This window comes from Cetorhinus maximus, chromosome 1 (genome assembly GCF_964194155.1).
Source record: "Cetorhinus maximus chromosome 1, sCetMax3.hap1.1, whole genome shotgun sequence".
In the NCBI taxonomy this organism is placed as follows: domain Eukaryota; kingdom Metazoa; phylum Chordata; class Chondrichthyes; order Lamniformes; family Cetorhinidae; genus Cetorhinus; species Cetorhinus maximus.
In genome coordinates, this window is record NC_135879.1 from 11,670,909 (window position 1) to 11,734,741 (window position 63,833).

Consider the following 63,833-nt stretch of genomic DNA (forward strand, 5'->3'; position numbering starts at 1 on the left):
CTGTAGGAACCATACCAAGGTAGTATCAATATAAGGACACACTATTTGGGATGCCCCAGTCCTTGCTGTCAAAACACATCTGCCAAAAAACCATTGTCCTTTGGATCAGCCTTGTCATAGCAATCAACAATGAGAAAAACACATTTCTGGCTTACAGGCATTGTCAATGGAGACCTAACTAACAGATGTAAGAGAAGAAGCAGCTACCTTAACCAGGTCTCTGGGACCTACAAAGGATATATGACATTGAAACAGGCCACTCAGCCCAACCACTCCATACTGGTTTATTCTCCACTTTGCTTATCTAAATATATTTTAACCATCTAGTCCCTTCTTCATATGCTTGCCTTCAACCAATCTTTGTGGTAGCGAGTTCCACATTCTCACCACTCTTTGGGTGAAGAAGCTTTTTCTGAATTCCCTATTGGATTTCTTGGTGAATATCTTATATTGATGACCTCTAGTTATGCTCTTCCCCATAACAGGAAACATTCTCTCTGTATCCACTCTACCATGTCCTTTCATAATTTTAAAGACTTCTATCAGGTCACCCCTCAGCTTTCTTTTTCCAAGAGAAAAGACACCCAGCCAATCAATCCTTTCCTGATATATGTATACTCACACATTTCTGGTATAATCCTTGTAAATCTTCTTTGTACCCTCTCCAGTGCCTGTATATTCTTTTTACCCAGGACTGTGTGCAGTCCTCAAGTGTGGTCTAACCAAAGTTCAATACAGGTTTAGCATAATTACCCAACTTTTCAATTCTATAACATTTACTTACTAAACAGTACAACAGAGCGTACACTTAATTTACCATTACTCCCTGTGTTACTTCATCACCGAATAACCAAAAGTCTTTTACTAAGCTCGCTGAACATAAGACCAAAGCCCTGCCAACTTGCTTAGGTAAGAAACTTCAAATCACACATCCAAAGAGTTTGAACATTGAGATTTTAAATAATCTATGAAGCCAATTAGGAAATAAGGAGTTCTTAGATGCAATTTCAGGGTCTAAATGACCAATGAGGGCACACCTTGATTGAGAATTGATATATTGATAATAAGCAATAAGCAGAATGTCAGACGAAAATGTCTTCTACCCAAGGATTCAGAAGCTAATTGGCCCCTGCCCTTCCGACTTCTCACTGAAAGAAGAGGCCAGCTTAGTGCTTGAAAGCTATGCTTAGGGTGTTGAAAATCCCTGCATTCCTCGACTGGCCTGTGGAACTGGAGGTAACCTAGAGCAAAATGGCATAGTAGATAGCAGCTTTTGGAGGCTAGATTTGGAAGTTTTCAGCAATGCTTCCACCTGCCCACCTGAAAAACCCTTCACCTTCTGGTGGAAGCCATCAGTGGAGCAGGTTATGCTCTCTTTAAAAAACACCTTGGCTAATTGATCTCTTAACTGCAGTTGAATTGCTTGGAGATCAATACAACTTGCCCAATGCACCTGGTGACAGTCTACTTGGAAGACCTCTTAAGCTTACTTCTTGTGCTCTGAAACATCCCTACACTTTTACTACTGCTGGGGTGGTTCAGAACACATCTCGATGGCAATTGGATTTCTGTAATAAGGATTTGCAAAATGGCTGCAGGGTCTACTCAAGATGTATCCCAAATAGCTATTTCAACTAAAGGGGTTAAAGTCCAATAGCTTTGTTCCAGGTACCAAAAGATCAATGTGACAGACTGTGTCCTCTGCAATATTGGAAGAAACTGGTGCTCTGGAATAGCCTCTCATCCTGTGCCACCCATGCATTAAAAGACCAAGCAAGCAGAACACCGGTTTCTGTAATACTATTATTGCATGCTCCCTCAATGTTATCATCACGTTCCTTCTCATGGCTTAATTTCCTGTTTGTCCAGAACATCATTAAATGGGAGAAAAATGGACGAATGGAATCAACCACACTAGCAGCAGGATTCATAACAGGGAACATCCACTTATCAAGTACTGCCAATCACTATACAATAGGCTCACCCAGACTCTCAGACCACAGAGGTCTGGTGCCTCTCAGCATGTGAAGAGTGCAGAGGATGGTTCAAGGATGTGATCATAACTCAACGGCTTCCTTGGAAGGAATCTTGAGAGGACACTCCAAAGTAAAGCCAGCAAACAGAAGCCACTTATGTTGGGCACACCAAATTGCCCCTGGACTGATGAATAGGTTACTGCTTAAGTGGGTTAGAAAAGATTGCATTTGCATTTATGTAACACTTTTCATGACCAGGCATCTCAAAGCGCTTTACAGCTAAAGAAGTATTTCTGAAGTGTAGTCACTGTTCTAATCCAGGAAATGCTAGTCAATTTTGCAAAAATCCCCATATATAACAATGTGATGATGACCAGATGATCTATTTTTTGTGACGTTGATTGAAGGATATTGGCCAGGCCACTGGGGATAACTCCCCTGATCCTCTTCAAAAGTGCCATGGGATCTTTTACATCTGCCATAGTAGGCAAATGGGGCATCAGTTTGATGTCTCAGCCAAACAACGGGCACCTCAGACTGTGCAGCGTTCCCTCAGTACCTCACTGGAATATCAGTCTTGATTATTGTGCTCAAGTCCTGGAACTGGACTTGAACCTGGAACTTTGTGAATCAAAGGCAAGAGATCGACCAGCTGAGCCACAGCTGACACTGTTACAGTGAAGAGACTGAAATATGCTTACTTGGGGAACATGTTTGTTTCAATCTTTTCTGAAAAGGGAAAACAGTGCTAAAAGGGGAGAAAACCCCCCATAGCTGGGCTTCAAATAAGTTCTGGAGTATAAGTTGAACTATGCCTTTTAAGACCATTGCTCTATTCAATCCCAAGTTTGAACTCTGATCCCTTAATGTACCAAGCTGTTGCCACTTGGGTGAAACCAATCTGCACAGATCTGGCCTGGACAATATGGAGGTTGATTTATCAAAGATACGAGAAAGTAATTTGAGCTGAGCTGGGACTTATCTTCCTTAGCTGAATCAGCTGTGTGAGGCACATCTGACCTCAACTGCTGCTCCTTGTAGACTGAGTTCAGAGTCTTGGGACTAACACACCACATCCTACCTCAGCGGGTAATGATTCAGTTTTAGAAATGCCCTTAAAGGTACATGCACATCATACCACAACAATACCTGCAATCTCAGCTCCTCCTCCACAGGAAATAAGTTGGTTTTGAGCGGAATTATGCAACACTGTGTGGTTGGACTATTTGGGTGGGTGGGAGGGGGGGGTGGTTGGCAGATAGGGGAAGTAGGCTTTGTGCCCTTATAGACACAATAGGGATTCGTATGAGAATGGTTCCAGTGACACTAGGATAAAAATATATTATTTTTGAGTAATTAAGATTGCAGAATTCCTACGCTGTGTGATGGAGCCATGAATAATGCAAACTTATTTTCTACCTAAATTACAGAAGTAGTTAGGTCTCTGGTGTTTATCTTGAAGCATTCATAAGCTCCCCTTCTCCACAGTGAATTAACATAGACTTCATTGTTGTATGCAGTCCACATGGACATAAGACAAGCACCTTCTCACACTCACTTCCTATTAATTGGGGGAATTGCCATTGCGGATACAGCTTCAATCTGAGTTTACACTGAACTGTATCTCTTTATAACAGGATTTGATTACTTAATACTTACTTTACAAGGGGCTGCTGGTTTTGATTTATAGATAAACTTTCCCACTTTCTGCTGTTGCCTATTATCTTTGCTGACCATCACGTTTTTTTCTTATTCTCAAGCAAACAAACAGATGGCAATTTAGCAGCATCACAAATCAATGTTTATTTTATTTGGGACATTAAAAGATCTCTTGGAGCTGAATGGAAAACAGATAGTGAAGTTACAGGGCTTTAACTCTAATGAAATCTGAAAACCACAGGCTTCAATTCTAGACTATAAATAAAATACCCCCGTTAGGTCTGTTGAAACCCTGATCTAAGCACTGTTCTACTCAGAGTGGTCAATTCTGCAGCTGCTCTGAAGTAAAATGACGATCACAATACTATGATCTAGGTTAATGGGAGTAAAATACTTCCACATTTTGTCTACAACTTTCAAAATTGAAAGAAATTCCTTTATAGCAAAACCCTTCAGAATCGATTACTGTACAGCTGCAAAAAAAAACCTTCATGCTTTGTTTGAGCCCTTTGTTTGAGCATTGCTGCACAAGAGTGTTTTTTTAATTATACTGATCGCAGGAGTTCATTGCAATGAAGTTGCATTCCATAGTGCAATGTCACCTGGCAGATGAACACCTTGTTGACTGGGGAAAATTTAAAATGTCAGTACAACACAACATATTCCACTATGACCCAAAGGTGGAGTACATTTAGATTAAGCCCAATAAATATTTGGATTATATAAACAGCTGGGCCTGCATAACATTATCGCTACCTGTTAGCCCTCTATTTTAATTGGGACGTAAAGTGTAAGGTGATCATAGACTAAGTATAAGATGATCACAGACTATTGTGAGAATAGTTTCGACAGAGTATCATCTATGCAACATGGAGACAGGTGAGCCTTGTAAACATCATAGGAAGCTAAATTTCCAGGGATGAGAGTCATCAGGCAGTGTAAAGCTAAGAAATCTTTCTGGAAGACTGTGTACTAATCTCGTCGCATCCCGAGATCCACACTCAGTGTCATGCGCCGCCGTATGAACACACTCGACCTCTCCCTCCAGCAGCACCGCTGCACCCTATTTCTAAGCTGCCCGTGCCCCCAGTTTCATTTTATTCTTCGTCTCATCCGATGCCTCAACAAGAAACTTTGTCTCTTTCTTTCAGGTGCAAAGGAACGTAAGCTCCAACAACTCATTGACACCAACGCCCGTCCAGGACCCTACACCCCTGCCTGTCCCTCTGTCCCCATCCCGTCTTCCAATCCCAGCCCCAGCCGTGTATTCACCATACCCCCTGACCTTCCCCTCTCCGATGCTGAACGTTCAGTGCTCAGCAAAGGACTTAGTTTCATACCCTTGCGCCCTCATCTCAATGAATTTCGGGTTCGGCACGATGCTGAACTCTTCTTCCGCCACCTTCGTCTCCGTGCTCACTTCTTTGGGCAGGAGTCCTCTCCCCGTTCAACAGATCCTTTTACCCACCTCCAGTATTCTCCCTCCACCTGGACCCCACCCTCTGGATTCTTACCTTCTCTTGATCTTTTCATTGAGAACTGTCGGCGTGACATCAGTCGTCTCAATTTCTCTCCTCCTCTCACCCACTCTAACCTGTCTCTTTCTGAACTTGCTACACTCCGTTCTCTCAGGTCCATCCCTGACATTGTCATCAAACCTGCTGACAAGGGTGGTGCTGTTGTTGTCTGGTGCACTGACCTCTACCTCGCAGAGGCTGAGCGTCAACTCACAGACACTTCCTCCTACCTCCCCCTGGACCATGACCCCACCACTGAACATCAAGCCATTATTTCCAGGACTGTTATGACCTCATCTCCTCTGGAGATCTTCCTTCCACAGCTTCCAACCTCATAGTCTCCCAACCTCGGATGGCCTGCTTCTACCTCCTACCCAAAATCCACAAACAGGACTGTCCCGGCAGACCGATTGTATCAGCTTGTTCCTGCCCCACAGAACTCATTTCTTGCTACCTTGATTCCATTCTCTCCCCTTGTCTAGTCCCTTCCCACCTACATCCGTGATTCCTCTGACACCTTACATCATATCAACAATTTCCAGTTCCCTGGCCCCAACTGCTTCCTCTTCATCAAGGACGTCCAATCCCTCTACACCTCCATCCCCCACCGGGATGGTCTGATGGCTCTCCACTTCTTCCTCGAACAGAGGCCCGAACAATCCCCATCCACCACTACTCTCCTCCATCTGGCTGAACTTGTTCTCACACTGAACAATTTTTCCTTAAACTCCTCTCACTTCCTCCAAATAAAAGATGTAGCTATGGGTACCCACATGGGCCCCAGTTATGCCTGTCTCTTTATGGGGTATGTGGAACATTCCTTGTTCCAGTCCTACTCCAGCCCCCTCCCACAACTCTTTCTCCGCTACATCGATGATTACTTCGGTGTTGCTTTGTGCTCTCGTCTGGACCTGGAAAAATTTATTAATTTTGCTTCCAATTTCCACCCCTCCATCATTTTCACATGGTCCATCTCTGACACTTCCCTTCCCTTCCTTGACCTCTCTGTCTCAATTTCTCGTGATAGACGTCCACTAATATTCATTACAAGCCTACCGACTCCCACAGCTACCTCGACTACAGCTCCTCACACCCCGCTTCCTGTAAGGACTCCATCCCATTCTCTCAGTTCCTTCGCCTCCGTCGCATCTGTTCTGATGCCACTTTCAAAAACAGTTCCTCTGACACGTCTTCCTTCTTCCTTAACTGAGGTTTTCCACCCCACTTATCACCCCACCAGCCTCCGCATTCAAAGGATCATCCCCTGCCATTTCCGCCAACTCCAGCATGATGCCACCACCAAACACATCTTCCCTTCGCCACCCCCCCCCCCCAACCCCCCCCCCCCCCCCCCCAACCCCACCCCACCCCACCCCCGGCTGCATTCCATAGGGATCGTTCCCTCCGGGACACCCGGTCCACTCCTCCATCACCCCATACACCTCAACCCCCTCCCACGGCACCTTCCCATGCAACCACAGAAGGTGCAACACCTGCCCCTTTACTTCCTCTCTCCTCACCATCCAAGGGCCCAAACACTCCTTTCAAGTGAAGCAACATTTCACTTGCACTTCCCTCAATTTAGTCTACTGCATTCGTTGCTCCCAATGCGGCTTCCTCTACATTGGCGAGACCAAACGCAGACTGGGTGACCGCTTTGCGAACACCTTCGGTCTGCCCGCAAGAATGACCCAGACCTCCCTGTCGCTTGCCATTTTAACACTCCACCCTGCTCTCATGCCCACACGTCCGTCCTTGGCCTGCTGCATTGTTCCAGTGAAGCTCAACGCAAACTGGAGGAACAGCACCTCATCTTCCGACTAGGCACTTTACAGCCTTCCGGACTAAATATTGAGTTCAACAATTTTAGATCATGAACTCTTTCCTCCATCCCCACCCCCTTTCCGATCCCCCCCTTTTTTTTCCAATAATTTATATAGATTTTTCTTTTCCCACCTATTTCCATTATTTTTAAATGTATTTCCATCCATTGATTTATCTCTGCCTTTTAGCCTATTTCGATCCCTTCACCCCCCACCCCCACTAGGGCTATCTGTACCTTGCTTGTCCTGCTTTCTATCCTTAATGTCACCTATTAGCACATTCCTTTGTCCTTTTGTCTATGGCATCTTTTGGTTATCTCCACCTATCACTGGCCCTCTACCCAGCTTTACCTGTCCCACCCCCCCCGCACCCCCCTCTTAAACCACCTCATATTTCACCTCTCTTCTATTTTTACTTAGTTCTGTTGAAAAGTCATACGGACTGGAAACATTAACTGTGTTCCTCTCCGCAGATGCTGTCAGACCTACTGAATTTTTCCAGGTATTTCTGTTTTTGTTGTGTACTAATGGGGTTTTGTTTAAAATTTCAAATCTTCCCAAAATGAAGGCCAACAGGAAGATGCTATAGTGCATACCGACTCAATCTGGTGTTGCAGATTCAGTGAGTCACTTCAAATAAGTAGCTGAGCTTTGCATGGAGGAAATCACATCCAACTGAAAGAGGACCAACAAGGCTAGATAAAATGATAACCTTGCTTGCCTGAGCCAATTAAAATCTACCAAATCATCACCACCTCCTTCAGTCTTAATTTGCTTGGGATCTTGGGGATGGTAATAGAAAAGGCACTAACACTTGGAGAAATTCCCTGGTGGAAGTTTGTCAATCTTGCTTGGAATTTGTGGAGTTATTTCTGTGGAAGGACGGAGCATAGAAATGAATCATCCATCTGATGATCAAAGCTACTAACGTATTTTGCTTTTCTGTCAGATAAGCTGCAATCATCATTCTATTCCATTCAAATAGAAATACCTTGCTGGATTTTGTTACGTTTTAATACTTATGCTGCTGATAACTTTTTAAAGATTAATCAATACTCATGTAGGCGCAGAGGTGGTTGAACATTGTGCGTTTGGTTTATTTTACTTCAGCAACTAACTAACAAAGCAAAATGGATTCTGTGATCCCATAATGCACTGACTTGCAAAGCATAGCAAGCTAAACAAGACATGTAGTGTATGACATATTCCTCCCCCTTATTGGAAACGTCAGTTTAACAAAGCATTTTCTGAACTAGGGAGGGTAGGACTGCCTCCACTCCCGTCTGAACCCTGGGGGTTACCCTGCCCAAAAAAAAACCACATGGGTTTGCCTGAACTATAACTCAGATGCTCAGGAGAAGGCAATAACACCTGCGGAAATTCCCTGGTGGAAGTTTGTCAATCTTTCTTGGAATTTGTGGTGGAGTTATTTCTGTGAAAGGACAGATCATAGAAATGAATCAAGTGGGTTATGGCAGACTTCTGGTGGTTTTACAGAGTAATATTCATTGGAGACTGGTGACAACTTAGGACTTGAGGTAGAATTTGAAGTTGAAGTTGTGTCTAATGCCAGTGAAGGTGAGACAACTTCAACTTCAGTCAAGCTAGACTGAGGTGGTGAGATTGGAGTCGGCATTCCTTGACTTGGAGATGGCTCTTCCTTAAGAGGTGCATCCTTAGATGGTGTTTGACTTGGCAACAGGCAGTCAACGTGTCTTCGCAGTTTGGACAGTGTATGAAACAGGGCCTGTTTGAGCAATCACAGTAGCAGGGACCCATTTAGTTCTGGTAGCATAATTACAAGCTAGAACTTGTTGTCCAGAACAGGAAGTTCTGGCTTTGATCTTTGTGCTCTTCTCTTCACTTGGTGTCATGCTGTTGATCTTTGTTGGTTTCAGCAGATCAAAGCACGTGTGCAGTTGCCAACACATTAGTAGGAATGCTGGAGATGTTTTAGTCTTAGCATCCGGCATGTTTCGGTATGTCAGCAGAAATGTGTCCAGACGATTTTGAATGGAGGAATGCCCTTGTGCCAAGCTTAAAGCATGTTTCATGGTTTCAACAAATGTCTCTGCTAATTCATGGGTGGTATGTGCTGAGGTGATGCAATGAACTCTGTTACTTCTCAATCCTGCGAAACAAACTGAAGTCCATTGTCAGTCACAAGTTGTTCTGGTAACCTGCAACGACTGAATTGTACTCTCAGCAGTAGTAGGAGGATGTCACTGAAACTTCTGGCCATTTGGAATGAGCATCCACAACCACCATGAGCATCACTCCTTCAAATGGACCAGCAAAATCAACGTAGATGTGCTGCCAAGGGTTTTCCGGCCAATCCCATGGATAGAGGGGTCCACTTGAGGTATGTTTCTCACACTCTGACATGAAGGACAAGGTCTTGCCTTGGCTTCAATGTCTTGGTCAAGGTCTGGCCACCAAAAGTAGCTGCTTGCAATCTCTTTCATGAGAACTTTTTCCACAGTGTCCAACATGCAGTTGGTCCAACACTATTTTCCTCAATGTTGGTGGAATAATAACTCATGCCCCAGAGCAAACATCCTGAAGTGACTTCTCCATCCTCCTAGGAACATAAGGATAAATGTCAGGTGAGACTTGGAAGTTCAGGGAAGAGTTGCCATGCATCACAAGGTCTGTGACTTTGGATAATATTGGGTCTACACGAGTGGCCTTCTTGATTTGGACTGAAGTGATGGGTGTGTTTTTCAAGTGCGCAAAGTAGACGATGTCTTTCTGAGCAGCATCCATATGGTTGACTGGTAGACGCAGCCTTGAAAGACCATCCGCATTGCTATGCAGAGTATATTTTTGATATTTGATGCCAAACGTGTGAGCACTCAACATTAATGCCCAGTGCTGCATCCAGAAGGGATGCCCGTGTATGGACCGAATATTGAGGCGAGTAGTCGATGGTCAGTCAGCAGCGTGAATTTCCGTCCAAACAGATACTGGTGAAATTTCCGGATTCCAAAAAATTATTCCCAGTGTTTTTGCGTTCGATTTGAGTGTGCCGGCTCTCTGCTTTGCTTAAAGTCCATGAAGCGAACACTGTGGGCCTCTCCACACCTGAGGGCAGTGTGTGTGAAACAACGGTCCCAACTCCATAAGGTGATGCATCACGTGCAAGTTGTAGAGGTAAAGAGGGGTCAAAGTGTGTCAGTACCTTGGAATTTGTCAGCCCTGCTTTAGCCTTCTTGAACGTGGCGTCACAGGCTAGTTCCAGGCTTTGTTCTGACACAGAAGCTCATGCAAGGGTTTCAGCAGGGTTGCCAGCTGTGGAATAAATCGCCTGTAATAATTCAGCAGCCCTAAGAACGAGCAAAGCTGGCTGGTATTCTGAGGAGCTGGAGCATCCACAATTGGACTTTGGAGGGTGCTTCGTGAAGCCCAGCAGCATCAATGACCTGCCCCAAATATTCCACAGAGGGCTGAAAAAACTCACATTTGCCTTTGCAAACCCATAGGCCATATTCCTCTAGCCCTTGTAGGGTGGTATCCAAGTTGAGATGATCCTCATTAGTCTTGCCTGTTACTAAGATGTCGTCAAGGTAGCACTGAATTCCAGGCAAGCCACTCAGGATCTGGTCCATGGCCCTCTGAAACAAGGCTGGAGCTGATGTTATTCCAAAAGGCAAACGGCAATATCAGTACAGGCCCTTGTATGTTGCAATGGTCAGGTATTCTTGTGACTTCTCATCAATGTGTATTTGTAAGTAGGCCTGGTAGAGGTCTAGTTTGCTGAATTTCTGTCCACCAGCCAGGCCAACAAAAAGGTCCTCAATATGGGGAAGTGGATATTGTTCAGCACACAACACAAGGTTAACAGTAACTTAGAAATCTCCACAGATGCGTAGGGAGCTGTCTTTCTTGAGCACTGGAATGATGGGTGTTGCCCATTCGCTATGAGAGGCAGGTACCAAGACTCCTAACTTGACCAGACGCTGCAGGTCAGCTTCGACTTTTGGTCGTATGGCATGAGGCACAATTCTGGCCTTCAGAAATTTTGGTTGAGTCAGCTTTGATAGTCAATTTTACATTAATTCCCTTCATGCTTCCCAAATTGCCTTTGAAAACAACAGCATGTTTTTTTATAACAGCTGTCAAGCCAGTTACTTCTTTTGCAATGCTGTGTACTTCTGCCCGGTTTAACCAGACCTTCTCAAGCCATGACCGCCCAACTAAAGCTGGGTAGTTCCCTTTCACCACAACCGGTGGTAGCTTAGTAGTCTGTCCATTTAGTTCCGCTTTAACCTCCATTCTGCCCATCATAGGTACAGATTTCCCTGTATATGTTTTCAGAACGACTTTTGCAGGCGACAAGAAAAGATGTTTAAGCTTTTCCTTATATATAGCATCTGGGACCAGAGAAACTGCTGCCCCTGTATCCAGTTCCATACACATTGGTTGGCCCTCCAACAGCAGTGTTATCCAGTAGCCTTGTGAACCACCTTCCACTGAGAGGATGTGATGGGGCACTTCTTCGGACTCATCGTCACTCTGGTCCTCCCGTTCCTGTTGTATGACATGCAGATTTATCTTGTTATGCCAGACTGCAGATTTCTTTTCCTCTGGGTTTGCTTTTCTGATTCACTGCTACTTTTTGTTTTTACAGGCACGCTCAATGTGTCCCTTCTTGCCATTCAAGGTCTCTGCTCCAACATTCAGATGGACGGGAGACCAGGCTTTCCACAACAGTAACATTCTCAGCTGCTTGCTATCTTGTGTGCACATTCAGCTGTCACGTCATGCACATGAGTTAATGCACTCAGCTGCTGTTCTTCTTTTGCAGCCAGCTCCACGGAGACTGCAATCTCTATAGTTTTCTGCAAAGTGAGGTCAGCCTGTCAGGAGGCTGCTGTCAGTGGGTTGCTTCACTATGAAGGCCACAGACCAACCTGTCACGGAGGGTATCGATCAGTACTTCCTTGAATTCACAATGTTCAGTGAGCTTTTTAAGTACTGCCACAAACTGTGCAATCGTTTCCTCCTCTTGGTTTCTTTTGTGAAACCTAAATATTTCTGCTATGACAAGAGGCTTAGGAGAAAAATGCATCTCCAGCACTTCTACAATGTCCTCATACGATTTTGTGTCAGGTTTGTCAGGATGCTTTCTTTTTTAAAACTCTGTAAAACTTTGTTCCTGTTCAAAAAAAAGCACAGCAGTGATTTTTTTCTCTTATTTTCTGGGCAATTCAGCAGGGTTTTTTCTTTGCTAGCTCTGCAGGTCCTTTTGATGTTGGGTGTCCCGCACTTTGGGAGACCCAGCAGCCTCGTGGCTGCAGCACTGCTTTCTGCTCTGATTGCCTTTTTTAAAAAAAAAATCTTCAGGGCAGCAGCAATTCTTTATTTTCTCTTCTATACTCTGCAGGCTTCCTTAACTCTGCCAGCTGATTTCAACTTGCAGCTATCTTCTAACTACTCTAATCTACTGAGCCTTGGGACTGCCACCTACTCTACACGATAAGTACAGCGTCATTTTTTTGCTGGTTAATTCCTTTTACTAGCTCTTTCACTTTAGTTTTGCTATTCGAGTGACTTTACCGCAAAGGTCCATTGTCCTCGTCACCAATTTGTTGCTTTTTAATACTGGTACTGCCATATTTAAAGATTAATCAATTCTCACGTAGGATCACAGGTGGTTGAACATTGTGCTTTTGTTTATTTTACTTCAACAACTGAGCTAACAAAACAAAATGGATTCTGCGATCCCCATAATGCACTGACTTGCAATATACAGCTAGCTAAACCAAACATACAGGACATAAGGTTTGTTTAAATTCGTTTGGTTCTGGTTGTTTTCTATCAAGTATTTCTCAGCCTGGCTGGCTCACATTGAAAAGTCGGTCTGCAGCTTTTGCAGAGAGTCAAGCGACACAGCTTCCATTGACAGCGAGAAGGAGAAACTGCCATGTAAGAATATTACAGTTTAACACAGTTGTTGTAGCCATTTGTTACAGACAAGTCTTAGCATAGTCTTGTAGCAAGAGAGAGGGAGAGAGGGGAAAGACAAGAATGGGCTTGACTGTAATGATCTCCGTGATTCTACAGGCAACTCCAGTAGAACAGCACTTGACACAACTTACTAGAAGGCTGCAGGCACCATTACAATCATATCCTAATGTGACTCAGTGCCTGCAGAAGAGGGAGGGAATGGAGGGTAGTGGGTGGGGACACATTAAATTGAAGCAGATAGGAAAGGTTTTGATGGAACCTAAAGTGGTAGATGCTCTCAAAATCTCAAAAAGGTATTCGAAAAGTTGAATCCAAACAAACAGAAGGAAAATTGTCATGAGACTTCTAATAATTTCACCTTCAAAACTTAAAGATGAATTTTAGAATCAAAAACAGGCCCAAATCAATCAAAGATCCTTAAATTGAATGGAACAAAATCTTTTATTACGCAGGCATAGACAGACATCAAGTGCACTTTCTTACATCAATGGATGCAAACAAGGCAATTGTAACTAGTAAGTCTACAAATTACATTACCAATCATGCCACAAGCATACCACTTGACTTTACTACAATCATACTCCAACATTTTGTAGGTTTGGAAGTCTTGAATTTTCTCACCGCACTCCCACCCACCCATTAAAAGTGAGACACCTCTGAACTTCACTGGGAATACCTCCATTCATTCAGCTTCACGGGAAGGCAGCACAAGTAGCTGGTCCAAAGTCAAAACCACCTGTAAATTTCAAATCACTGTACAGATCTGAATTCTAAATCCAGCTTTCACTACCTGCAGATCATATTGACCCAATCACCAAGGCAATCTCTGCAGGGAGAGCGCATGACAGCTATGTGATTTGAAGTGCTAATGACAGGTATAGGTCTAGCATTATGGCCACTCGTCAGCTGATTTGCTGGTCATGAACAGAGAACAAAAAGTACACTTTTCATTAGCCCCTTCTTCAAACCTTTGTGTAATCGTATACACGTGAAGTGCATGTAGGAGAACATCCCCTTCTCCCCCACACTTCAAAATCAACTACAAGGACTAAAGATTAAATAAATCCCAAAACACAAGGTTTGGAGCAGAGGCGATACAGAGAGGTGGTTCAAAGATATCCAAACATACCTATACTGTACACCCAGCAACCAAATACAGAAATGTAATTAAAATTTAAGAACAGTTAAACAAAAGCTAAGTAATTTATGTTAGTAAACAGTGTTATCATTAAAATTGTTCCTCTTGAAAACGCAACCTATCGAATGCCCTCTGAAATGTATGAAGTTTTCTAGGCTGGCATGGACTGGAAATGCCAACCGCTAAATAAAGGAATAAAGACATGCCAATGCAAAGAAAAGCAAAATGCAAAAACAGCAACTCTACAGGTCCTGATACATAAAAAGCTCATAAGACTTGTGCAGACAGTGATGTAGCTTAAAAAAGAGCACTGATTCCTAACTAACACCAATGAAGTTGCTGGAACACTTGATGTGTGTGTGGTCCCCTGCTATCAATTAAAGAACTGTTGCATCTCTTTGCTGCTCCCAGTTAGGCCTTCTCCATGGATTTGTAGTATTCCGTTAGGACTGCCCACGCTTTTGCTGCCATGAAGCCGTCTGGTGGATTCACCCCTTCCTGCGCTAACTTACGCATGCGTGTTCCAGAGATAAAGTCAAAATCCTCGTGGCTTTAAATTAGAAAAGAAAATGCAGGAATTATAGAGAAAAAGGAACTAACTCAATAAAAATGCATTATGAACCAAATCCTTCATTTTTAGTTCTGGCATATTTATTTACTTTATTTTCGAACCAAAAAGGCAGTAAACAATTTATATAATAGGCTGGGTGAGACCATAAGCTTTCATAGCATGCAGTGAAAATAATAACATCGTTACAGATAATTCAGTGCAGCCTTTTCTAAATCATCTCTGGTGAGATCACTTCCCTCTTGAAACATCTTTCTAAAGACTTTCTTTTTTTCAAGGGTTTGTTAGCCTCTAATTTCTTTTCCTCTTTCTCCCCTTGTGGTAAACCCCGGTTTACAGCTGAGATGGTGGGTGGGCAATCTGTTTCTAGAGCTCTGTCAATGTGGCTCTAAGGTTGCCTGCTAGGAGGCATGCAAGAGCAACCCAGTAAGGCCTCTCCCTCTGACCCGCCCTATGTGATAGTATCAGGCCTACAGATCTCTTCTGTATAAAGTAACGCAACAGAGATTGTAAACATGAATCTGCATTCATTACTATCACACACTGGCGCTCTGCTCCATTTCAAATTTCCTAGTTTATTCATTTTAATCCTTTGAGGGTTTTTTTAAAAAGAGGGACAAATTTGAGGACATAAAGATGTACATTTGCCTGTCGCAACCCTTGAAATGCTTTACACAAATTAATTGTGTACGCAATCATTAAATTTAGAAAATGTTTTGGATTATAACCACACTATGTGCATTCCATAATAGTTTTACAGAATCCGAGAGGGGTCATTTGGTACTCATGCTAGCTTTTTGAAAGAGTCATTTAATTCATCTCACAACCCTGTTCTTTCCCCCATAGCCTTGAAAGCTTTTCCTTTTCGAGTGCATTTCCAATATTGTAACTAAATAGTCTGTAAAACATAGCTCATGTTGTGCAGATCATGAAATGGGACATTTTCACAGCTGTACACTACTCCTGACCAGGTGGGTTGAAACTGCGTAATTCCCCTAGTAATCATGCTTGAAACCTGCACTGCTCTAAGCGACTGTTTGAGATTGATTTTATCCACTAGCTCTGTTTGTTGGAGATTGTTCTTTTTAAATAGACTCTAAATAGAATTTGTTTGCTTTTGGTGCTTTCCGAACAAAACTTTGTTTGCTTTAAAATATTGGTTGGCTGCACGTGCCACCCCTCCTCCAGTGTCAGGCACAATTTTTATTTTAATATCCTCGATCACAAAGGCGGCCTTCAAGCAAAACGCTATAGCGTGAATGCTGCCACATGCCCTGTAGTTCCCTGCCAACAAGGAGCCATTGATCACAGAACACCAACTAGCACCTTTGCAGCTTAGAATGTTAATACATACAGAAACGTATCTGCACCCTACAGCATCTTAACACCCAATATAGCTACTTAGAGACACAGGTAAGGGAGTAGTCCATTAAGCCCCTCGAGCCTGTCTGGCCATTCATTTTGATCATGGCTTTTTCCAAACCTCAAGTCCATTTATTCACCTTTGATCCATATCCCTTCATTCTTAACAAAAAAAAATCTATAGACTTCCATCTTAAAAGATTCAACTGAATCTGCATCCACTTAACTGCAAGTGTCTACCACTCCAAGGGTCCAGGATTTGCATCAGTAAGCAGACAGATGATACCCTAGTATCTACCACAATATTATGTTGTACTGGATCCAGTAACCTAGAATCAAAGTCAAAGCAGCTAAAGCACAATGCATTTCAGCAAAATGCTCCAGTTGTAAATTCAGTTCAAAGCACATAAAAAAGCACTCTAATTTTTTTTTTAAAAAATCAATATAATTAGTGTTAGCTGCTTTCAGCTGGCCCAGGAGGTTGAACTGCTTTAGAATGTTTCTGCTATTAAAGTTATTGCATTGTTTCTCAATTAGATCTCCCCACATCAGTCCAAGAGGAGGAACCTTCAACTTCTGAAACAAATTGCACACATCATGCACTGAACCACATAGCTCATACTTACTGTTCAGGGTCATAGTAGTCCATGCATTTCTTCACCTTGTTATAGGCAGCGACACGAAATGGGATGATTTCCAGGGACAGTAGGCCTGGGGCCATAGTCAGAACCTTTGCCCCATGTGTTGGTTCGTACAGGTCCTTCTTAGTCTCCGGATGAGGCATGCCTGCAGGGTCTCGGCCCACAATGTAGAAATTAGCACCTGCAATCATGCGGGACCTGCAGTGCCATTGGACCTGTCATGATAAACATGTGAATTGTGAGAATTAGAAAATACAAACTAATTTTTCTTTCATTTTTGAACCACTCGCACACTTGACAAAATAAAAATCAAATGGAAGAACTAGTAGCTCAGATGTCAAAACTTCAAGCCTTTGCGGTGTAACTTTTCCCTTGTGATCTGGCCGTAACTCTGCTCGTTAGCCATACTGTGCAAATGATCCACTCAATTTCCATCAAGTACACTTTTCATAATTTCAAATTACTACCAATTGGTTAAATTTCCCAAAGGGAGGAAGTAGCCTGAAGTGCTGCTGTGCAGTTGCTGAACTTGGTCACAATGCAGTTCATGTAGGTAACATCTATTTGAGGCAAAACATTCTTAAATATGAAATATTCAATCCTTTCCATGCCTTGCTTGTCTGATGTCTAAAACAAGACCTACAACTTGAAACATAACCAGTAGGGCTTTTCACAGGAGTAGGAAACAAATGCCAAGAGCAAAGCAAGCATGCTCTACAGAGCACAAAGCAAGGAAATTCCCTCACTCTACCAGCCAGCATCAATTCCTGTAGTTGCCCATTTGCACCCCATTGAAAGGGAGCATGAGGGTGACCAGTCACTGTTGACAATCCAGTATTCGATGTGTAGTCTGACCAGAGATCTGTAGCTTTCTCTTCTCTTCCCCTGGCTTCTATTCCACAGTTTTGTTTTAGTGGTTCAACATTCCCTTGATTCAGATAGTCTGAGCATAGCATCACTGATTAAAAATTAGGATATCTGACAAAACTGTTTCTGGTCACAATTCAGCAGAGAGAAAAAAAAAACTAGAGCAACTCAGTGTCCATGCAGCAGAATTAGGTATTTATGAAATACTTAATTGGAAAATATGTTTTATATCTTGCCAATTTTTTTTTTTTGTGGAATCTACTGGAAAAGGCCAATTGCACTTAACAGCTCTCACAGGGACCTTCTAGCCAATCTCACTAGAATAGGTCTGCCAATATCTACTTCAAACATCTCCAGTGTGCTATAAGGCATGTCAGAAAGATATCAAAACTATAGGACACAGCATAGAATAAGGACTTTGTATTTGAAGTACTTCCTGTATTTTCTCTATGCTCCCTGAAATTAAAGCATTATAGAGAGTATTGGTGGCTACGTCGAACATGTAAAGAACCTGAAGAAAATATACTGTGATATTTCCAATTAAGTACTTTATTTTAATACCTCATTCTGCTGCATGGACACTGAACTCCTCTAGTTTTCTTATCCGGGGAATTGTGACTAGAAATAATTTTGTGTCAGATATCGTTATTTTTTTTTTTATCAGAAATGCTATGCTCAGGGACCATCTGAATCAAGAAAATGTTGAACCACAAAAACAAAACTGTAGAATACAAGCCAGAGGAAGCTGAGAGAAAGCTACAGATCTCTGGTCAGACTACACCTCAAATACTGAGTTCAGCTCTAGTTGACAAACAAGGGGGAATATGCCTGGAAGTCAAAAGAGTTTGTTTACAAGTGTTACAAGTCTGGACTGTTAGAAATGACTAGTCAGACTTGGGTCTTCCAGCCTAAAAGGGAGCCTGAGAAATTATATTTTCCAAGCATATAAAGCTGTTAAAGGAATGGATAATTAGGACAAGAAGGTACAGTTAAATTTAGCACTATACTGCAACCTCTCCAGCGTGGAGACTTAAAATGTAGAAACACCAGCTGTCCAGAATTTTTCTTGAGCAGGCTCACGCAACTCTCAGAATCACCCCTTGCAGCCCTACAACAATCATGAAACAGTGAATGTAATGGCTTTTGATAGTTGTTCTAATGGTGCTACTTGCACTGTGTACTGGCACATCTAAATTAGAGCTGCTAGGAAAGGAAGGAGTAATCGCAGCTGAAAGGGGGATTAACAACCTTTGGCAGTTTCAGTGGGAAGACTGCAGGAGACCGAGAGCGAGAGAGATAAGATAGATAACGGAGGAAGAAAAGCCAGCTAATCAGGTAGGAACTAAAATTGTGGTAAGGCATTCTAATGTTATTCTATAATCCAGAAAATTCCAAAATCCAGAAATGCTTTGGTCCCCAGCATTCCAGACAGGAGAGGTTACAGTGCATTAAAAGAAATTGTACTTTACACAAAGAGCGATCAACACTTGGAATGGATATTAAGATGGAAGTGAAAAACCCTGAAATTATATGCAATTTAAGAAACAGTTGGATGCTGCAATGGGGCAGGGTGAGAAATTCTGGATAAATGAACTAAAATGGGCTAAATGGCCTCTGTCATCCTTGGACATCTTGTGATCTACTAATCGAGAATACAAAGAGGAGGAAGCAGGCTTGCAGCCTAGCTTAAAGGTAAAGTCTCACTGCAACCAATCTGGACTGCAATTTATAACCAACCGCACCGAAAATGTTAATACAATTTTTACAACGAGTGAGCTAGCTCTCTGCTTTAGGAAGCTGTCTGCATCATAATTCTGCAAAGCTAACTTACTCATATCTGGCAGTGAATGGACCTTGAGTGATAACTGCAATACTATATGCTGTGAAATATAGCCATCACAACAAAAGGGTTGATGTTTATTCAGTTTCAATCAGCCTTGACTCAGTGGTAGAGCTCTTACCAGAGACAGATGGTTATGGTTCATGCCCCATGATTCAAACTCCAGGGACTTCAGCAAATAATCTAGACACTTCAATGCAATACTGAGGGGTGTGTTGCAGTGTTAAAGTTGTCATTTTTTTTAATGAGACATAAAACTGAAGCTCCTTCTGTCCCTTCAGCTGGATGCAATGGATCTCATGAAACTATATGAACAGCACAGGCATTCGCCTGGTGAGCTGGCTAACATTTATTCCTTAATTGACACACAAAACTGATTAAATAAAAACAAAGAAGTGCTGGAAGGCACTCTGGCAGCATCCGTGTACAGAAGCCTGTTAATATTTCAATTTGATGACCTTTCATCAGAACTGATGTCCTGAAGCATGTGTACCATCACTGTTTGTGGGACCTTTGTGTGTGTTAATTGGCTGCCACATTTCTTATATCACAACCATAACTACACTGCAAAAATACTTAATTGTAAAGCCTGGACTTGTGAAAGATGTTATCTAAATACAAGTTCAGCCTATCTTTACCCACTTAGAATTTGAGACAGGCAGCTGTATACTTAGCCTGTACAGTTAATTTCCTCTATAAATGGAATATAGTTTCTGTGCGATATAGGCAGATATGCCATGCAGTCAGTTTTTGCAGAATGGTTACTGCACCCTCAATAATAATTATGGTTGTAATCATGGACAGTACCAATTCCCTGACCTCGCCCACCATAATGCAAAGAAATAGATAGGATGCATTTGCCCTTGGCACTTTGAAGAATTAGAAAGTGAATTTTCTACAGTATTGCACTCTAGGTGTGAAATTTCCTGTTCTCAATATGCCGTTTTGTTGTTCAGAATGCCAAGCACACCAGACCAATCTGCCATCTGTACAGACTACCAGCACAGGATGTGAAGACTGCCAAACCCACAAATTTGGCAGCGTCAAGAAAGTTCTACCACAAACTATTCTGGAAATGGGACTTTACGGGCAGATTCAACAACAAAAAATGGGCAGCACATTGCTTTGATTAGTCAAAATCTATGCTTCGATACAGTGATGTTACATAGCAGCAGAGAGATTGTATGCCCTATGTAATTGTAATTTACACATGTCACTTAAGGGCTGGCAGCCTTATGAGTTATACAATTTGGCAGCTGTGCTCTTAATTCTAATGTTTGTTCCCTCCTATGGAAGCACAATAGTGAGGCTAGATAGTGCTTTGAGAAACTACAAGGAAGTGCACATGGGTGATCTAGTCAAATGTGCCGTTACCATCCTGTAATGTATTCCCTGCTGGCTTCTTGATTACCCAAGAGGACACTTAGTGTTTAGGGGGCAAGTTGGAAATGACCAACCACATGGTCTAACTGGGAACACTTCGGAAAAACATCAACCCATCCCAGCACATGATGTCTACATATGGATCTCTCCAGTAGTTCACTGGAGATCACTCTTTAAGAGAAAGCCTAAGAGCTGGTTCTTTTATACTTGAGAAGGTGCTGGAGTAAATCTATTAAGATATCACTACAAAAGTGTCAAGGAAGACACCTAAGGACCGCAATTAAGGGATTGCTTCAAACCTCCAAGGTTGAGTATGGGACCAGCCAAAGGCTGTCACTCCAACCCATCTATAGATCCATTTCAATGTTCAAACAGCAGCAGCTGGAGGAGGGTCAGAAACCGATGGAAAACTGGGAGATTTTAGATCAGTATAAAATACCCATATCACATTCCTCAAAGCTTGAACTCGTTTGAAAGCGAATGCTGGATTGTTCGCCAAGACGGTGCAAGGTGAGTAATCGTTTTCTCAAAACCTGAACTGTAGGACAACAAAATTTTCAACTCTCCAGTTCATTTAGGAAGTGATTTCCTTCAGTTTTGACTTAATTTTCAGATTTGCGACTGATCTTTTAGTATTTGCATCACTATTAATCTGGCCATGCCCCAACCTCAACATTATGGTGACAAGTTTATTTAGGTAGATGCCATCAGAAAAGCTAATGTAGGAGATTATATTGAAATATATGAAATAAAGACAGAATACATGACTTTAAAATGGAGACTGAAGTACATCTGCACAAACCTCGGCCAATTATGTCTTGTTCTCTAGTCCTGCTTTATTCAGTCGTAACTACCAGTGAGTAACACCACAGGTGGTCATCTAATATCATCCAGCATAGAAGGTTATTCAGCCCATTGTCACTGTGCCCATCTTTAAAAGGACTAGAGGGGGAGGCAGTGACATAGTGGTATTGTGACTGGACTAGTATTCCACAGACCCAGGGTAATGCTCTGGAGATCTCGTTTTGAATCCCACCAGAGCAGATGGTGAAATTTGAATTCAATAAAAAAAATCTGGAATCAAAAGTCTCATGACCATGAAACCATTGTCAATTGTTGTAAAAACCCATCTGGTTCACTAATGGCCTTTAGGAAAGGAAATCTGCTGTCCTTGCCTGGCCTACATGTGACTCCAAACCCACAGCAATGTGGTTGAATCCTAAATGCCCTCTGAATGAGGGTAATTATGGATAGGCAATAAATGCTGGTCTAGCCAGTGGCGCCCACATCCATGAATGAATAAAAAAAAGTGAATTATTATCGACACATACTTGGTAAATTGTGGTGTTCTACATCTAATGCCTAGTTAAATGTATTTTCTTCTATAATATTTTAGGTTAGTTACTTAGCCCTCCCAGTGGCTGTGGAGTGAGAGAGATGAGTGTGTGTGTGTATGGGAGTGAGAGAGACTGAGTGTGTTTGCCTTCCTCCCAGTCTCAGCTTTCTCACTCACTCTCACCACCACACACCAACACATACCCACACCCACTCACAGTGGGAGAGGGTGAGTGAGTGAGCACCCTAAGACAGGGAGGCAGCCTGGCACACGCACTGACCCTCTTACATTCTGGTCATTTTTATTATTTTTTAAAAAATACTTTCTCTTAAAGCTTAATTTGTTATTTTTGCTCAGCAATTGTTTATTTTCTTAATACCTCAACAGTTTTATGAAATTCAGTTTAAAGTTGTCCAAACCTCATCTCTCTGGAATTTGCTCATCAGCCCCATGAGGGGGAAAACATTGGAAATGTGCCCCCCTGCTCCCGAGCGAAAAGGTTGGACAAACCTGGGTTATAGGGTCATGTCTTGCAATATTCCTTTAGGCCACTGAGAGGGCTAAGTAACAAACTAACCTAAAATATTATAGAGGAAAATACATTTAACTAGGCATTAGATGTAGAACACCACAATTTACCAAGTATGTGTCTATAATAATTATAACATAGATCAAGTAGACTGTCTCCATTAACATATATGCTTTCCAGCTGCTATAGGGCTACAAGAAGAAGTTTTGTTTAAAAAGTAAATACTACTTCTACTGTTTGCAGTTTAAGTTGCTCATTTAGCTTATTTTGTGGTCTTTCATTAAATGTTAAGGCCCTTTTCCTCTGGGTATCACTTAAGTGCATCTTAAGTTGATTGCTCAGAAGAGTATCAAATAAAGTGATCCCGGATTTTGAAAGCCTGGTGCCCTGGCAGGTGAAACACAGCAAATTCAAAAAAACATTGGACACATATTGGCAGAGATTTGCATCCAGCTTTTGATACCTTATAAGCAGTGTCTTATGTAAAATGCTAAACTTCACTGGTACACCACACCTGGTCAGGTTCATGCCCTCATACATGGCCTGAAGTCAACACTGCAGTGAGGGTCAGTCAGTGAAATCTTGGGAATGTAATGATTTTATTGTGCCCTCCTTCTAGAAACTTCTAAAATTAATTGCTGGTGCCTCTACATGCAAATTAATCTGGAGAAGTTTTAAGAAGGAAAAATTACTGAAGCACCCACCATATATAATGCAACCTAAATATTGCAGGACACATCTCAAGTATTCATTTGCCAAATGAGAATTCAACCTATTGGACTCCTGCAGTGTGGCTATAATAACAGTTGCAGAATGACCACAATTTACACGATATCTAATACAAATGCATGGCAGTCAAGAAATGCACGGACTTTATAATTTATCAGAAAGCTACTGAATTAGACGCATTAACAAGCACATAGGAAGTAAGTTTGTGAAAGGCTTTCCGATCAGCTTTACACTAACTCAATGATGGGCAAGTCCATCCAAAAGCCAACACAGGCCTGATGTATGGAATGGTCTCAGTCTGTGTTGTAAGACTCTACAATTACTACAAACAAAAACAATGAGCTGTCCATTGAGCAGAAAGCGCAAGTATATATTATGTAGAGGCTTGACTAACCAAAACATCTAAAAATAGGCATTAATTGTCACACATCAATAGCTTATGATCTTAGGCCTGTTACGGCAGACAACTTCTTAAAAAGATAACTCCCTTTCCTGTCCCTCAATTTGTAATGATAGAGAGGAGAAAAGTCACCTCGGTTGGTCCGGCATACATCATGGGAGATGGGAAGATAGCCACAACAGTAGACTCTTGTTTAAGTATCCTCTCTTCCAACACGGCAGCATGCTGCTTCATTCTCCATGTTAAAGGTACATCATCATCTTTTGTCCAACCGCCTAGTGGGTGAAGTAGAAGAACTGGACGCCTATAGCCTCGTTCAATCAACTGTTGAAAGGTGTCCTGCATCAATAGAGCATGCCCATTGTGCACTGGGTTGCGTAGCTGAAATGCGAAGACAGCATCTAAAGGATTAAAAACAATTAGGACACGTTTACCTCACCAGGAAGATCTATTTTAGATTTTTTTCCTAATGAATAACATCACTGCCATTCTCTGCAAACAGTCGCCAGGGTGATCTACAGCAGAAGCAAGTCAGGCCATAGTGCACCATGCATATAACTTGTGTTATTCTTTCATGGCATGTGGGCATCACTGGCAAGGCCAGTGCTTGTTACAAATCTGCAATTGCCCATGATTGAGTGGCTTCTCTTTTGAGAAAACCAATTAAACTAAATTAGGAAAAACGAGGGACAAAACAAGATGCAGCCCTTTAAAAGGGACACGGCAAGCTAAAAATGAAATGTTAAAGGAACCTTATAAACATCAAACCAAAATGTGATCAAGCAAATTAGGGTTGTAATTTCTTTCGTTGGATGTGCGCATTGCTGGCAAGGCCAGCATTTGTTACCCATCCTAAATTGCTCTTGAACTGAGTGGCTTGGTACACCATTTCAGAGGGCAGTTAAGAGTCAATCACATCGCTGTGGGTCTGGAATCACGTGCACACCAGATCAGGTAAGGATGGCAGGTTTCCTTCCATAAAGGCCATTAGTGAGCAAGATGAATTTTTACGATAATTGGTTTCATGGTCACCATTACTAAGACTAGCTTTTCAATTCCAGATTATTAATTGAATTTAAACTCCACCGACTGTTGAAGTGGGATTTGAACCCTTGTTCCCAGAACATTAGCCTGAGCCACTGGGTTACCAGTCCAGTGACATTACTACTATGACATCATATCCTGATATAGTATATAATAAAGCCCGGAGTTTCCACTCAACTGCACTGCTTTTTTTGGTGCAATTCCCCTGTTAAGAAATTGAGATAGTTTAAGTTATATTGGTATTTGTGGGTGTTAGGAATGAGCTTTAGCTTTAAAGTTTAAGTTTGATTTGTATTTCTGTGTCTGCGTGTTAAGAAAAGGTCAAATTGATTTTTAGTTTCACTTTAAAAAGGTGCTTGCATTTCTAATGTGAGGTTACGACTTAAGTTAAGCAAAAATATGAGTAGAAAAAAGTGTTGTTGCCTAGCAACAGGGGTCTAAGAGGCAGTTCCCTCCCACAGACACACAGAAAAGCTAGAAACAGCAGTTTGTTTTGGAAGCTGTTGGAGTTTAGTTGGTTTGAAGACAGTTGTGAAACAGAGCAACCTAGAAGTGGCAGATAGCTAGTCCCAAACTAAAGTTGGTTAAACGTTGCTGCCAGGGGAGACTGGAGCAAAGGGGACAGATAGCAAGTTCCAAGCTAAAGAAAAGACCACAAAAATCCAGGAGAGTGGAGCAGGAGAAAGTCCCAAGCAGACCTTCCAGTTAAAGGAAGGACAGGAACCTGGATAAGGTCCTGTTAAGTGAAGGTAAGAGTGAGGGGCAGAGAGAAAGGCTCTGAACTTCAGATTTAAAGAGACAAAAGCTTCAGAAAGCAGATTTTAAGAAAGAACAGCTTGCAAGAGGCAAGAAGGTCCAAAGAGACAGCTGAAGGTCTGTAACTCTTTGCTATGGACATGCGAAGCAATGGTACTATTGGCGGCTGAGTCGGTGAGAGAAAGTGTGCGTGGAAGACAGCTTGAATGCATGCTATGACCCAGGGAAGAGGAACATCAGGAGAGTTCAAAAGCCTGGAGGTGAACCCTTACAGAAGGCACCTGAGAGAAAGTATCGGTTTGGGAGAAGATTCCAAAGCAAATTCTTGGAAAGTGGAGATCGGAAACCTTGTGTGAAAGACAGAGAGCAGAGAGATTGGTTGCCTCATGGTGTGACAAGCATCTGGGAGGAGTTGAGGAGAAATCCACAGCATCTGGTTAAGGTGGTATCCATCACTTGGTTTCAGGCTGTGGTGTGTCGGACCACAGGGTGCCTATTGGTTTACATGGACTGTGTACTTACTGTGGACATTAGATATGATAGCTTTTGTAGCTTGTGTTATCCTTACAGATTTGTATATATCTTTAAAGGTATAGTTGTGGGCGAAGGCGTATCGTAATATAGTTCATCTGGTTTAATAAATGTTTTGTTATTTTGTTACAAGTTCATTAGCTGACACTAGTGACTCTGTTCAGTAGCCCCACTCCAAGTATCTAAACAGACAAAAATAAAACTTAGGATCTATTAGCTGGGTTCCATTCTGGGGTCAGGTTTGTCCAGGGGTCACCTCAGCTGGGGATTATAACACCTCTATCTGCATAAACGGCATTGAAGATTGAGGAATTTTAAATGCAAGTTACATTCAGCACCAACTTAAATTTCCAAGATATTTTGCTCTAGTTTTAAAAGCATCCTGCTAGAAGCAGCTCCAACCCACGAGAGCAGCCATTCCATCCACCACCCTCCCAACCCCACCGCACAATGCTATTCGGGAGAGTGAGGTCCAGGACTTTGACCCAGTGACAGTGAAGGAACTGCGATATAGTTCCAATTCAGGATGGTGTGTAGCTTGGAGGGGAACTTCCAGGTGGTGGTGTTCCCATGCATCTGCTGCCCTTGTCCTTCTAGGTGGTAGAGGGCATGGGTTTGGAAGGTGCTGTTGAAGGAGCCTTGGTGAGTTCCTGCAGTGCATCTTGTAGATCAGGCTTGTACAACCTTTTTGTGCGGGAGGCCAGGTTTCAAATTTTTTCTCACTCAAGGGGCCAATGCGCAAATTTCGGAAAGATAAGGTTTGGCACAACATTAAACATGAATTTCAAAAGAAAAGCTGAGGTTTGAAAACAAACAACCTAAGAAAAAAAAAAGTTAAAGCAATAAATTAAGTATAAGAAATAAAGATGGCCATTAGAGTTGGGTAGGGTGTGTGTGTGTGTCCAGCTCACTCCCAGTCGCGGGTGAGGGGGCATGGCGGCGGGTGAGGACACATAGTGAGGGTACATAGTGAGGGTGAATGACAACCAAGACTGGGAGTGAGCCAGATTTGAACACACACTCTCCCCTTTCCCTCCCTCTCTTACCCCAAGTCCTCCACTTCACTCACTCCCCCTCCCTTCTGCATTTCTCACAGTCTCCACTCACTCACACTCAAATGGACCCCGCTCCAGCATCCCCGCTCCCTGCTCTCGCCCCGTCCCCGCTCTCCTGGCCCTGAAACTTAACTTAAAAATTTATCTTCCTTCTGTTCACTGCTCGTCCACTCACAGGGTGGTTTCTCTCTGTGTTCTCTCACTAGTGAAAGTATCAGCAGCAAATGCAGGGAAGACCAAGCTTGGGATTGGATAAACAGCTTTACAATGGGCTTGGGGACCGCAGTTGGACAAGCTTGCTGTAGATGGCACACACTGCTGCCACTGCGCGTTGGTGGAGGAGGAAGTGAATGTTTATGGTGGTGGATGGGGTGCCAATCAAGTCAGCTGCTTTATCCTGGATGGTGTCAAGCTTCCTGAGTGTTGTTGGAGCTGCATTTATCCAGGCAAATGGAGAGTATTCCCTCATGCTCCTGACTTGTGCCGTGTAGATGGTGGACAGGCTTTGGGGAGTCAGAAGGTGAGATACTCCCCGGAGAATTCCCAGCCTCTGACCTGCTCTTGTATTGGGCTGGTCCAGTTCTGTTTCTGTCCATGGTAAGCCCCAGGATGTTGATAGTAGGGGATTCAGCAACGGTAATGTCATTGACTGTCAAGGGGAGTTGGTTGGATTCTCTCTTATCAGAGATGGTCATTGCCTGGCACTTGTGTGTCACAAACGTAACTTGTCCCTTATCAGCCCAAGCCTGAATGTTGTCCAGGTCTTTCTGCATTTTGACACAGACTGCTTCAGAATCTGAGGAGTTGCAAATGGTGCTGAATATTGTGCAATCATCAGCGAACATCCCAATTACCGACCTTATGATGGAAGGAAGGTCATTGATGAAGCAGCTGAAGATTGTTGGGCCTAGGACACTGCCCCAAGGAACTCCTGCAGTGATGTCCTGAAAATGATGATTGACCTCCGCCAATCACAACCATCTTCCTGTGTGCTAGATATGACACCAACCAGTGGAGTGTTTTCGTCTGGTTCCGATTGATTGCAGTTTTGCTAGGGCTCCTTGATGCCACATTCAGTCAAATGCTGCCTTGGTGTCAAGGGACATTACTCTCACCTCATCTTGGTTCAGCTCTTTTGCCCATGTTTAGACCAAGGATGTAATGAAGTCAGGAGCTGAGTGGCCCTGGCAGAACCCAAACTGAGTGTCAGTAAGCAGATTATTTCTGAGTAAATGCCACTTGGTAGCACTCTCAACGACCCCTTCCATCACTTTGCTCCTGACCAACAGTAGACTATTGGGACAGTAATTAGCCAGGTTGGATTTATCGTGCTTTTTGTGTACAGGACACACTTGACAGGTATACAGTGGTGTTGTGGCTGTACTGTACCGTAACAGCTTGGGTAGTGGTGTGGCAAGTTCTGGAGCACAAGTCATCAGCAATGGGCAAAAAGCCCATAGCTTTTGCAGTATCCAGTGCCTCGACCCGTTTCTTGATATCACGTGGAGTGAATCGAATTGGCTGAAGACTGGCATGTGTGACGCTGGGACCTCAGGAGGAGGCCAAGATGGATCATCCACTCAGCCCTTCTGGCTAAAGATGGTTGCAGATGCTTCAGCCTTCTCTTTTGCACAGATGTGCTGACCTCCCTTATCATTGAGCAATGGGATATTTGTGGAGCCTCTTCCACAAAGCACAAGCACACTAATAGACATGTTTCAAATGTTTTTCCAATTAATTGCTTTACAATTTACTACTGAACTGACTATTGTACCCCAACCTAACCAGAAAATATTTTAAATAATTTTCATAATCTAAAACCAGGTGATGGAATGACACAGATTTAAAATGCATATTGTGAGATAAGCCCCTATTTCCAGCTGTATTAATCAAAATTTCCAATACAAGGTTAACGTCCAGTGGAGTGGTCCATATGTCCAATGGATACAGGTAACCCTACCCCTATCGTAAAGGCTGTTTAGCCTTGGTTGCATCCCTCCTAGAGGGTACTTGTGACATAACAACGAGGAAGGCAAAGGAAACTAGCTTAGCTACTCTTCCCTAAGTATATGGTTCAAGAATCTTGCGTGAGCACTGGTGGGACAAATGCACTAACGCTTTTAAGTGTCAGCTTGTCTCATTGCCCTGAATCGAGAGGACAAGGCTTTCTGCCTCACTTTGAAAATTAAAACATACAATTTATATTGACATGACAATGCAGTGCTGAAGGAGTGGTCATTTATCATATTGCTGTTTGTGGGGCTTTGCTGTGTATACATTGGCTGTCATGTTTGCCTAAACAGTGACAGTGCTTCAAAAGTAATTCAATGGCTGTGACCCACTTTGGGATGATGAATGGCATATCAAGCAAGTTCTTTTATTTTAACTTCCTCAGCTACTCCTACATCATTTGTGGGTTTACGTGTTGCCAATTTTCCCTTCCTATTTGCAATTATTACCACTTGTCTGTATTACGTTTTACTTACAATGGTTTTACTTACTGGCATGTTTTATCTTATAAAATACAAAATAAGTTGGACATCATCAGAAACCATTGGCCAACTTGTGTTTCTGAATTCAGGTAAAGGGAACAGTTCCAAAATTAACTCTGGACATGACGTTCATCTCCCTTCCCCAACATAAGAACTTTGTTCTACCCTCCGGACAATTTTTCAATTATTCCCAAGATTTATCCCGAATCCCTAATACTTGGAATTTTCACAGTCTCGTCATCATTGTGTGGGGCAGTCTTGATGGGACAGTTGGTCTTTTCTTGTCTGTCAGTTTCATAACTTTGCCAGTGCTACAAAAGGCCATGATCTCAGTTCCTCAGCCGGTTCTCTTTTCTTCCCTTCTCAAGAAATGAAAGATATTGCTTCTGTAACATGGCTCAGTGAGCCAGCACAAAATACTATTCAATTTGAGACAAAAACCTGAAATTTGAGACCAGTTTAGGGTCTGAGCAGTCAACTGGGGAACCCAAGTTCCTATTATGGCTTCAGACAATACTATTCTGGAGCTTCATGTGCAATAAGGAATACTGAAAGGTACTTAAGAGTTATGTCCTAGTATAATTGCTCGTGAGAACTAGCACTAGCCATGTTTCTTCTCCTTGTTAGTTTACACAGCCAGTTTGTAGGATGATAATGTTGAGGAACACCAAAAAAATCAACACAATCTAATGAATGGCTGAAAATGAATCAACAGCAGAACGGGCTCATTTTTTCCCCAAATTCAGAAGACCATATACCCCAAACAAGCTTTTCACCTTTTCAGAAATAAATGAATCCTAGCCACTTTCTCACCATCTCCTTTAGTTGGTTTCTCAATCTCCAAAAATGCAACTAACTGTTATGCGAGGCCATTCATACTATCTGCTTAAAAGATCTCCCTTGGTAACTTGCCACACAACTCCATTAGTATTTTGGTGAGAATGCTGTTTCATTTCCTTCTTCACTCTTAACTTCACAATTTTTTTTAAAAACAACTTTCCACCCCGTCTTTGAACCTTTTGCCACAGTAAACAATTTGCATGGAAGCCATCATACTCTCCTACATCAGTCAATAGTATAAATCTTCTTGTCAGAAAGTTGTATGAATCTTCCAATCACTGTTGGCCTAATCACAAATTGCACCAACATCTCTTGCATGGTCGTGAGTAACGGCCATCTGTTGCTGTTCATTATGACAGCTGTTGGCAAAAAAAGCAAATGGAAAACAATAAACTAGAAAATGAAAAAGGAAAGAACAACATTCTGGGATGTTCCAAGGCAACAATAACACATTGAAGATGTCAACAAAGATAGCTTATGACATCATCTGCACTGCTGATGTATTTGAGCCCTGTAATGGTCTCCAGAATGAGAATAATTACAAACACATATGGTTACCAGGTGGATAGTCTAATTAAACTCAGAACCTCTGCAACATTAATACATAACCTGACTTGCTGAGAAACTAATTCTTAGTTACAGGAACAATATGCTGAGGAGGAATACTGGCGACTGTACAAGAGCTCCAAACACATACACAATTTTTCAGAATGCACATGGTCACATCAAGGCTCTTTACAAGACCCTGACAGAAAGTCTGTATCAAACAGCCATAGTCGCTGAAATTTCTGGTGAGTAACGTTGCATTGAGTCCTTACACCATGAAGAGACAATGGAATCAGTAAGAACAATCAAACTGATGGAAGCTTGTGCAGAAAAGGAGACAAACAGAGCCAAAACAGCAAGATCAAATTTTAAAAAAGACTGGGTTCAATGATTTACACATTTGCTAAATCTAGGCAGGTTAAGGATACTTGCCCCAAACCATCACACGGAGTCATGACTTTGCATTCCTTTTAATCTCATTGATCTACCCTAGCTTTCTCGATCATAGAAAAATACATGCAAAGATCCCTATTATGGTTACCTGCCATAAGTCTGAGATGAAGCTGATGCAGTCGTTGCAGTATACAGGAGTCCATGTACAGCAACATCAGGAGATGCATTTTACGCAGCAATTTGTATTTTGGTAGTACAGAACTTGAGTATTGCCAAAAAAGGAGACACGCCATCAAAGCTTTATATTTTGCATTCATTAGGACAGACACATTCTCCATGGCTAATTTGAATTTTGTCAAAATCCTGAACTCCCTTCCTAACAGCATTGTGAGTGTACCTACACCACATGGACCGCAGCAGTTCAAGAAGGCAGCTCACCATCTTTTCAAGGCAAATTAGAGATGGGCAATAAATGCTGGTATAGCCAGCAATGCCCACATCCCATAAATAAATTTTTAAAAATGTACATATTGATTCTACTATCCAGATGAAGGGGCTTTAAGCAAATAACAGGTGATCCAATATCCACTTCCCACCTTTTGCAATACAAAAAGGAGAGGACTACATCAAGGTGACACAGCAAAAGCTACATTAAACCAAATGTGGCTATAAATATCTACAAATTAATTTGTTTCTCAGATTAGACGAATGTAGTTATACACATAAGTTTGACATCTCCAGTGAAACTTCAGCTTGAGTAAAATAAATCACAACATTTTATATTCACACCCATTCATTGTGGAGAAAGGAGAAAACAGCAAGATGAAAGCTGAATGATGCCCCAAACACAAACTTGCTTTCCACATTCTAAAGTCAATCTTTAAGTAATCTTCTACATAAAGCATTACTCCAACAAAAAAAACACTTTGTAAAGTTACCTTTTTTAAATTAAGTATCTAATGAGAGATGAAATAATGAGTGGGTTAGTAATTCTCTCTCCCTCCAGGCCTGGTTTCCAATCTAACTGAGTTTAATTGGGTAATGTCCTATGCAAAATTGTTTAGCCAGTGTCAATGCAGTACTTAATCGTCATTGGCCTCAGCACAAAACCGACAAATCTCATTCAGCAAGATCACAACAATGTGAGAAGCAGAAATAAAAATCAAAGTAAACTAATGGGACAATCTTGGTCATGACAAAAATGAACTATGTTCGTCCCACTTTGTTCTGATACTGACCCCTTTAAATTCAGTCAGAAAACTCAAGGGGTTTAAAAGCCAACTGCATTTAAATTCCACATTCCCAACCTCTGTCAATATAAATCAGGTGAGATTTTGTCAGTTATCTATGTGGTCACAGGCTTAAGAGGGGAACCAAGCCAAATAACTCAAACATAAACAATGCTGCTGTTTGTGGTTAGGGTTATAGCTAATAGCCTCGTTAACTTTTAAATCAAAGGCGGCCAAGCAAATGTTTCAGGGTTATTTAAGTAAGCTGAATTCTCCAAATCAAAGAGAAAGTTTGGGAGCTTCAAGAGTTAGCACAGGACTGTGTAGCTCCCACAGGTAAGAAATTTTACAAAACACACAGGTACATAAAATGTTAGTTGAAAAGAATGGGGAAGGGAGTAAATGGGGTTTTACTCTATGTGCTGTGCTATACTAGACCAGCAAGTGTTCAATACTGGTAAGAAAGCAAAGTGGCTGGTTGCAAGAAATGAGACTGGAAAACTGACAGTATTGTTGTGCAGAAATACAATTGCTTACCCCTTCCATCATATATAAGGTGCTCAGCTTTCACGGAAGTAGGAATAAGATGGGGGCTGGGTGGCGCTGGTCAGTTAACTCAGTTGGCTGGATGGCTAGTGTGAGATGAAGAATAACACAAACAGGGCGGGTTGAATCCTTGTACCGGCTGAGGTAGTTCCTGGGCCTACCTCCTCATCTTGCCCCACGGCAATATCACGGAATGAGCCATGATTAGCAACCTTTGGACAACAAGGGCACTACATGCAAAGAGAGCACTAAGACCGGCAGAAGTTAGAACTAGATCATTTTCTGTATAATACTGTTGACATGGTTGGGTCCCTGGGAAATCTAGAGTCATCTCCCAAAGGGTCAGATGGAATTAATAAAACCTGTAATCTGCTCTTACAAAGTCACTGTCATAAAGATGAAAACCTGGACAACAAATTTATCTGACAATGCTGGCGAGAACTCTATGTTCCTGAAGCAACACAACCAGATGTGCAGCACAAAGGGGTGAGGCAGTAAAGCCAATATAAAGTAACTCATTGCCAAGTAGACTTATCCACCCGAGATGCTATAAGCCGTGTAAAATCTGCAATCTGTGGAAGATCTCAGCTCGGGATCATCATAATGTCTGTTCGGATGAAAGGTCACAGACCTGAAATGTTAACTCTGTCTTTCTCTCGCTGTATATGCTGCCAGACCTGCTGGGCATTTCCAACACTTTCTGATTTAATCCTTTATAATGCTTAGTGTTTCCAGCATTCCTGTTTGTATAACGTAATAATGCTAATCGTGACTTTGTATGTTTTTGGAATAATATTTGTAATTGAATAGACAATAAATGCCTCCAAATTGTGGCTCGGTATATAGGTGCTGAACCAAAGAAATTAAATTTTGGAAAGCTTAGTACTGTTGTATCTAAAGAACAACCAAGAGAAAGGAGGAATTTACAAAGAAAAAAGCGCATTTAAGAGAGAAAATCAAAGACTGATGGAAGAAGAGAACTGAATCATGAGAAAGTATAAAAACTTGGCTTTCATACTTTAACTGCTGCAACATAATGCAAGCCTTAAATCACAGGCCTTGGATGCCAGTTAAGACATCAGAAAGTGGAGGTTCTTCAAAGGTTCTCTGCTTTTCTCCTGTCGTCTGCTACACTTGAAATATGAAAGGCCTCATTATGTTGGCAGTGGAGATGCAATGCTTCAGGGGTCCAACAGATTACTGCCAGACTGACTGACTCCCCGCCTGCCATGGGTTGGGGGAACATTACCAGGAGACCCGCTAAGAGATTATATCCTGTTATCAGATTATTAATTTCCTTTTCAGTAATTTCTTTTAATACCCGGTCTTAATTTTTCTCCAGCTGTGAAGATGGTTTGGAGATTCTGTCTCCAACCACTGTCATTCTTTGGCCAGTGTTTAGGAACTATGAGAAAGCAGCCTGGGTTAACTGACTGAGTTTTTGCTTCCACCTTGTGGAGAATTGGCTGATCTCCACTATGAGAATAGCACCTTTTGACATCAGTAGCTCATTGTGCAGTCAACAAGTAAAGAATGCGCAGCTTGGTTCAGAATATTTTGCCTCTAGTTTGTATATTTATTCTCAAAGCATAGGCAACACTGGCAAAATTCCATAAAGCTAATCCCTGGTTGCCACAAGTTAGTGATGGTTGACCTTCTCCTTGAACTGCTGCTTCTCCATCAATATTTTAGGATACTGACCTAGTGATAATGAAGAAATATTGATACAAGCCCAAATCAGGATGGTGGCTGACTTGGAGGTGATACACCCACAGCTTTAGCCCCTCTGTCTCAGAATTGAGAAGTGCTATCAAAGTTAAGTTTGGTGAATTGCCACAAATTTTCCTGCAGCCATACTGCACAGGTAGTGGAGGAACTGGAATCTACAGTCAGGGCTATTGATCAAGCAAACTGCTCTAACCTGGATAAATTAAAAATCCAACATAACAAGAAAACTACTTTTCTCAATAAACTTTAATCTTGCAGGTACAATTCTGCAGAGTTGTAGTCAAGCTTCCTTTCTGATCCAAAACCCATCAGTAATTTTTTCTGACTCGGTGTCTATTCAGGATGGTGAGGAGGAATTGGTCGAGTTTGTCAACCACCCTGTTCCTTTTGTGCATCTGGGTTTTTCAGTCTCATGGCACTTTTATGTTGCTATTCTGATAACAGGATATAATCACTCAATGGGTCTCTTGGCAATGCTTCCCTCAAAACATCGGAGACTGGCAGGAGGGGAGTCGGTCAGTCTGGCAGTAATCTGTTAGACCCCCTGAAGCATTGTACCTCCACTGCCATTGTAATGAGGCCTTTCATATTTCAGGTGTAGCAGATGACAAGAGAAAAGCAGAGAAACGTTGAAGAACCACCACTTTCTGATGTCCCAACTGCTATTCAAGACCTGTGATTTAAGGTTTGCATTATGTTGTAGCGGCTAAATTATGAATGCTAAGAACAGAACAAATGATAAGTTACTGAAGGCATATAATGATAATGCTCCTACTGCAGGCCCCTAGTGTGGGAAATGCCAAATTGTGGTATTATTACACGTGGACTACAGAGCATCATACCAAAAAGCTTCCTGTGTACAAAGAATGGGTCACAACAAAGCAGTTGACTTAAGCTGACTCCTATGCCATTGATCGAGGCCTGCCTGTCATTTTGCAAAATGATTGAGAATGTATACTGAATATATAGTTAGCCTCTTGTGACATTGTTAATGGAGAAAATGTGTTTGTGGGGTTGCAGGGAAGAGAAACCTCCTGTTGGCTTGAAGTGATAAGCCATGCTTGTTTCACTGTCTTCAAAACGACCTGTATGAACAACTTGCATTTGACCATCTCCTGGACACTTTCCTGGGCTATGTCGATGTTTTCCAGGTGTGAACCTTCTATGATACGTTATACACGTTAAAGTCAGTCAGAATATAAGCGGCAGGCCTTACATCAACCAAACCATTCTGCAAAGCATCAACATGATGAGATTCAAGGTGCTTGGGGAGAATATGTGGAATATTTATTGCGAAAGCGTATTTACCAAATTGTACCATAATCCACAAACACCAGCTGTACCCAATTTCAAGTGACTGAGCAAACAAAGGAACTTGCGTTTCAATAGCAGCTTTCACATGCTCAGGACATCTTAAAGTGTTTTGCAACCAATCAAGTACTTTTGAAGTGTAGTCAGTGTTGTCAAAGGAACAGCAATCAGAAAAATTACTTTGATGATGTTGGTTGTGAAATAAATACTGGCCAGGAGATGGGGAAGAACTCGCCTGTTCTTCAGTGCCATGGGATCTTTTACATCCACCAGACAGGGCAGGCAGGGCTTCAGTCTAGGGTCTCATCTGAAAGACAGCACTTCCGACAATGCAGCACTCCCTCACTGTCAGCCTAATAAATTAAGTCTAAATCTCCGGACTGGGTCTTGAACCCAAAGTGCTGCCCCAAGTGGGCCAAGCAGAAACAGGAAGCCACAAGGGGACCTGGCATAGGTCTTAGTATTGCAGAAGGAGATCCTGCCAAACTTAACTGGCAGCCTTGGCTGCTAGTACAGAACAACCAACATTAGGAACCGCCCTCTTCCCGGGATTCACACCCCTCACTAAAAACGAGTAAAAGGAAAGGTCAGTTTGGCATTTAGTCCTGAGCATCCGCACTGTAAATAATTACAAGGCCCATAAAATAAATTTGAAATATCTAAAAGAATTTGAACTCCAGTCCTGCAGTCAAGCTGCGAGTGGTTAATGCTACTCACCGGCATTCATTGCCTTAAATTTCTGCTTTAGCTCCCGTGGGGTAAGGCGATAATGATCGAGGCCATCATTCCAATAGATACGATCAAGAACTTGCAGGTCTCCACCTACTAGCCAGTTGCCACTCTGCATTACCATCTGGATTTATAAGGGTACAGAACCAAAAAAACCTTTACATTTCAAATAAATAAATAATGGGAAATAACAAGACAAAACAGCAATATCTTGTGGATGCTGGAAATCTGAAATAAAAACAGAAAATGCTCAAAATACTAGCAACACAAAATGTTTGAAACTCTCCACAGTGCAGGCAACATCTGTGGAGGTAAAAACAGAGTTGATGGTTTAGGTTGATGCTGACACATCCTCTGGACACATTTTTTTGTTTCTCTCATTATCACTACCTTTTGCCTTGATCATCAGTTCTGCCATTCAGTCATCTTCCTCCCTCCATCGAATCACAGAGCCTTCCTTTTTAGGCCCCCCCCCACCCCACCCCACACACAACTCCGGCTCTGTACATACGAACAAATTAGGAACAGGAGTAGGCCATTCAGCCCCACAAGCCTGCTCCGCCATTCAATAAGATCATGGTTGATTTGATTGTAACCTCCACTCCACATTCTTGCCTAACCCCGATAGTCTTTCACCCCCTTGTTAATCAAGAATCTATCTTTAAACATATTCAAAAGCTCTGCTTCCACTGCCCTTTGAGGAAGAGTTCCGAAGACTCTCAACCCTCGAAAAAAAATTCTCATTGGTCTTAAACAAGCGACCCTTATTTTTAAACCATGACCCCTAGTTCTAGGTTCTCCCACATCTAGGTTCTCCCACAAGAGGAAAGATCCTCTCCACATCCACTCTATCAAGACCCCTCAGGATCTTAAAGATCTCAATCAAGTCACCTCTTACTTTTCTAAACTCTGGTGGATACAAGCCTAACCTGTCCAACCTTTCCTCATAAGGCAACCCTCGCATTCCTGGTATTAGTCTAGTAAACCCTCTCTTAACGCCTGCTTGTGGCCATTCTGACAGAAAGGGTAACCCTATGTTTATCTCTCCTCAGATGCTGTCTGATGAGGTGAGCTTTTCCAGCATTTTTACTGGGAAATATGGAACTGGCTGTAAAAAAAAACACCAACCAAGAATAGATGCCTCACCCTAATAAAACTTCAATGTAAGAGAGAGGATACTGAAAATAGTTGCAGGTAGCTGAACAGATGTTTTAAAAATAACAAACATAAATTGAAAAATAATTACAATTTAAAAATATAAACAATGTTTGAAAATTAACGCAGAATGTACAGACACAATAAAGCAGATCGTGTAGTATACAAGGTGTGTCATACAGGTAGATTAATACTCAGTATGGTGGGCATAAAGAACCTCTAGTGAGTTATTGGAATCCCTGATATCCTATGTTAAAACTAAGTGGTTCACAGCTGACCAACAGGCAGTTCTACAGGAATTACTGATGGATGGAGTGTATTTGCAGTCAAACACTCCCAATCACCACTTCTTTAGCTGACACTAATTTATCTGGCCAGGTCGAAATAAGACAGAGCTCCTACATGCCTCTTATTTGGTTTTGTGGTGTATGTGCACTGCAACAGGGAAGTTAGATAGATGTCTTACAGATCTTAAAAGGGAGAAAAAAATGCTTTTAGCAAAACCTTAATGTAAGGATGTTCTTTGCATGTTGTTCCCCACTGACGTGCGCAACGCTCCTCTTTCCGGTGCTCGTAGAATTCTGGGTTGCGAAGGATAGCCACCCTTTGCCCATTATACACCAGTGCAAAGGCTGTGTAGCCATCCAGTCGCTCTTTGTCTTCATTTGTCGCCGTCAGGACGATGGGCACCGACAGGTTAATGAGACCTCCTGCAGCACACAAGGCGGCAAAACACATTGAGAGAATTAATAAGAAATTATACAGTGTTTATACCTTACATAGAGATTACTGTTGCTGGGAGCACACATGCAAATAAACAAACAAAAAATTCAGATAGTTAGTATGCTCCATCGAGATCTTCTTGCATGGGGCGTACCCCAGCTCCACATCCCTGCACCACACCGCTCCCATCAAATAAATAGCATTTAAAAGTACCTTTCCCATCCCAAAATAGGAGAAATTGTATAGGATCAAGTTTCTGTGGGAGTGAGCTAGTTGACAACTGAGACTGGGATTAGTGACTCCTGTGGTCATCTAAGCCAAGGCACATCTTAAATTCAAACAACTGAAACAAGTTTATGAAGTGCCACATTCGCAATTCTGGAAAGTCTTGTGGGATCTGAGTGAGTGGTTGGAGGGCCTGAACCATCACATCTGCTGTGGAATTGTTACCCAGCTATTTTAAAACTCTTACGATGTACTCCACCAACATGCCACGCAAGTGACAGTGAAAATTACCCCCAATAGGTTTTGACTTAACATTTGCTTTGATTTTTATTCAAAGTGCCATGCTTTCATTATTAATAACCTAATCTTCCAAAGGAGAAAAAAAGCCTCAAAATCAACCTTGGAAGCTTTATCTAACCTTGCAGGGAAAGAGAAATCAGAAAGCAGCTCGGGCACCAGCTAGAAGGTGTGATCCTATTAAGGGTTAACATTCAGGTTAATTTAGGCTCCAATGATTCATAACATGAAGCCGAAACTTAACTCATTGCCTGTTGCCATTGCTGGTGAGGCAGGCATTTATTGCCAATTCCTTGTTGCCCTGATTCAAATTAGTGGGTTTGCTTGGCCACTTCCGAGGCAGTTAAGAGAAAACTATGCAGGTGTGGGATTGTAGTTCAACACAGGCCAACCAGCTGACTACTACAGATTTCTTTCCTTAAAGAACCTTAGGTGAACTAACTGGGTTTTTACGACAATCAAGCAGCTTCACACTTTTATAGTTCTTACTGATATCAACTTTTTAATACAATGGTGTGCAAACCCAAAGCAAAAAGGTGGTAGATTTTACCAATGATCCCTACACTGCGTGAATCTCCTTCAGGATCAGAAAGGAGGAATAATTTTTAAAAAAAGATTGCTTTGTGTACAATAAGTCAGACACACACCAGCAACACACATTAGGGAGTATTTTACATAGGCTCCTATATTTAGTAAACCATGAAGAACTGGACCCTGTAGGTTTACACTCTTCCCACCCCAAAATAAAACCAGGAACAGATACGCTACCACAAGACACACATCTTTCACTCTCCCTTGTCAGCAAGAAAACAGATCAGGCACATACTCCCTCATGGTCGTGGAACATTGGATGAATATCGTGATGCCAGCCTGCGAGCAATAATTTTTAATTTGAAGCAACTACCAGTAACTATTGGTAAACACGCTGCACGACAAAACAGGAAACTCGCTAGAGGAGCAAGGGGTGATTTTGCACCATTCATCTTTTGCTCAATAAAGGTACTTAAAGTTATCTAAAATGCAACCTGATGTCCTGTCTTTCAAAGACATGAGAAAGGCCCTTTTACAAGCTGGATTCAGCACTTGATGCAATTCACAATTAAGGTTCTATGATTGTTATCTTATGCTTTATATCGTTTTAAAAAACTTCAAGTGCTCAAATTCGAAAATCTTACGGCATAGAAGGCCATTTGACACTGTGCCTTTCCAGCTCTTTGAAAGTGCTGTCCAATTAGTCCAACACCTTTGCTCTTTCCCATAGCCCTAAAAACTATTCTGCTTTGCGCATATATCCAAGTCCCTTTTGAAAATCATTCCTGCGTTTGCTTCCTTTCAGGCAATGAGTTCTAGATCACAACAGCTCACTGTGTAAAAATATTTCACATGCTCTAAACTTAATCGCATTCAGATAATTGAAGAAATAACCAAGAAAGCACAGTTCCAATAATTTTCCACATGCAGCAAGTCTCAACCTCTAGACATAAATTGCCAGATTTGGAATTTTAGCAGGGCTTAAAAGTAGAAATGATGGGTGCAACCTATTGGTAACTAAAAAAAAAAAAATCAATGCTGATGGAAATCTGAGAAAGGTAAAGCAGTTAGTGGAATATGCTCAACCATTACAATCAAGAAGGACAAGTGTTGCATTCCTCTCACAAAGAGCCAACACCAGCACGATGAGCCAAATGAGTACCTTCTGTGCTGTAAACATCCGAAATAACTCCAAAATCATCTTTCATTCTTTAGTGACAAAGGAAGTTCCCCCACCCTCAAGAATAACAGGAACACTGCAGAACCATGATCTTTACAAGTTATATCTATGGGTTTGACTGGTCTATCTCTGATCCTCTACAGCACACTCACTAGGTGTGGTGGGGGGTAGCTGTTTCAGTTTTAATTCTGCCTGGCAATACTTGAAGTCGATGCACATTTTTTTTGTGTAAAGAAAATTTCTTTAAAATGATAGGCCATGTTTTCATAGCCAGCTTTAATGCTCAAAATCCCAAATAATCATACCCACACTCCTTAATATAAAACAGAAAATGTACTTATGAGTTCTGCAATACCCTAAGATCTGCAGCTAGTTTAGCTCATTTCTGTGACACATTAAGTAGTTCACATTTCCTTAAGTGTAACATCAATAGACTAAGAAGAAATTTATGTAGTGCCTTCCAGAATCTCATGAAGTTCCACAGCATTTTAGAATCAATGAAATACTATATGAAGCTGTCATCTACGAAAAGTTGCCAATTTCAGAACAGTAAGATCGCACAAACAGCAATGAACAGATAATCTGTTTTAGTGATGTTGGTTGATGGATAAATATTGGTCAGAACACTGTGCAGCATGCCCCTGCTCCTCTTCAAAATAGTACCACGGAATTCCTTGCCTTTTCCGGAGAGGGAAGACAGGGCCTGAGTTTAACAGAAAGTCTCATCAGAAAGTCAGAACGTGCAACACTGCAGCACTCCCTCAACACTGTACAGGAGTATCAGCCTAAATTTTATGCTGAAATCTCTGGGATTGGAGTTGAATGTACAACCTTCTGAATCAGAGGCAATTGTTCAACCACAGAGCACAGCTGACACCAGTGTTTAGAGAAAAGATTTTCACAACAACTGAAACTACAAACAGTCTACAGTTTCCAAACCCTCCACTGCAGCAGAATTGCAAGCTATGGGAACACCTTGGAAAATCACGGGCCACCTTACAATATCTCCCGAGGGGGAGAGCTGACAAAGAGGTAGTGCACAAGCTGGTCCTGTAGATAACTGGACCAGTCAGCCTGCAGCCCCCTCACCCCAACTTTCCGGGTCGCTTCACAACTGTCAGTGACCAGCAGCAGGAGAGAGAGCTCAAGTGACCTCGATCAAAACAGTGGGAGAACTGTGGTCACAATCCACCTGAGAGGCAGTGGGGACAGCAGGTAGAAACAGAAGTAACCATCTATAGGCTCATCAGCAAGATGGTGATGCTGTAGACGTTTACAATTCAGGGATAAGAGCAACAGCCTGAAAATCTAAGTTGGCTGTGATTCCACGGCGCAGCTAAGTTGCTCCAAGCTGCTCTTGCAAAGCAGCCTCTATGCATATACAGCCAGACTCAAGAGCATGCCTCCAAAGTTTCAATGTAAAATGCTCATTGCAAATACAATGCAAGCTGACTTGACCAGATATGCAAAGACTGTATTCAGTTTGAAAATACAAAAGAAAATTTGATTTATAGAAATGAAAGTCTTGTATGTATGCCACACTTAGTCAACATTTTCCATTTCTGTCTCCACATCTCCACAATTGAAACTGCCTGTGTAAACTTGTCACACTTATTATGCCAGGTCTTCACTGCAGGGCCACCTCTGGTGAGAATGTTCAATTACAGGATGTCAAGTTCACAGAGGTAGTTTCTCACCATAAACAAATAGAGGAACTGATCATTTGTATAAAATACAAGGACAGAAAGTAGAACTTTCAAATGGGGATGGAATTACACCTGCGTTGACTGGTCCAATTATTCCCCACCCTCATTTCATTTTGCCTGAACACCACATCTTTGTCCTAAATAGAAAAGTAAAACACTGCAAATGGTGGAAATCTGAAAGACCACAGGCCTGAAATGTTAAATGCTGTTCCTCTCGCCACAGATGCTGTCATACCTACTAAGTATTTCCAGCATTTTCTGCTTATTTTCTAACTTTGTCTTGACTCTGTATGCAATTCCACCTTGTTTAAAAAAAGGGTGCCTCAGGACATTACTAGTGCTGGCTATGAGCTTGCCTTCACTGCTGTCAAAGATCTACAAAAACATCAATGTCATAATCTTTGTTGTAAATGAAATGCAGATCCGATACAGGGCTATCCACAAATGTGGCTGTGACATTTTTAATTGGCTTTAACTATTATTAACCCCTGAACCTTCCAATTCACAGGAAGCTGAAACTTTCCGTCAAGCACTGTTGGGTTCACACGTTGTATCCAAGTGGAAACTTCTGTTAAATTCCTATTTGCAGTGTGAGACATTCCAGCCCTTACACCCAATCCTTTACATCAGCAAACCATTAGAATTGACAAAAAGGTGACCTGAGTTCTTACCATCCAACAAGCAGCCAAAATGAAGGCACTGCAAGAATTCTCGTTCTCTCATGAAGCCATTGAGTGGAGTAGCCCAGCCCTCTGCTAGAACCTGTACCCACTGCAAATCCACCTAGAAAGATGAATAGAGGCATAAGTTGCACCGTGTTTCATTTTGAAACCTAACAATTAGGCATGATTTTTCAATCACTGTTGCTGCAAATCTCTAATTTCATAATTTGTGTATTTTAGAAAATAACTTCTAGCTTGGGGATTGGAATTTTTTATTAAAGTGTAGATAAATGTAAACACTTGGTTGAGGAGTTAGTAAACACATCTAAAGTAAGTGCAAACCAAACAGATCTGGATTCTTAACCATTCAAAAGGATAACCTGTGAATTTTTTAAACACAGTCAGAGTTGGAAGTGGGAAAACCCTAAACAATGGATGACCCATCTCTGAGCTCTAGGTAAGGGCAGGATATCTAGAGTTATTTCAATAAAGGATTTTAAATTATTAATGTAGTTCCCAGATCAAAGAATCTAAAAGTGCTTTGTAAACAGACCAGTGAGTCTGGAGAGAGAGCCTTTATCTCCATTAGAAATAGAAATTCTTCATGTGGGTCCCAGAACCAAAGGATTGTTTTGAAGGTAAAAGATAATTAGTTTAAATTTCTGTTTGGAACATCCCAAAGTAAGCCACTTGTATGCTGTCGGAATAGGCCATGCAGGGAGGTACACTTTGTTTGGGGCTTTATCTACGCAATTTTGTCATAGAAACAGGCAGTCAGTTTGGTTGGAGCTTGGAGAAGGCTGAGATAGTGTCTGCCAGGAGCTATAGGACCAGAAACGGAGAGCTCTCAGGAACCCAAGGGGTTTTCTAGTGTGGAGCCACTAAGCAGGAATGCAGTGAGGAGTCACTTGAGCTGAGGAGTCCACAATCATGAGGTCCTGAAGGAAAGTTGGAGGGCTGCCTAGCCAAATGCCGGTGGAAGGATCCCCATGAAATCTCGTACCTCAGAACGGCTGGAACACTAAGGAGAAATCAAAGTGAATACCGGAGAGCTGTGGCATAGCTTGGTTTGGTCCCAGGAGAAGTGAATGAACCCTCAAGAGTCTGTAACCCATAAGGAAGCTCTTGGGTGGAAGTAAAAAGTAGGACACGGTTTAAAACTTAAGTAATTACAAAACGTAGCGTTAATTTTGAAGCGCTTGCTTTAATTTTGTAAAATTATTGTTCAAAGCTCAAAATCTTGTGGCATAGTTCTTTCAATTAATAACTGGAAGCTTGACATTCTCTTCAACTGTTAATGGTCTCTCTGGGAATTGCAACAAAACAAAAACAAAACATGTGTACAGTGTACATCAGGCCGTTTCACATTCCCAGGGTGCTCCAAAGCACTTCAAGGCCAATTAATTACTAAGTAGGGTTACCGTATACAACTGTGGCAGTCAGTTTACAGATTGCAAATTACCACAAGCTCCAATGGGATAAATAACCAGGTAATCTCTTTGCGGTGGTTTTGATAGAGATAAGTACTGTCAGGGCACTAGGAAAAATTGATGGTGCCTGGATGGGCAGGCCAGATAAACCAATAGGCCCTATTCAGTCCTTGTCGGGCTGGTTCAAAGCCATGCCTTTCACAAGTGGCACACAGTCCTAGTCCAGGGACAAACACTGTAGTTGATATTGCTGCACAAGCCTAGAAGGAAACAGACCTTAACTCAAGGATTTCCAGGGAGAGTGATGTTTCCAGAAAGATGCCTGATAAATTTAAATTAAACTCATAACTTTTTCCCTTATTTGAAAACACTATGACTTTAAAGAAGCATTCTTTTAAACTTTCCTTTCCCCATTAACTTTAAGGGATTGTGAAATTCTGCGATTCAACCTTTGGTTATTTTCTCATTTCTTAGTGAAATAAACTTTTCTTACTTTTGTTCTTTAAAGGGTGTACACGAAGTACATTAGTTCATCTGTTAGTGAATTCACTCCTAGCCGTTACCAATTTAAAACACTACTCTAGTCATTGGCAAAATACATGGGCAGAACAGCCAATGACTGCAGCAGCAGCAGTGGCTCAGTCTGGGAGCCAGCGAGACAGGCTCCAGCACACTTGTTATTTACTGTAATTTAAATGAGTTGCAGACCCCGATTCTCTGAAGGGACTTAAAATTAGCCACCTTCCCTGGGGTGGCAAGGGGAGGGAGAGAGGGTTGGGTCGGGTCAGGGGAGAGAGTTGAACACTTATTAAAAAAGCAACTGTGTACAAAAGGAACAGTAACTATCTGTGAAATAAATATAAATTATATATAATAAACATCTCTCTCATACTTGAAGCTCCTTAAGCCAGCCATATATACATACACAGTGGCATAAATACATATAAGTAATAAAGTACAACAAATCCTTAAAATGTTCTTACCCTGAAAAAATACTCCCTTTCTCTATGGATTTATCTTAGTTGGCGGTGTGAGAGGACAACTCAACTAACAGAATCAGGATTTAAAGTCTTTGCAGTTTTATATTAAAAAGGACTGAAAGAACTGACATCACATTATGGCTGCAAACAGCACCACTGAAACATTCGGTTTGCTATAAAGCAGCCCCCACCGTTTCACTGAGGCAGCAAATCTCTGGCGTTTTGGGAGTTGGTTTGGGGGCTGGAGGGGGGAGGGGTGCGAAAGGGAGGGGGCTTGGGGGATGGTGAAACACAGAATCAGAGTATTTCAGCCTAAGCTCCGCATAAAACTTTGGGTTGCAAGCAGTTTTCTCAGGAACCGTTACAAATTCTGCCTGCTACTTGTTTCCAATTTCCTTATGTGGATGCAAAGCTAGAAATTCACTTTCACAATTTTTTCTCAAGAATGTTTACTGTATTGCAATATTATTCCGGTAATCTGTTTTAAGCAATTTAATGCCTCTAATAAAACACAAACCAATACCACAGACAGCAACTTCTGGGCTTACTATAATATGGTTATGGTGCAAAGCGAGCTTGATGTCAACAAGGAGGCTTGACAGTTCCCCAATGAATACAACTAACAAACTGCATTTGAATTGGGAAGTTGTGTTCTGATTCAATGAAAGAAAGGTCTTGCATTTATATAGCACCTTTCACATCCACAAGGCATCCCAATGTACTTCACAGCCAATGACCTGCTTTTGAAGTACAGTTACTAGTGTTGTGTAAGGAAATGTAGCAGTCAATTTGTGCAGTCAGGTCTCACAAACATCAGTATGACAAATGGCCAGTTAGTCTACTTTGAAGTTAAGAGTTAAATATTGGCCAGGCCACCAGGGAGAACTCCCCTGTTCTTCAAATAGCGCCATGAGATCTCTTACGTCCACCTCTGACAATGCAGCACTCCCCCCTGTACTGCACTGGAGTGTCGGCCTTGAATATGTGCTCAAGTCCCTGGAGTAGGTCCCGAACCCCACAACCTTGAGAGAGTGCATCACTCAGCAACTTGCCACAATGATCACACTGCTGCATCCAGTTTAACCTGTAACATCCTCATCACGTGCAAGGCTATTTCTTAAAATTTATGAAGCACATGTTGTTGGCAATTAAATATTTGGAAAAAGTTGTGCAAAAATCAACATTGGTTTAGTTCAGTTAAGAGCATTGAGGAAAATATAATATGACCCAATCTTCTGAAGCCAGCACAGTGGAAACCAGAACATATCTAATTGGTAACTACCCATAATCCAAGCAACGCCAATCTCTATAATGTGAAATAATACTTGTGTTTATACAATACTTTATCATTCAAAAGTTCACTAAGTGAATGAGAAACTGGTAAGGCGCAGCTAAGAGGGTGTTTCAGTACCACTGAACAAGGGCTGAATATTGGTCACTAGGTTGACTCTTTTCAAATACCACCTTGGGATCTTTCACATTCACCTCTACTGGCAGACCGGGGGCTTCGGTTTAGCAATTCAACCGAAGGATAACACCTCCAACATTGGAGTCAGCCTAGATCTTGATCTTGAACACTGATGAGAGGCTCAAACTCCGTGACCTTTCCACTGTGAAGCAAGAGTTACCAGCTTAGCCAAGCCTATGCAGCGCCACGCAGGCAGTCTGCCACAGTTTAAAGCAGTTACAAGGGGGGGGGGGAAGAAAAAGCTCATACCTTATTAATTTCCAGAGCTGGCAAAGTGTCTGCATCGGCTCTAGCGAGATCCAGCTTGTTTTCAGGGACAAACAGTTCCTTTATTTCAGCATATGCATCAACAGGGACAATGTCCTATTTGAAACAAACAATAAAACCCCAAAAAAAATCCATTTAGTGACAACACTGAACTACTGTTCAAACGTGGGCAATTTAAGCTAATTTTACAATGCAATGAATGATCGGAGGCATCTTAAACAGGAGATGAGGGGGAATAGCCTGGTCCTGTAGTGCCATCTTGTGTTCATGGCCAGTAAAAACAATGTGGTCAGAAAGGAAGAAAATCGAGGAAATTACAAAGTTAATTAAACCATTTTATTACAAATATAGGATTAAAGGAGCATCTTTCATCTGTGAAATAGATGGTAATTCACAAAAAGGTCCTGTGCAAGGAGGTGCTTTAATCTGCCATTAAGGTGCCTGCACAAAATGATTATTCCTAAAGCCATAGCCAAGTTCATGGTCAACCTCAACGGAAATAAAAAAATCACAACCACACAGACCTCCATGAAGAGCTCTATTTAAAACATCTGTTTCAAGCGTCAATTAAAAAATAATGCTCATTTTCAGGGGTCTGGGTGGTAAACCACAACCTAACATCACTTTGTTAATCTGTAGGTGTAGACACAGGAGTTTTTCCGTTCTGGCGTTGCTAGTTAACAAAACTTCTCCATAAGTGATCATAGCCAGATATGAGTAGAGACTCCAGCGAATTCTGCGCTTGCTAAAATAAAAAAATCCACTTTATAAATCACACTGGAGCAGACTGGAAGGTTTGCTTTTATAGTTCCCATCTTCCTATATATATAACTGGGCTCTGTGGCCAGAGGTTGCAGAAGTAGTCTGCTTCTCAAAAAGCGGGCAGGAAATTCTCTATTCTCAAGGCTGCAAGATCCTGCTCGTTTTTTGCTTTAAACACACACTTTAAACCGTGGGCTGGTTACTCCTGAGAGTTCAGAAGGTCAAGGGGGTGATTTAATTGAGATGTCAATTGAAAATACAGGAAAACGATTCCGCTGGTTGGGAAAGCCAGAAAAAAAAAGGGAGGACACAATCTTACAATTAGGGCCAGGTTGTTCATGAGCAAAATCAGGAAGCACTTTTTCCCCCCACATGAAAGGTAGCGGAAATCTGCAACTCTCTTCTCCCAAAAGGTTGTAGATGCTGGGTCAATTGAAATTTCTCCAGGAAAAGGTCAACAGATTTTTGTTAGCTAAGAATATGGAACAACGTTTCCTGTCGGCTGCGCAGCAATCCAGAAGATACAGCCTAAGTCGCTCACAAGCCACCCCTCTCTTAAGATAATGTGCCTCCATGGCCTCACAAATTTAAAGGCTGCTGAAATAAACAGCGTGCACAAGGAAAAAGATTTAAATGGGATATGGGTATCAAGCAATCTGGGTCAAGTTAATAGAGTTGAGGTATAGATCAGCCATGATCTGATAGAATGGTGGAACTGGATGGAGGGGCTGAATGGCCTATTCCTGATCCTGCGTATGCCCAGTCTCCTGTTGCCAACTTGGAAAAAGCGTAACAAAGATGATGCTGGCCTGGGACCACAGTGTCACTCGATTCTTTCTACAACATGACCAGTCTTTCCTTCCTACCCAGCAATAGAAGGAATTGCATTTATAATACACCTTTCACTTCTCAAGGACATCCCAAAGAGATTTACAGCCACTTAAGTACTTTTTTTTTGGAAGTGTAGTATGTGGTGTAATGTAGGAAGCTACGTACCACACTGGAGTGTCAACCTAGATTGTGTGGTGAAATCTGTGGAATGGCACTTGAACCCACAACTGCCTTGGGGCATCCTGAGATTGTGAAAGGCAGTATATTCGTGCCTGTGTATATATATTTCATTTTAAACGGCTAACAGTTCAAAAAAACAATGCACTACCATCTTTTTGGGTTCAGTATGGGCAATAAATACCAGCTTTCCTAGTGACTTCACATCCCAAGAATTTTATTTTTAAAAAAGGTCCATTTGGATGTCACATCCTCCAAAAAGAATTGCTCCCTCGGAGTCTATGTTGGTGGGCGTTCACTAGTTAACCATAATGGTTTTCCTCACGTTTATACACAGTACTGAAGGAAGATTAATAGGTCTACAGTTTCACAAGAGTTGGTCTATGTACTCTTGATTTGTACCTACCACTTATGGTCACCATTTTCAAAGAACCCACGTGAAATACATAGCTTACTAAAACTGCCTTAGACAGGTCAGGCATCTGTGGAGAGAGAAAAAGAGCTAATGTTTCAGGTCAATGACCTTTCATCTGAATAGAAAGGTCATCGGTCTGAAATGATAACACTGCTTCTCTCTCTCTCTCTCTCTCTCTCTCTCCACAGATGCTGCCTGACCTGCGGAGTATTTCCAGCATTTTCTGTTTTTACTTCAGATTTCCAGCATCCACATTATTTTCCTTCTGCCTTACACTGGGTTTGGTGAGGTGCAGCTGGGTTTCCTTAGGCTGCCTGCTTTAGTGAAACCAGCAAATTTACTCTAGGGTTACCATGCCCATGTTGGACCATGAAGTATCCACTAATCCCTGCAACCCTAACAAACACAATACTGTACAAAAGGCACAAGCGAATCCTTACCCTCTCTTGAAGCAGTTCAATCACTTGCTGGACACATTCATTTACAGAACAGACATCGGTCTTCAACACTAGCTCAGGAGCTTCTGGCTTCTCATACTCTGAATCAATACCGGTGAACCCTAGAGGATGATGAAGGCATTGTGTTCTTTAGCCAGTAACTAATTGTGCAATTTAATAAAAGGCTTTTGTCACTTTCTTAATAGTGCATTTTTTCAACAGCACTGCCAGCATGGAATTCACAGACTACAAGTTTGACAACTGCTCTGTGGTCCTTAGCCAATTCCAGTATGGCCAATAGTAGCTAGGAATGGAACGGTCACCTTCCTCGCTCCCAAGCTGGGTAGGAGAAAATAAAATCGGCCAACATCCCCGTTTCTGAATGTTTTCCAAGCAGAATGTGCCAGAAGGTGCATGTGCAAATGAATGCAGAATCTGCATCAGCTGAGATGCTTCTCAACTCGCCCAGCAGCCCAGCTGACACGGGCAGAAGGTGACCACCACCTGGGGAAGATACTGGGGACTGCCTGGTGCCATGAGAACTTTACGATGCACAGAAAACTGGAGAGGAAGCTCAACAACCTTTACCAATCTTAAAAACCAACTTGTATTTGTAGTGAAACACCCCAAGGCTCTTAACAAGAGCATTATCAAACAATATTTGGCACTGAACAGCCATAAGAAGAAACAGAAATGATGGGCTTGGATACTGAGCCAAAACACATGTGAATGGACACATATTTAACGGTTTAGTCCGGAAATATAACGGGCACAACGACATCACACTTGCCACTTTCCCTTCTCACTTCCGCCATTACTTGTAAGGATTGACAAAGAGATTTCAAATGCGTCATTTTAAATGAACGTAATCATAATCACTGGAGACCTTTACTGAAATTTTCCCCACACACAAATGTTCCTTTTCACATCAATAAAACCAATCTGCAAATGCTTTGAATAATGAACACACACACACACACACACACACACACAAAGACCAGACAAGCAGCAAATTATTAAACCAGCAAATTCCCATAACCAATGTCATTCAATATCAATTTTTTAATCCCTGTGCAGATGCAAGGGCCCACCCCACAGAGAAACAGGGGAAAAATAAATCATGACATATCTGATCGGGGCCACTTTAGCACAAGGGCTAATAACTAGCTACAGGGAGAGTTAAAAGGTCAGTAATAAGTCAGTTGCCTGTTTTGTGTCAGAGAATGGAATGGAGTTGGGGGAGGGTAGGGGGTGGAAGGAGAAGACGATGAATGAAGTGCATACATTAAAGAATGGTGGTCTACATTTTTACAAAAACTTGTAATCATCACTGTGCCTTTCATTACATTGCTTTCTGTCATTGTATATAGCAGACAAGAAACTTAAATCTATATCTGGAGGACAGTCATGAAGTCATGTTATCTGGCCTGTGCATGTCCGCCGTGGCTCAGTGAGCAGCTCTCTCGCCTCCGTGTCACAAAGTTCCGGGTTCAAAATTCCACTCCAGCGCTTGGACACACAAAAAAAAAATCAAGGCTGGCAGTACAGAAGGAGCATTGCACTGCCGGAGGTGCTGCTTTTCAGGCGAGACATTAAACCGAGGCTCCATCTGCCTGTTCGGGTAGATGCAGAAGGTCTCATGGCACTACTTCAGAGAACAGCAGGGGAGTTATCCCTGGTGTCCTAGCCAATATTTATTCCTCAATCAACATCATAAAAAAACAAGATTATCTGGTCATTATCACATTGCTGTTTGTGGGAGTTTGTTGAGTGCAAATTGGCTGCTGCGATTCTCACATTACAACAGTGACTACACTTCAAAAGTACTTCATTTGCTATAAATTGCTTTGAGACATCTGGTGGTTGTGAAAAACGTGATATAAGTGCAGGTCTTTCTTTTTTCTACACAATTTGAAAATGTGCAAAGAATTATGCCGCACAGGAGGCATTTGGCCGATTATTTACACACAGGATCCCACAAGTAAACGGTCTAAAAGTGATCCAGCAAAATGATTAACAGCAAGAGCAATCTGACTTTTTATTTATTTTTTAAAATTAAGGAGCACATGAAAGTTTAGCGTTTATAGATTGCCACCAAGTTCAACATAAGTCTCATATTCCCCACCCCTCAAAGATGTTGGCTATTTTGTAAATTCAGATCCCACAGCTACCACTTAATCCACCACAGACTGCCCGGAGTGAGCAGTCACACTCAAACCCTTGCTAGGAACAAAAACTTCAAGAATCAGGCTGTGGCTGAGAGCTGATTGTGAAGTGGGTCTTTCGCGACGAAAATCAGACCCAGCACGTTCACAGATTATGTAATGTACTCTAGAGAAAAAAAACAATCTGCGTTTAATGGTGACTCATTACTTCCGCAGGATGTCCTAAAGCACCAGGTAACCAGATACTTCTTGAAGTGCTAACACTTTACATATGCAAACAGTAGTCAATTTGCACACAAGCAATAGCTAGCAATGAGATGAATAATTAGATAAACTGGCTAGAGTTAAGTTTCTAATCAATGCATTTGACTGTGTTAGTCACTGATTTTTTAAATTTCTACTAATTTGCGTCGATTGCCATAAGCCACTTGATTATGGATGGGTCTTGAACGTACGTGCCTTAAACTATTTCATCGTTTGAATCTAAAAATGCAAAAAATTTTAAAAATAGGGAAAGTTAACAGGAGACTTATAGGGGTGTTCAAAATCGAGGGGCTTTGGTAGAGTAGATAGGGAGAAACTGTTTCTGCTGGCAGAAGGGTCGAGAATCAGATGACAGATTTAAGATAATTGATAAAAGAACTAGAGACAAGTTGAGGAGGATTTTTTTTTGAGCATTGAGTCATGATGATCTGGATTCCCTGCACGAAAGTGTGGTGCAAATAGATTCAATAATAACTTTCAAATTGGAATTAGATACACGTTTGAAAAGGAAAAGATTGCAGGGTTATGGGGAAAGAGCAAAGGAGTGGAACTTTAGCTCTGAAGAGTCAAAAGGGCTTGAAACATTACCCCTGTTTCTGTCTCCACAAATGCTGCCCGACCTGCTGAATTTCTCCAGCAGTTTTTGTTTTTATTAAGGAGTGGAACTACTTGGATAGCTCTTTTAAAGAGCTGGCACTGGCACGATGGGCTAAATGGCCTTCTGTACCGACCAGGGAATGACTGGATAGTGAATGTCCAGATGCTAAACTTCAGAGAATGTGGGCAGGGGACAGAAGGACTGGTGAAATTCTGCACTGGTGATCATTAGATGTAGGTCCACTCAGATAATCAACATAATCAGTGCGAACATTTTTTTCCAAAAGGAAGTTGAAAGAAATAAATGAAATATGATAATGTCTTCCATGTGCTGCCTAAGGCTCTCATACCATCCCTGTGTGTCCTATACCCTCAATTGCCTCTTGTATTCTCATGATACTTGCCTTTTATTTCACCAGCTCTGGCCTTTTTGTACAATCCCTTCACATCTCTTTCCTCGCAAACATGCAGAGGGGCATCAACAAATATTTCGAAAAACGGCAGGCCAGCAGCTTCATGGATACTTCTGCCATTCTTCCGATCCTACCAAAAATTGAAAGGTACATTTAAAAGAGAAACATCAGCAATGTCCACCCCAACTATGAGATAACTTGACACAGTTTAGAACTCAATAAAAACATTGATGGAAAGAGAGAGAATTGCAAAGTAATGCAACTCTCATCAGATTATTTTGTTGTTTTATTAATTAGATGTATTTTCTCACCCTCTCTTGTTTCAGGTTTCACGGTTTCCATTCATGACAGTTTGACAGTGCCACCCAGGCTCCTGCTCAGGAGCCAGTCACATGAAGCAGATTGAGATGCCTAGCTCCCAACAAGAAGAGTTTGATCCCTACCTGATATCCTAAGGGCCAGAACTCAACTCCCACATGATGGTTTGCGCAAGCTGCATTCATGCTCTCCACGCAGGTGTGCTGGAGGCCGGTCACACTGTGCCAATCCACAGGCACTAGCGACTTTTAAAAGCTTGGATTTTGCACAAACACATCTTGCGTTAATAAAATAAACAATTCACAAAGAGGAACAGGACAGAGAAACGCATCTCGAGCCCTGGAAAATAAAACAGGAGGGTGCTTGAAAACCTGGTCAGAGAAGAGGTGGGAAGGGTTTAAGGAGGGACTTTTATAGAATAGGGTCAAGGAAGCTAGAGGGTTTGTCCTGAAATTGGGTTTTGGAATGTGGAGAGAATGCAAGGCTAGAGCCAGAAAACTCAAAAGTGAGTATAAGGAAGTGCATGGGTAGTGGACGCTGCAAATGCAAGAGCAAAAAGATATAACGTAGCAAGGTTAGGAGGGAGGGATTTGAAGAGAATGAGGAGCTCGGGAAACAGGGAGTAAGTGCATGACAGTAATAAGGGGTGATGGTGGGATAGTAAGATTTGGTGTGAACTGAACTAGGGCAGCTGCAGTTTGGACAAATTGACGTTGGCGAAGTGTGGAAGAGGGAAGGCCAGAAATGAGGGCATTGGATTGAAGGTCTAGAGTGACTATGGATGGTTAAGGATTTCAGCAGCGGACGGGCTTGAAGCTCAACTCAGTAAAACAGGGCACCTGGATTTTGCAGAGCACGGTTCAGCCTGAGTGAGTGACTGGGATAGAGAACCAAATCAGTAACATGAGAGTGAGAGAAAAAGGTGATGGCTACAGTCATCCCAAAGTCAACTTGGAGGAAGCTATAGCTCACCCACAGTTTCGTACCAGAAAAGTAGAGTGACAGCAGGGAGGTGGTCAAAAACGGTTTCACAAGTATAACCACAGCAAATATACTTTACATTTCTGCCAAGGAATGGATGCCTCTAACAGAACCACAAAATCTGACAGCCACAGTATGTAGTAACTCTGCTTAAAACTTGAAGCGTTGAGGTTGTATTATGATAAATTAATCTCACAGGCTAACCAGTGTGATTGTAACATTAAAATGGCCATGGAATCCAAGTGTGACAAAGTTATACCTCTTATCACCATGAACAAATTCCAATTCAATAGTATTCTCTGCATCCCATGTTCACAAATGTACTTTAAAAAGATGTAAAAATGCTTTAACTGGGGACTATTGGTATTCTGAATTATACTTTGCTTCACATCCAAATCAGTAAACTATTTGCAATGCCTTAGTGAATACCTTGATATCAGGAAGGATGTTAAATTACATCAAACACACGGTAACTGCTCTAAAACACGTAATAATTACCAAAGCATTATTTAACTACCAGTAAAGTATCCACAGTCAGTTGATGAATAAAAGTCTTTAGGATGACAAGGGTTCCAAGACCTGAGAAACTCTACTAACCGCACAATATCTACTGGCCAGGGCTTACAACAGCGTTGTTACAGGTGACTGTTTACACTCAGGGCTTCCATTCTAAATATTAACTTTGGCACTTTCAATGATAGATATTGATAAATGACTATAACTCAATCATGACTTGAAGTGTATTCCTTCACAAAAATTTTAATATACAGTGAAACATCAGAGGCAGATGTTGACAACAATGCAGGTGATGAATAATACTGTTAAGAAAACATCTCGTGCACTTAACATGGATGAGGAACAGTTGAGTACCTTTGTATATGGAGAAATAAAGCTAGCAAGACACACAAGTCCAGCATCTGCAAACAGCTTGGCCACTTCTGCAATACGCCGAATGTTCTCTTCACGGTCCCCTGGGCTAAAGCCCAAGTTTTTGTTCAGACCTTGCCGAATGTTGTCACCATCCAATGTGTAGCAGGGTATGCCATGGCAAACCAAGTACTCCTCCAATGCCATGCTAACTGTTGTTTTACCAGCTCCAGACAGGCCTGTTAAATACAACCACAAAGTCAGAATAAGTTAATCATATTTAAGTGAAACTATCTTCAGCAAACATTCTATGCACAGCTAGAAAGTGTCAGCTTGAGTAAGAAGGTTGTGGGCTCAAGATACACTCCAGGGATTGAGCACATAATCCATTCTGATACCTCAATGTACACCCGAGAGACTTTCAGATGAGAAATTAAACAAAGGCCCAGTCTGTCCTCTTAGGGGCCCATAAAAGATTCCATGATTCTATTTGAAGAGGTGACTTGTTGTGTCCTGACCAATCATCGAACAATAAACATCTTTGTCGAAAGCAAGGATTAACCATCCATCGCCAGATCTGGCTGGGCCATACAGACCATCACAAACTCCCTTTCCTAATCACTGTTCCCAACCTCGGCAACTGTCTTAAGCTGAGCAAGGCCGTTAGCAACCTTGCTGTTGTATTTTACCCCGAGCTGGGAGGTGGTGTGTTTGACCCTGAGCTGAGATTCCCTCCAAGTATCTTCACCATCAAGACTGCCTACTTCCATCTCCATAACATCACTTGACTCCAACACTGCCTCAGCTTATCTGTTACCCTCATCCATGCCTTTGTCACCTCTCAACTTGACTATTCCAATGCTCTCCTGACCAGCCTCCCATCTTCCACCCTCCATAAACATGCTCATCGAAAACTCTGCTGCCTATATTTTAATTCACTCCTAATATCATTCAAACATCACCACCCTGCTTGCTGACCTAACATTGTAGTCTCCTTTAGCCTACAAGCCATCAAGATCTCTGCACCCTTCCAATTCTGGTATATCAAGCGTCCATGATTTTAATCATTCCATTATCGGCAGCCATGTTTTCAGCTGCCTTGGCCCTAACCTCTGGAATTCCCTCCCTAAATCTCTATGCCTCTCCGCCGCCCCCTCCCACTCTCCGCCCCACCAGTTTCAAGACATGCCTTAAATCTACCTCTTTGATCAAGCTTTTGGTCATCTGACCTGATCGCCTTCTGTGGCTCGATGCTTTATAAAAAGTGCCTTTATTGATAGTGCTCTGGGTAAATGCCTTGGGATATTTTACATTTACATAGCGCATTTAATGTACTAATGTAGTTGTTGGCAGAGAGTCTAGAATTGGGGGTCATAATTTCAGGGAAAGATGTTGGCCATTTAGGACTGAAATGAGGAGAAATTTCTTCAATCAGAAGGTTAACTGTCTTTTGAAATCTCTAACCTAGATGGGTGTGGATATTCAGTCGATGAATATATTCAAGTCTGAGATCGGTAGATTTTTGAGCACTAAGGAAATCATGGGATACGAGGTTAGAACAGGAAAACGAAGATGACGTAGACATTCAGTTATGACCTTATTGAATGGCAGAGAAAACTCAATGGCTTACTCCTGCTCCTATTTCTTATGTTATGACACAGATTGTCCAAAAAAGGGAATGTATAAAAGCCCTGCGGAACTGCAACACCACACGAGCTTTGGCCTTCGGGAGATGAGGTGGTGAAAGAGAAAAAAAAATAAGAAAACAACAAAACTACTCACGTGGAAACTGAAGGTACAGCTCACTTTTCCCCTTTGGCAAAATTGAAATCTATGATTCATGGTTATTTTATCTTTACACGAGTCATCAAAAGACCAAATGTAGTCAACAGCTTCAGGGAAGATAAGAGTAAACAACTAGTAGGAAAAAAACTCAAATTTCTCGCATCTCCATTTTTTTCAACTCTTAACCACGCATAAGATTACTTCTCAAATAGAGGAACAGAAAAGAAATGTTTCTTCAGATCAGTAAATTATTCCAATTTTCTAACAAAGCCAAAGTGTGACGTGTTATATATTGCGAACAGTAGTGTGGACATTATGTTACCGCACCAATAATCCAAAGAACATGGAGTTCAAATCCCACCACAGCAGTTTATGAATTTGAATCCAGCTTTTAAAAATCTAGAAATATAAAGCTAGTATCTGTAAAAGAGCTATCTGGTTGTAATAACGAAAAAACGGATGACATTTAGGGAAGGAAGCTTGTTGTCTCCACATGGTCTAATCTATACGTGGCTCTAGTCTCACAAGGTTAACTCTTAACTGCCCAGAGAAATGGCTGAACAGGGCACTCAGTTGTACCAAGCTAGCTCATGGCTCAAGAAGATGACTCACCACCACCTTCTCAAGACAACCAGGTGGGGTTATAAATGCCACTTTGCCAGTGATGCCCACAACCTGAAAGTGAATAAAAAAACCTAACTTAAAGATGAAGCTTCAGGCATTGATTAAGAACAGCAAAAATTAAGCAAACGACATACAATAAATAAACCTACTTAGATGCTTGAAAGAGGCTTCACAGATGAGCAAAACTAGACATCAAGTAAAGAAATTTGGACAAATAAGTAGGTTCAGAGAAGGACGATAAAAGCGGGGAGAAGAAATTTGGGGAGGAGGCTGCAAACAACTGAAGGAGGAAGGTTTACAAGGTGCCTGAGTTAGGGGAGCAAACAGTTAAAGGAGTACAGTTCTCAGCAGAGTCACGGAACACAGGGCATAAGGTAAAGGAGACCACAGATAGAGGGTGAAGATCTGAAAGTGAGGGCAATGATTTTGAAATAACTGCACTCAGGAATAGGAAGCAAAGATAGCCCAGCATGGACAAGAATGGCGAACAAGCAATAATGAGATCTAGACAGGATGTGAATGGTAAAATCTTAAGTGAATTGGAGTAAATGGAGGATGGAGTGTATAAGGGTGGCAGGGAGGGCGTTAGTCTGGAGGGGAAAAAGTATGAATTAAGGTTTCCATTGCATTGTGTGAATTGGGCAAAGGTAGTCAATGCTAGAGTTTGGAGTGCAGAGTCTTGATGACATTCAAGGAAAGAATAAGGGAGCGTTACCTGTAAGCCAGACAGTGCACCCTCGGAAACCACCTCTGGTGCCAACAACCTGTCCACGCTTGTTTCTGCTGACATGGTGCGCCTGGAAGGTTACATTGGTTGCCCTCTGTTTACCCTGTAAGATACATAATCACTGCACTGAAAAATGCCTGGCATATAGCGCATAAGCAAAGTTACTTGAACAGAAAAAAAACATTGCACTCAGCTTTGCACTACCAATTTTATGAATCCATAAAGGGACCATAAATATACAATAGTCACTAATAAATCCAATGAACAATTCAGAAAAATCTTTACCCAGAGAGTGGTTAGAATGTGGAATTTGCTACCACATGGGATAATTGAAGGAAATAGCACAGACGTACTGCAGGAGGAGTTCGATAAGCAACATGAAGAACAAAGGACTAGAAGGTTAGGCTGATAGGGTTAGATAAAGTAGAGTAGGAAGAGACAAAGACAAGTGTAAAGTCTTTGGTTCAATGGCCCATTTTTGCACTGAAATTCAATTTAATTTTCTGTGACCTGCAGAAGATTGTTACAATCCCCAGAGAAATATAACTTTTAAAAAGACATTTGAACTTCCAGTTGATAGTTGAAAGAATGACACGACAAGATTTGACATTTTGAAACTTTTATTGTAACAAATGACTAAAAGCACTATTGACTAAGCACTATTTTCCTTTTGTGGGCAACTGATACTTTAAACTACAGGGAGGAACAGTCCCCTTTTATACTTATCACCCACTGCACTCTCCATGGAATTACAGTCCTGATAACAAACAGCCCACAGTTGCTCCCAGCTTCCAATGGGTTCCCGTATCCCTGTTTCGCCAAGTAGTAACTTTGAGTGACCCTCTCCAGGCACGTTTCTCAGTTTTCGGAGAGTTTCTTAAATCCACCACCAGCAGTAAAACCTACTCCAATGACTCTTCTTCCCCCAGCCATGCCAGGACAAATATCCTGGAATCTGTAGAAGACTGCAGGATGCAGTCTCGTCGACAAGAAACCGTCTCCCTCCTGCATCCAGCTGTGGTACCTCGCAAAACCAAGCAGCCTTTCTCTTGGCTGATCTCACCGAAACTGCTGACTGTCTGAGCTTTTAATTAGTTTGCAGGGATGCCTGTAAATTAATCTTAAGAATAACTTCCTCTACCCTTTTACCCATGGCAATATGAAACACATTAACCTTGCATTTAGTTAGAAATGCTAATTAGCTATCCTTAGCCCCAACATACCTTTATCTTATAAGTAATTGGACAGTTTACAGCACACCAGTTTACAACCCAGTACCTTCAACACCTTTCTGGGACTTTAGGAGACTCAGGGTCTACCCATTGCAACCTCGAAGACTGCTGCCATCATCTCCAAGCATAAATGCTTTGCAACATTTTCTCAGTAAAATAATCTAAGCCTTACTTTGATCTCTAACAATCTAAACCACTCAGGCTTACTGTCAGGCAGACTGCAGAACAGGTCACATGACCACCTTCAATAACCCTAAATTTAAAGCAACAGTCCCAAAGTATAATCTTACAAGCCTCATAATTGTAACAAGATACTCAGACTTAGCTGCTGTTTAAATAGTGCCTTCAGGATTCTGAATATTCAGAATCAAAACTTTAACCATTTTTTTTAAAGCAGTCTTTATTGCCTTATAGTAGTCCTGAACAACTAATAGACAATCTCTTTCTAAATTAAGACTTTAGGCTGCAACTGCAAAACATCTACAGCATCACTACAGTTAATCTATGTGGTGGGGAGGGGAAGGTCATATCCCAATTACAAGTGACCATTGTGGTCAGATTCTGTGCCTGAGCTCCATGCTGCAGAGAGACCCCGAGGGTGTAACGACACCACGTGGACTGCGGACTGCACTGGTTCAAGGTGGCGGCTCACCACCACCTTAAGGGCAATCAGGATGGGCAATAAATGCTGGCCCTGCCATCGGCACTGTCTTCCCAAGAACGGATACAAAAATGCAGTAAGGACAAACAGATTTTCTGTGTTTTGTCAGAGGTAACGCACAAAGAGGCTCACTGAATACTGGAAATGACAAAATCAGAAAATACCACAAACACAGAGCACTTGGATGTCGATTTTGGTTTGAGATGCTGCTGACAGATTAAGCTATCTTTTCTCTTGCAGGTGTCAGCTTGCCTGCTGTATATTTCTATCACTTTCCACTTCTATTAAGGTTTTGTTCTACACTCTTCTTTAGAAACATGTTCGATCTGTTGCTTAGATTACTCAGACAATAACAATTTGCATTTATATAGCACCTTTAAAGTAGTGAAACATCCTAGGATAGAGCAACAAGCAAAACAATGAGAACATGATGGTGGTGGGTAAGAGCAGAGGGTCATGCTGCATCTTCAAATCACTCACTGATTTACACAACTCAACTACTTAAGCCAATCTCCGCAGCGACCAATGGAGCATTGCGTGATGTCACCATGATTTGAAGCACAACTCCCAGTCACTTCTGTTTATACTGAACAAGAATCAACATCACCCTTTTAATAAGACTGCTGTGCATCCAGATTGCCTGCTCCAAGATTCAGGGAAAGCAATAGAGTCAGTACACACTCGAATAATCAACAGCTGTGGAATGCCCTGGATTCAAATATATACAAGGCCCAAGTATCACAGGTTGAACTGAAGGGAGCATTTTGCATAAGTGGGCAGAAGTCTCTGGTAAGGGCAAGGTCATTGGCTTTCTACAGTGAGTTAATTAGATTCATGAGAAATTTAAATAAACGCCTCTCTTTATAGCAAACAAAAAGTTCCATACACTTCAACATCTTTAATTCACTAATTACACAGAGGTTTAGCTCTACATTGAGATTTATTAACAACCTTGGTATCATATTTGACCCTGAGCTAAGCTTCCAACCACATACCCGTGCCAACACTAAGACTGCCTACTTCTACCTTGATAACAAAAACAGAATTACCTGGAAAAACTCAGCAAGTCTGGCAGCATCGGCGGAGAAGAAATCAGTTAACGTTTCGAGCCTTCATGGCCCTTCGGCAGAACTGGAGCACAGTTAGAAGAAAGGAGAAATATAAATTGGTTTAAGGTGGGGGGGGGGGGGGGGGGGGGGGGGAGACACATTGAGGGTGTGGTGTGATGATTGTGGAGATGAGCAGATAATCAAAAGATGTCACAGACAAAAGGGTCAAAGAGGTGTTGAAGGTGGTGGTCTTTGTCTGAGAAAAGTGCTAATTAAGAATGGAAGACAGGATATTCAAAGTACAGCTCTAGTGGGGGTGGGGTGGAAAGACTAGAGGTTTTAGTTTTAGATTTAAAAATAATGGAAATAGGTGGGGAAAGAAGAATCTATATAAATTATTGAAAAAAAAGCAGGGGGAGGAGAAAAGAAACGGGGTGGGGATGGGGGGAGGGGGATTTTAAGATCTAAAGTTGTTGAATTCAATATTCAGCCCGGAGGGCTGTAAAGTGCCTAGTCGGAAGATGAGGTGCTGTTCCTCCAGTTTGCGTTGGGCTTCACTGGAACAATGCAGCAAGCCAAGGACAGACATGTTGGCAAGAGAACAGGGCGGAGTGTTAAAATGGCAAGCGACAGGGAGGTTTGGGTCTTTCTTGCGGACAGACCGCAGGTGTTCCGCAAAACGGTCGCCCAGTTTGCGTTTGGTCTCTCCAATGTAGAGGAGACCGCATTGGGAGCAACGAATGCAGTAGACTAAGTTAGGGGAAATGCAAGTGAAATGCTGCTTCACTTGAAAGGAGTGTTTGGGCCCTTGGACGGTGAGGAGAGAGGAAGTGAAGGGGCAGGTGTTGCATCTTCTGCGTGGGCATGGGGAGGTGCCATAAGTGGGGGTTGAGGAGTAGGGGGTGATGGAGGAGTGGACCAGGGTGTCACGGAGGGAATGATCCCTACGGAATGCCGTCAAGGGGGGTGAAGGGAAGATGTGTTTGGTGGTGGCATCATGCTGGAGTTGGCGGAAATGGCGGAGGATGATCCTTTGAATGCAGAGGCTGGTGGGGTGATAAGTGAGGGGGGGACCCTATCATGTTTCTGGGAAGGAGGAGAAGGCGTGAGGGAGGATGCGCGGGATATGGGCCGGACACGGTTGAGGGCCCTGTCAACGACCGTGGATGGAAAACCTCGGTTAAGGAAGAAGGAGGACATGTCAGAGGAGCTGTTTTTGAAGGTAGCGTCATCAGAACAGATGCGACGGAGGCGAAGGAACTGAGAGAATGGGATGGAGTCTTTACAGGAAGCGGGGATGCTGCCAGACTTGCTGAGTTTTTCCAGGTAATTCTGTTTTTGTTTTGGATTTCCAGCATCCGCAGTAGCTTTTAGCTTTTTGTTTTTATCTACCTTGATTACATAGCCCCGACCTCATCTCATTTGCTGCTGCAACCCAAATCCATGCCTTTGGAGTCTCTGGATTTGGCTAGTCTAAAACACTCCTGGCCAGGGTCCCACATTTTACAACGTGTATATTTAAGGTCATCTAAAACTCTGTCGCCTTCGACCTAACTCGAACCAAATCCCATTCGCTCATCTGGCTTGCTGACCAACCTGCTTTGCTCCCGGTTCAGTGGCTCCTCGATTTTAATATTCCCATTCTTGCTTTCAAATCCCTCCATGGTCTCTGTAATCTTCTCTAGACCTCACCAGTAGCAGCACCACCACCAACCCCACCGATACATCTGCACTCCTCTAATGCTGGTCTCTTGAACATCCTCTATTTTAATCACTACACCACTGGTGGCCTTGTCTTCAGCTGCCTGGACCCTAAGCTCTGGAATTCCCTCCTCCCTATCTCATCTCTGTTCTTTAAGAAGCTCCTTAAAGCCTACCTCTTTGACCAAGCTTTTGGTTATCTGACTTAATATCTGATGGGACTCAATGATGCTTTGTTTGTAATGCAGGTGGAGCGCCTTGTGAC

At 42.0% G+C, this 63,833-nt stretch overlaps 1 protein-coding gene across 1 annotated transcript; it reads right to left on the minus strand.

The window, feature by feature from the left end:
• Positions 1–13,367: 13,367 nt before the first annotated feature.
• papss1 (3'-phosphoadenosine 5'-phosphosulfate synthase 1) lies at positions 13,368–59,031 on the minus strand. The gene is made up of 11 exons (XM_078532196.1): positions 58,914–59,031; positions 55,793–56,028; positions 53,615–53,753; positions 50,188–50,306; positions 47,545–47,658; positions 43,427–43,538; positions 38,598–38,803; positions 36,927–37,062; positions 23,871–24,139; positions 16,640–16,869; positions 13,368–14,633 (listed from the first exon to the last, which is right to left on the minus strand). The coding sequence occupies exons 2-11, from the start codon at positions 55,994–55,996 to the stop codon at positions 14,495–14,497; spliced, it is 1,668 nt and encodes a 555-aa protein (XP_078388322.1). The 5' UTR covers positions 55,997–56,028; positions 58,914–59,031; the 3' UTR covers positions 13,368–14,494.
• Between the last annotated feature and the right edge of the window lie 4,802 nt (positions 59,032–63,833).

What these genes read in the sequence shown, in the direction of transcription:
- papss1 (XM_078532196.1), bottom strand. Translation starts at nt 55,996, where the DNA reads ATGGCATTGGAGGAGTACTTGGTTTGCCATGGCATACCCTGCTACACA. An exon ending in AAGAACATCCTTACATTAAG is followed by an intron (nt 37,063 to 38,597) that starts GTTTTGCTAAAA and finishes TTATAAATCCAG; the next exon opens with ATGGTAATGCAGAGTGGCAA. An exon ending in TGTATGCCGGACCAACCGAG is followed by an intron (nt 16,870 to 23,870) that starts GTGACTTTTCTC and finishes TTATCATGACAG; the next exon opens with GTCCAATGGCACTGCAGGTC.